Source organism: Lolium rigidum, chromosome 2 (genome assembly GCF_022539505.1).
Source record: "Lolium rigidum isolate FL_2022 chromosome 2, APGP_CSIRO_Lrig_0.1, whole genome shotgun sequence".
Taxonomy (NCBI): domain Eukaryota; kingdom Viridiplantae; phylum Streptophyta; class Magnoliopsida; order Poales; family Poaceae; genus Lolium; species Lolium rigidum.
Genome location: NC_061509.1, coordinates 2,760,464 through 2,832,552, shown reverse-complemented (window position 1 = coordinate 2,832,552; position 72,089 = coordinate 2,760,464). Strand labels below are relative to the sequence as shown.

Below are 72,089 nucleotides of genomic sequence, written 5' to 3'. Positions count from 1 at the left end.
ACTTTTGCAAAGAAAAAATAAATGACTTCAACTCTAGGATTGGTAAAGGTTCATTCCCAGCGCTCTCCCTCCATCGGGTGATGCACACCTCGAGAAATCTCTCTCTGGTCCTATTCTACATCCCTAGTGTAGTCTAGTGGCAAATCTCATAGATCCAACACTACCACCCTAGTGTCGTCCCGTGACAGATCCCATAGATCAAATCCAGCCATTCAGCTACAATATTGTGCGGTGATATATTTAATCATGTTATTGCTTTACTCATGCTTTGTCCGGTGGATTATCTTATAGATCCAATCTTGTCTCCTTAGTCTCAACCGCTGGAAGATCACATGCATATATCCAATCCAGTCACCTCAATGTCATCTAGCGACAAATAACTTAGACCCCTCAAGCCCCCTGAGTGTCTTTTGGTCACAAATCTATACCACTATAAAATACAAAAAAAAAATCTGATTAGCCACCGTCATGACATACGAGCAATTCTTAGCCGTTGATTTTCTTTACATGGTGAATATCAACAATTTACCAGCTCTCGACCTGATTTATCTATCAATAGATTTTTTGGGTTTCTCTCAGTACAGCCTGCACCAAAATGAGGCTGGCAAGGATCTCTCTAGAGTTCTCATGGTGGCACTCGACCTTACAATCCAGTAAAATGTGACCCTTGCATGCTATTTTAAATATTTTGTGGTTGTGCTAGCTATGAGATTAAGTACGTGCACGAGTACGTATGTAGATGTTGTGACAACCAGTCGAATGCAGTTTTTATAAATTAATCAAGGCAATACAACTACTCGTGACCATCACTTCTCAAAATCTAGCAGGTTCGACAACAGAGCTTGGTAATCCTCTATGAGAAACACCTAAAATCACATTAAAGAACATAAAAAGGAGTGTAAGACCATTACGGCTTACATAAAGTGGTTTTAACATTTTATTGTTAATTCTGATTCGTAAAATTAGATGCAGATCGTGATCTTATTTGCAATGGTCATCATTCATCAGCCAGCACGTGCATATCATGTACCTTCTACTAGTATCTTATATATATGTATGTAGGAAAGGGGTGGGAAAAATTTAACCTTGGTTTTGACAGTGCATCACTCCATTAGTTCACATGCCCATGTATCATTTCAAACATGATACACCTAAAAGTGCCATGGTAAAAGGGTGTAACATGCATGTGATGTACAATATATTAAACCACGTAATATATATCTTGTCATATGGCTCCTAGAACTTCCACGTATGACAATGCAAAGTTATAGGCAACTAAGTAATGTTTTTAGCACTTTGATTTCAGCCAAACCATGAACGACTATGGTATTTATAGTTCATTGGTAACTCATACCATTCATTCCTAAATGCCAAAGATAGGTGCATGCATATGTATGGGTGTATGGCCATCGAAAAATATACGCGAAACATTGAAAATTTTCATTTTTGTCATCTTTCGTATTCGTCGGTTACAAAATGAGTAAAGGGATCTAGATGAAAGTGATGGCACAAGTTAGCATGGTTGTATCCATGTCGCTCGAGAAGCTAAGGAATCAGAAAGCCAGATGAAGGAAAATCCACAGGAATCAAGCTACTGTGGCAAAACAACCTTGAGTGATAGTGAGAGCACACTTACCACTAGTTTTGGAGAGATACAAAAAGTTTGACCACGACGGTGAATGGGAAGAGCTTCCGTAGCAGTGTTTTTTGGAGGAAAATATTAGAGATTAGTCAACGGTATTGCAAGAGCGCTTGTTATAGTAGAATAAGACATGTCAAAAGGAGTGATTGTGGAGGTGAATCTGAATGTTGTGTTCCTCCTAAAGCTATTGCTATCACTAAATAAGAATTATGCTCAGACGACAAATACATTGATCTTAGAGCGACTACTCAAGCCAAGACCATGGATTGTAATGAAGAGAGATCGCTTATAGAATCATTGAAGGAAAGCGCTGAGACCATCCAAAGTGGATATAAAGTCACTAAATAGCTTTAGAAGATAAGCGTTCACACAAATCTGAGGTCAATATTGTATACATAAAATTTATGTGGTTGTATGAGAAGAAAGATGTACGAATTTATTTTCCTTATTCTAGACCTAATAGAATAAATAGTTTCAATATTATTATTATGTGGCCTCTCAAAAAAACACTCCCAAACAAAATACTAGAACACATAGTTCCAATGTTATTCTATTGATCAAGTTTAGCATTTGTCAAGATTGAGTAGTGAGTATTCGTGTGGTTATATTGTACATAAGCAACTTAACAAGTGATGGTGTATATATTTTCATTATCCCTTATGTATGCATGTGCGAGCATTCCTTTTTACCGTAACTTGCATATATTTGCAATGTGTAACGTATATACTATGTATATTAATATTTCTTACACCTTTATATTCTAATTTTTTCAATAATATATTTATATATTCTTATGCAGAAATCCATAAATATGAGTTGACAAAAAAATGGTACATTTGTTTTTTTTGTAAGTATTTGTATGTATTGTGTGTACTTTCATGTTTAATTTGTGCACTTCCTATTTAGTGTGTGTGTACTTATCATGTTTTCTTCTTGTATTAGTGTTGGACTACCAGCTAAGCTCCAACTCTGGTCGTAAGGTGCATATTCATAATGATATCCAAATATTCACATTCTACATTTACAATATACTAAAAAATGTAGATATTCTTGTGTTGTTCTTCATGAAATTGCATCACCTTTGATCAAAATACCATTTTTCCCGACATTGATGCAACAATCTAGGATTTTTGAAACAAGAATAGAAAATAATATGTCGAAACCTTGTGATGCAAGGTTCTGAAAATCATGGGAAAGACATATATGTGATTTTTTTTGATGAGGGGGATACAAACCTAGATTCGGGGGTGAGATAAACTTACGTGGGCCCACCTCACCGTCCACGTGCCCCATTATAACTTTTTATAAAAGTGTATGTATGGCATGTACCTAGATATCCTGCCCATTGTGGACCCAGTCAAAAATGAAGGAAACCAACTCGAGGCATTTTGAATAGAACAATTAAGCGAGCATATGAAAAAACCTAAAAACCATGCTACTTATTCCATGGCCTTCCTTCCTCCTATTCCTACCCCTCATGTCACTCCTCTAGACGCAGTTTCAAATCAAATGAATGAAATCTTAAACTTTTGCAAAGAAAAAAAGACTTCAACTCTAAGGTTGGCACGGGTTCATTCCTGGCACTCTCCCTCCATCGGGTCATCCACACCTCGAGAAATCTCTCTCTAGTCCCATTTTACAGCCATAGTGTATTCTAGTGGCAGATCCCATAGACCCAACACAACCACCCTAGTGTCATCGCGTGACTGATCCCATAGATCAAATCCCTCCATTCCGTTATAGTGTTGTTCGGTGATAGATCCAATCATGTTGCTGCTTTACTCATGTGTTGTCCGGTGGAATATCTTGTAGATCCAACCTTGTCTCCTTAGTGTCTTCTGGTGGCAGATCTCATATATGCAATCCTGCCACGACAATGTCATCTAGTGATAAATACCTTATACCCTCAAGCCCGTGAGTGTCATGTGGTGAAAAATCTATACCACTATATAATACGCCATTTTTAATTCTGATTAGCCATCACCATGACATACAAGCAATTCTTAGCCGTTTATTTTTTCACATGGTGAATATAAACCAATTATCATCCCTCGACCTAATTGATCTAACGACATAGGTTTTTGCAATTCCATCAGTACGACTTGTGCCCAAATGAGACTGGAAATGAGACTGGTAAGGATCTCTCTAGGGTTCTCATGGTGGCACTCTACCTTACGATCTAGTAAACGTGGCCCTTGCATTCTATTTTAAATAATTTTGGGTCGTGCAAGCTATGACCTGAAATGCTTGCATGATTACATATGTAGATGATGTGGCAACCAATCGAGTGCAGTTTTTATAAATTAATCAAGGAAAAACAACTACTCTTGGACCACCGTTTCTCAAAAATCTAGCTGGTTTGACAACAGAGCATTGTAATCTTCTATGATAAATATCGAAAAGCACATTAGTGAACATAAAAATGGAGTGTAAAACCTTTACAACTTACATGAAGTGATTTTAACATTTTATTGTTAATTCTGATTCGTAAAATATAGATGTATGTTGTGATCTTATTTGCAATGGTCATGATTCATCAACCACCACGTTCATATCATGTTACTTCGGCTAGTATCTTATATGCATGTAGGAAAGGGGTGGGACAAATTTCACCTTGGTTGTGATGGTGCATCACTCCATGAGTTCACATGTCCATGTATAATTCCTAAAGAACGACATAACTAATAATGACATGGTAAAAGGAAGTAACATGCATGGGATGTACCATAGCTTAAACCACATGATATCTTGTGATATGGCTCCTACAACTCCATTTGAGACAATGCAAAGTTATAGGCAACTAAGTAATGTCTTTTGCACTTCGATTTCAACCAAACCATGAACAATTATGGTTTTTATAGTGCATTGGTAACACATAGAATTCATTCCTAAATAGCAAAGATAGGTGCATGTATATGTATGGCCATCCAATAATAGACACAAAACATTAAATTTTCCATTTTACCACCATTCGTATTCGTTAGTTATAAAGAGTAAACATATCAAGATGAGAGTGACATGAGAAAGTCTGCATGGTTGTATCCATGTCGCTTGGGAAGCTAAGTAATTGGAAAGTCAGATGAAGGCAAATCCATAGGAATCAAGCGACTGCGCCTAAAACCACCTTGAGCGATAGTGATAGAACACTTACAACTAGTTTTTGAGAGACCAACAAATTGACCACTATGGTGAATTGGAAGGGATTATGTAGCGGTATTTTCTTGAGGACAATATTAGAGATTATTCGACGATATTGAAAGACCGCTTGCTGTAGTACTATAGGACACGTCAAAGGAGCGATTGTGGAGATGAATCTGAAGTTTATGTTCCTCCTAAATCTGTTGCTATTACTAGATAAGAATATTGCTCGAACGACAAATACACTGATCTTACAGTGAGTATTCAATCCAATATCATACATGCTAATTAAGAGAGATCACTTACATAATATTTGAAGGAAAGCACCGAAACCATCCAAAGTGGATAGAAAGTCACTAAAATAGCTCGAGAAGATAAGGGTTCACAGAAAACTCAGGTCAATATTTTTGTATACTTTAACTTTCATGTGGTTGTATTAGAAGAGAGATGTACCAATTTTATTTTCTTCACTCTAGACATAATAGAATAAATAGTCTAAGTATTATTATTATGTGGCCTCTCAAAAAACTACTCCTAAACAAAATACAAGAACACGTAGTTCCAATGTTATTCTACTGATCAAGTTTAGCATTGGTCAAGATTGAGTAGTGAGTATTCTATGTGTATTTTATATTTTCTATAATCAAGTTAACTAGTGATGGCGTATATATTTTCATTTTCCCTTATGTAAGCATGTGTGAGATCATTCCTTTTTATCGTAACTCACATATACTTGTAATGTGTAATGTATGTACTATGTATATCCATATTTCTTACACCTTGCTATTCTAAATTTTTCACTAATATATTTTTATATTCTTATGTAGAAATCCATAAGAATGAATTCACGGAAAAATGGTATGTATGAATCTAATGTATGTACTTGTATGCAATGTGTGTACTTTCCAGTTTACTTTGTACACTTCCCATGTTAGTGCGTGTGTACTTCTCATGTTTACTTCATGTATTAGTGTTGGACTACCAGCTAACCTCCAACTTTGATCGTAAGGTGCATGTTCCCATAATGGGATCCAATGTTCACATTCTACATTTACAATATACTCCAAAAATGTTGATATTCTTGTTGTTCTTGATGATGTTGCACCACCTTTGGTCAAAATGCTCTCTATTCTCGACGTTGATGCAACAGTCTAGCTAGGATTTTTGAAACAAGAATAGAAAATAACATGCCGAAACCTTGGGATGCAAGGTTTTGAAAATCACGGGAAAAATATATACATGAAATTTTTGATGAGGGAACACAGAACTAGATTTTGGGGTGAGATAGACTTGGTAGTACCATGTCACCCTCCACGTGCCCCATTATAAGATTTTTAGAAGTGCATGTATGGCCTTTACATAGATATCCCGCCCCTTATGGATCCAATCGAAAATGAAGGGAACCAACTCCTGGTATTTTGAATAGAACAATGAATCCACCATATGACAAAACCTTCCTACTTATTCAATGGTTTGCTTTCCTCCAATTCCTACACCTCGTGTCACTCCCTTAGATACAGTTTGCAATAAAATGAATAAACTCCTAAACTTTTGTAAATAAAAAACAAATGACTTCAATTCTAAGGTTGGCAAAGGTTCATTCCTGACACTCTCCCTCCATCGGGTCATGCAAACCTCGAGAAATCTCTCTCTATTCATGTTGTATAGCCCTAGTGTAGTCTAGTGACAGATCCCATACGTCCAACCCTACCACCCTAGTGTCGTCCCGTAAGAGATCCCATATAGATCAAATCCAACCATTCCACTATGAGATGTTGTCAGGTGATAGATCCAATCGTGTTGTTGCTTTACTCTGTGTTGTCCAGTGGAATATATTATAGATCCAATATTGTCTCCTTAGTTTCATTTGGTGGCAGATACCATATATCCAATACTGCCACCTCAATGTTATCTTATCACAAATACCTTATTCCCTCAAGCACCCTGAGTGTCATGTTGTGACAAATCTATACCACTATATAATACACCAGTTTTTGAACTATGATTAGCCATCGTCATGACGTATAAGAAATTTTTAGCCGTTTATTTTCTTCACATGGTGAATATCAACCATTTATCAGCTCTCGATGTGATTGATCGGACACCAATGTTTTATGGTATTCTCTCAGTACGGCCTGCACCAAAATAAGTTTGGAAAGGATCTCTCTAGAGTTCTCACGGTGGCACTCGACCTCACGATACAGTAAATGTGACCCTTTGCATGCTATTTTAAATAATTTGTGGTTGTGCAAGCTATGACCTGACGTACAAGCTTGCACGAGTACATATGTCATGTGACTACCAAGCGAATGCATTTTTTTATAAATTAATCAAGACAAAAAAGCTACTCTTGACCATAATTTCTTAAAGTCTAGCAGGTTCGACAACAGAGGCTGGTAATCATCTATGATAAATACCGAAAAGCACATTAGTGAACATAAAAAGGAGTGTAAGACTACTACGGCTTACATAAAGTGGTTTTAACATTTTATTGTTAATTTTGGTTTGTAAAATATAGATGTATGGTTGGATCTTATTTGCAATGGTCCTCGTTCATCAACCACCACATGCATATCATGTACATTCTGCTAGTATTATATATGAATGTAGGAAAGGGGTGGGACAAATTACACCTTGCCTTTACAGTGCATCACTCCATGAGTTCACACGTCCATGTATCATTCCTAAAGCACAGTACACCTAAGAATGCCATTGTAAAAGGGCAAAATATTCATGGGATGTACCATAGCTTAAACCTAATGATATCTTGTGATATGGTTCCTGCAATTTTCATTTATGACAATGGAAAGTTATAGGCAACTAAGTAAGTCTTTAGCACTTTCATTTTAGCCAAATCATGAATAATTATGGTTTTTATAGTGCATTGGTAACACATACCATTCATGCCTAAATAGCAAATATAGGTGCATGTATATGTATAGCCATCCAAGAATAAACACAAAACATTGAAATTTTCCATTTTATCACCTTTTTTATTCGTCAGTTATAAAGAGTACAAAAATCTAGATGATAGTGATGGGCAAACATCCGCATTGTTGTATCCATGTCACTCAGGAACCTAAGGAATCAGAAAGCTATAGATGAAGGAAAATCCACAGGAATCGAGTAATTGCGCCAAAACAACCTTGAGTGATAGTGAGAGCACACTTACCTCTAGTTTTGGAGAGCTCCAAAAAAATTGACCACGCTGGTAAATTGGAATTAGATTCTATAATGGTGTTTTCTTGAGTAAAATATTAGAGATTAGTCGATGGTAGTGCAAGAGCGCTTGATATAGTAGTATATGACATGTCAAAAGAAGCGATTGTGGAGATGAATCTTAAGCTTGCGTTCCTTATGAAGTTGATGCTATTATAAAATAAGAATCATGTTTGGACGACAAATACATTGATCTTAGAGAGACTACTCAAGCCAAGATCATACATATTAATGAAGATAGATCACGTACATAATCTTTGAAGGAAAACACCGACATCTTCCAAGGTGGATAAAAACTAACTAAAATAGCTCGAGAACATAAGGGTTCACATAAAACCCAGATCAATATCTTTGTATACTTTAACTTTTATGTGGTTGTATGAGAAGAGAGATGTACCAATTTTATTTTATTCACTCTGGGCATAATAGAATAAATAGTTGAAGTATTATTAATATCTGGCCTCTGAAAAAACACGCCTAAAAAAAATACTAGAACACATAGTTCCAATGTTATTTTAGCGATCAAGTTTAGAATTGGTCAAGATTTAGTGAGTATTCTAGGTGTGGTTATATTGTCTATAAGCAAATTAACTAGTGATTGTGTATATCTTTTCCGTTCTCCCTTATATATGCATGTGTGACATCATTCCTTTTTATCGTAACTCACATATATGTGTAATGTACATACTACATATATCCATATTGCTTACACCTTTATCTTTTAGTTTTGCATTAATATATTTTTATATTCTTATGCAGAAATCCATAAATATGAGTTCACAAAAAGTGAATTTTTGTATTTATTTGTATGCACTGTGTGTATTTTCATGTTTTGTTTGTACACTTCCCTTGTTAGTGCGTGTGTACTTCCCATGTTTACTTTTTGTATTAGTGTTGGACTACCAGCCATGCTCCAACTTTGATCGTAAGGTGCCTATATATCACAATGGGATCCAAATATTAACATTCTGCATTTACAGTATACTCCAAAAATGTGGATATTCTTGTTGTTCTTGATGAAGTTGTGCCACCTTTGGTCAAAATACTCTCTTTGCTCGATGATAATGAAACAATCTTGGATTTTGGAAACAAGAGTAGAAAACAACAGGCTGAAACCTTGCGAGGTTCTGAAAATCACGGGAAATATAGAGGTGAAATTTTTAATGAGGGAGATACAGACCTCTAGTCGGGGTGAGATAGACTTCGGTGAGGCCATGTCACCCTTCACGTGCCCATTATAATTTTTTAGAAGTATAAGTCCGGCATTTACCTACATATCCCGCCCCTTGTCGACCCAATCTAAAATGAAGGGAACCAACTCCTTGTGTTTTTAATAGAACAATTAAGCCACCATACGACAAAACCTCAAAGCCTTGCTACTTATTCCATGTCCTGCCTTCCTTCAATTCCTACACCTCGAGCCTTCTTAGATATAGTTTGGAATCAAATGTATAAAGTCCTAAGCTTTTGCAAAGGAAAAACAAATGGCTTCAACTCTAAGGTTGGCAAAGGTTCATTCCTGACACTCTCCCTCCATAGGATCATGCACACCTCAAGAAATCTATCTCTGGTCCTATTCTAAATCAGTAGTGTAGTCTAGTGGCAGGTCCCGTAGATCCAACCATACCACCGTAGTGTCGTCCCGTAACAGATCCCGTAGATCAAATCCAGCCATTCCGCTACAATGTTATGCGGTGATAGATCCAATCATGTTGTAGTTTTACTCATGCATTGTCCACTAGAATGTCTTATGGATCCAATATTGTCTCCTTAGTGTCTTCTGGTGGCATATCCCATATATCCAATCATGCCACCTCAATATTATCTAGCGACAAATACCTTACACCCCTCAAGCCCCTAGAGTGTCATCTAGTGAAAAATCTACACCACTATATAATACACCAACTTTGAATTCTTATTATCCATCGGCATGACGTACAAGAAATTATTAGCCGTTTATTTTATTCACATGACGAATATCAACCATTAATCATCTCTCAATATAATTGATTGAACGACAGAGGATTCTAAGATTCGCTTAGCACGGAGGCTAACAAGGATCTCTCTAGAGTTCTCACAGTGGTACTCGACCTCACAATCTAGTAAATGTGACTCTTGCATTCTACTTTAAATAATTTGTGCTTGTGCAAGCTATGACCTGAAAGTACTTGCACACATACATATATAGATGATGTGACAACCAAGCAAATGCAGTTTTTATAAATTAATCAAGACAAAACAGCTACTCTTGACCACTGTTTCTCAAAATCTTGCAGGTTCAACAACAGAGCCTCGTAATCTTCTATGATAATACCGAAAATCACATTAGCGAACACAAAAAAGGACTGTAAGACTATTACGGCTTACATAAAGTGGTTTTAACATTTTATTGTTAAATATGATTTGTAAAATATAGAAGTATGATGTGATCTTATTTTCAACGGTAATCATTCATAAACCACCACATGCATATCATGTGCCTTCTGCTAGTATCTTATATGTAGGAAAGGGGTGGGACATCACTGCATGAGTTCACATGTTCATGTATCATTCCTAAAACACGATACACCTAAGACTGCCATGGTAAAAGGGCGTAATATGCATGGGATGTAGAATAACTTAAACCACATATCTTGTGATATGACTCCGACAACTTCTATTTATGACAATGCAAAGTTATAGAAAACTAATAATGTTTTCGGATGAAACCTGGTGATCACATGTCTAACGCTGTGTTGTGCGTTTTGTGAGGTGGGAACGAGCACGTGGTCCTAAATAAAGTGGCAGGCTTCTTATCACCTTTCCTATCCACCAGATGAAGTAGCAGTCTAGCGCCAGAGCCCAGCCACGGCCGCCGCGCACGCAACCATCCATGCCGCCGCTGCCCAAGCATGTCGCGGACGGTGCTGTGTCGGTCGCCTACTGCTTCCGCACACTCGTGGTCGACCTGGCCACAATATATACTAGTCAAATATATATTGGTTCTAACTCTGATGATAGTTTCCCCCACACGTATTATTGCTTGGTATATCATTGATCGGTTTTGAAAACGCTTCTGATGACAAGGACAACACAACGAATGTGTGTAATCAAAGTGCGACCAATCATGGTATCTTACTGGATTTCAATCGGTGAGAACCTTTGGATAAATTTAACCGTTTGCAAATATGTCTTGTTTTCCAAAACACTACTGGAAGAGATCTAATTCAGGTTCAGCAAGCATCTCGAATTATATAATAAATATGATACTAAATTTTAGTATCGTTTTTCCGACATATTTTAAACTAGGTGCTTTTACGGTAGTGACCGGATAATATGGGCCGTTGAACCAGCAGATCCAATGGCTCAAATCAATCAATACTACTGACCAAGATGAGTAGTAGTAGTAAATTTTCACCGAAGGGCAAATTTGGTACTCCTTCCTTGCCACAATCTAATGTGCTCTTAGCGTTCCCTCAAGATTGATCCGACAGATTAGATGCAGGTCGATGGCGACCATGCATGCTCACCACACGGCACTGCGATCATGCTGCTGCCATTTGCGTGTCCGTCCGTGTGGCTGTGTTGCCGTCATCTCCATGGTCGTGGACGTCCGCGTTGCCTTGGGCGTCGTCGGCTTGGCCGTCCCCGCGCGCGCGTTGCCGGCCTCTGCATGGACGTCCGTATTGCCATGAGCATGGCTTTCCTCTTTGCCGTTGAAACCGCACCTCAACCCGCCAGGCCACCTTTCTATGGAACGGACGGTGCTAGACCGCGTCCGGCCAGACCCAAACGCGCACGCGGCTTGTTTTCATGTGCTGCCTTCGCCTACATCTTCTGCAAATCACACATGAAAACGAATTACTACTCAAACTTGAACCGCCGGAAAGGACGAGCTAGCGCGGCTTGCGAAGTCGTTGCGGCTGCCCGCATGCACCCCTGGCACTGCTTGCAAGTGCAGGGTCGTGCGCGAGGGCGGCGATGCTCTACATGTCTTGAATACTTCTCTTTTTGCAGGATCTGTTTGGTGTCTACAAGACGTAAGACAGCAACTATGGGACGCGGCTTGCCTGTGCGGCTGTGCCGCCTCCGTGCGACGATCGGTGTGACCTGACGTCTTGAAGCCATCGAATGGTTGTGCCTCCCGCACCTGCCGGTTAAAGCTTTTTTTTTTACCCGCAAAAAAAGGCTTTTTCTTTTTTCAAAAACACCTGCAAAAACATAGCTCCGCTTGTATCTATGTGGTGTACATATGCTCATCTTTCCACTTCCGTATTCTTTCCGGTTCGTGTATCTTCTTGGAGAGAGATCGAGTTGGAAGAAGAACTGAAGCAACGGAAGGTCTGCCTTTCAGCGAGACCTCTAGGCGTGCTCCCGACCTCCGTCCACCGCCCCATCCCGTCGACAAATCTCGCCACGACACACTCCAAGAAGATGTCGCCACGACACACTCCAAGAAGATACACGGCTGTGGAGCCTCGACCTGGACGAGCGCAACCGCGCCGCAGTTCCTCCCGGCGCTGGTTCCTTCCCGGCAACCGCGTCCTTGCGCATAACGGCTGGTGGTGGCTCGGTGGTCTCACCAGATGGCGGCGCGGGAAGCGGGACTAGGGGCCGACCGGAGTTAGAGTTGAATTTCTCATGCATGCCATGATAGTCCTTGAAGAATCAATCAGGGATGGGAGACGTTATTCAATTGGAGAAGGGGTAATCGGGTGTTTTGCCCTGGTTCAACTCTTTTTTTTTATTCAATTGGAGAAGGGGTAATCGGGTGTTTTGCCCTGGTTCAACTCTCGATTGATTCAACCTCCTTTTTCTCTATCTGCATTAGCGGCAGATTAGATATTGGCGTGCATATGTGTTTTTTGTTCTATGTGTTACTGGGCGAAGAGTATCTCCCTTCAATTTTGTTTATAGTTCTAATGTTGTAATAAGAATATATTACGTAAGGGAATTGGTATAGGAGCTGTATTTTTACTTTTTTGAGAGAGAAACGGGACGAGCAGATCGTACCGAAGGCACAACCGTTCGATGGCTTTCAGGCATCTTGGTCGCACAGATGGTTGCATACAGCGGGCACAGGCAAGCCGCATCCTGATCAAGTGTTGATTGCAAGCACGTGGCTAGGCAAACTAACAAGCAACAAGGCGCAAGGGAGAGTACTCGTGGGGATTGTTGATACTTGCGAAATAAATAGTGGTGCTATCTCTCATGATGGTCTCTTGGGCACATATTATTACGTATTAGTTGTCTTTTATACTAGTTGTCTTTCTTTTTTTGCTTATCTTATATTATTATAGAGGGTAGATGAGAAAATGAAAATACCAAAAGTTGGTTTGCACCTTTGGTCATAGTGCGCTTGTACTTGGCATCCTTTATCCTTTTATCACTTGTGGTTTGTTAAACCGGAGATGAATTCCGAAATCCACAAGAAAATCATCTGAGGTTTGTTCTGTAATAGGTCGCTATGATTAGGGGCTGCTCAACTAGTTGCGTGCGTCTGGGCTGTTCCATCTCAGCGAGTCTCAGGAAGAGTACATGCAACTTCAAGAGCCTCAAATCGACCGAAAGAGCCTCAGAATAACCCACCAGCTATCAACTACTGGTAATGTGAGACTGAGGAGGAACATGGTTCCGCCTAGCTCTGTGCATAAATAGTCATTTGTTTCCTAGTGTCTCCTATTTCTAGAGAAGATGTATGATTACCACCTTTCACTGGTTTTTTCTCCTACATTTTTCGTGGTTTTATTCCTAGTGGGATGTTATTGTCCCCCTTCTACACCTTAGTCTCTCCTCCCCTCGGTCAAGCACATATTGTGTGTCGCTTCAAAAGAGTTGGCAAACTAACCAGTATCAAGGGGCAAGAGAGATTGGTGGTGGATCTTCATACAAGTCAATATATATTGGTACTTGATCGGATGGTAGAATCTCGCACATGTACATGTAATTGCTTGGTTGGTAACACTGCACTGTGTGTATCATTGATCTGTGTTGAAAACACATTTGATGACAAGGACAACACTACCAATGTATGCAATTAAGTGCAACCAAATCGTGTGTTATTCAAGTCATCTTACTGGATCTTGATCAATCAGACACTTGGATTAATTTAGTTTTGCAAATATGTTTGTGTTATCGAACATTATTGGTCCACAACTTGGATAGAAACATGACCCTTGATTGATAATTATTATAACCACAAATTTTAATATGCTCCCAAATGATATTGGCCGTTCATTTATGTTGATCTAATGGCCAAGATAATCTATAGAGGGTAGTGTCACTTTAAAATTACTCCACATTAATTAGCAAGAGGCAAATGCAAATAATTGTATAGATGAAAGGAACATGCTATACACATGTATTACATGGAAACCATGCGGTAGAATGCATTGCCACATTTCATTGAGCTTGTTCAAAACTAATCACTTGTAATTGCTCGAGAGAGGAAATCTATTTAATGTTTAACAACATGTCAAACTACATTTTTAAAAAGATACAAAACTAATATGAATTTCTGACACATTTGAAGATTCGGTTATCAACTAATGGTTCTAATGAGGTGGTGCTCACAAGCCTTGTTCCAGCTGGAGCTTGTACATTGTACATTAGATCAATCTCACATCTTCCCTCATCTCCTCCCACACATTCGATGAACTTACGCTTATCGTCTAGGCCATCACGCTTCCCGCATCAGGAACCCATGGAGTGGGCAAGGCTAGCAATTCCCTCCCCTCCAATCGTAGATGGCACCCCACCGCATTGACCACCAATTCATCAACGACAAGGCAACAAGGTAGAGAACTGCGAGCCATTGCAGCCCGGAGCAAAGGACGAGCATTGAGGTTGACCGAGGTTATAGCCAAGCTCTGAAACCATCGGAAGTCTGAGCTTGCTCCCTATGTCTAAGCACTAAAATTTATTTCTTCCCCAACGTCTCCTATTCACAGCGCACATTTACTATACTTTGCTAGCTCTTTGTACTTCATTTTCTCGCGCATTATCTTTTTTGTCTCCTAAACTTTCCTTGTTCAAGCACATATTTACGTGTTGCTTTTTCGATAAAGGGAATATATTAATATCGAAGAATACCAATTACACATAGCCTCTACAATAACGCAATGCTCTAAAACATTACGGATGCACACAACAATAAAAAAGAAAGAGAAAACTAAGAAATAAAAATCCCGCTACAGCATCGCAGCTCTAGCAACAGTATACAACCACCACTAAAACAACACTGAAAATCGCTAGGCAAACTAACAAGTATCAAGGCACAAGGAAGACTCAGCGGTGACTCTTGATACCGTGAAATATATAATGACGTAGCCCTCCTGTTGGTAACTTGAGCCCATATTATTGCTTGGTAGGTAACACTATACTGCATGTGTATCTTGCTGATCCTTTCTGGTGACAAGAATAACTACAGGCCAAGCCGTAAGACTACTCATATTAGTAGTAACTAAGGTAGTAACATAGAGCTACATGCATTACTAACTAGGCAAATTGATGATATGACATGATATTAAATGAAAAAGAGATGGTTGTGGTAACTAGCTATGTTAGCATAATATCACACTTTTCATGATACTACATCTAAGTTATTATGCATTATGAAGGTAGTAACATAGAGTCACTAGTGGAGAAGAGGCCTTTGGACCCAAGCAAATGTCCCAGTGCTGAACCAAACCGGGTCCAATGGGGGCATTGGTCCCGGTTCGTTTCTGCCCAGGACGACCCCACCCGCTGGAGCTTGTCCGGTAGTGGCTTTTGGACCCGGTTTGTATTACAAACCGGGACTAAAGGGTCCACCGCAGGGCGCGGCAGGCCGTGTCAGTCGTGGGGAACCCTTTAGTCCCGGTTTGTAATACAAACCGGGTCCAAAGGCCCCGCCTCTGGCTACATAACCTTGCCCCTGCCCAAGTGTGAGCCACACTTAGCCATTTTTTCACTTTCTTCACAAGAGGGGTGTATTGCTCTCCTCTCTTCTTCACATGCACAAGAGGTGTTCGATGAAATGCTTAAGAGGATTTGCCACTTGAGTTTACACAAATCAAACCACACTTAACTTGCTTTTTTCTTCTTCATCGAGGTTAACAACTTTATCCTTTTCATCCGCAATTGATAAAATGCATGTGTATATATACATCGTGATGTTCCGTAATGGTTTTGATCAGCTTAATTATATCATGCAGATGAATCGGCAATGGATGTACATTGACCGACGGTTTGACGAGTTCACTCGCGGGCCCGGATAATTTTATGGCCGTGGCGAAGGCAAACAAACATGGTGGCTTCATGTATTGTCCATGTGTGGACTGCAAGAATATCGTAAATTACGCTCACTCGAGTCTCATTCACAGCCACCTTCTCGCGATCCGGTTTCATGCCCAAGCTTACTATTGTTGGACCAAGCACGGAGAAAGAGGGGTTATGATGGAAGACAATGAAGAAGAGGAAGAGGATGATGACGGTTATCCCAATTTCCCCGAATACGATGATACCGTATAAGGCAATGAAGACAATGAAGTAGAAGATCAAGAGGCACCGAGATGAGCCTCGCCGATGATGATCTTGGCCGGGCCATTGCCGATGCAAGGAGAGAATGTGAAACTGAAAAGGAAAGGTTGGCCTTCGACAAGATGATAGAAGATCACAACAAATTGTTATACCCAACTTGCGAAGATGGCCATAAAAAGCTAGGCGAGCACACTCGGAATTGTTGCAATGGAAGGCGGAGAACGGTGTCACCGACTCAGGATTTGGAAAGTTGTCGACAATAATTAAGAGGAAGCTTCCAAGGGGTAACGAATTGCCCGCCAGCACGTACGAAGCGAAGAAGATTGTCTGCCCTCTAGGATTAGATGTGCAAAAGATACATGCATGCATTAATGACTGCATCCTCTACCGCGGTGAGTACGAGAATTTGGATGCATGTCCGGTGTGCACCGCATTGCGGTATAAGATCGGACGAGATGACCTCTGGTGATGTTGAGGGCGAGCGCCCCAAGAAGAGGGTTCCTGCCAAGGTTATGTGGTATGCTCCTATAATACCACGGCTGAAACGCTTGTTCAGGAATAAAGAGCACGCTAGGTTGTTGCGATGGCACAAAGAAGACCGTAAGAAAGACGTGATGTTGAGGCACCCCGCCGATGGATCCCAATGGAGAAAAATCGATAGAGAGTTCCCAAACTTTGCACAGGATGCAAGGAACTTAAGGTTTGGTCTAAGTACAGATGGCATGAATCCTTTTGGAGAGCAGTAGCTGCAGACCATAGCACCTGGCCTCGTGACTCTTTGTATATATAACCTTCCTCCTTGGTTGTGCATGAAGCGGAAGTTCATTATGATGCCGAGTGCTCATACAAGGCCCGAAGCAACCCGGGAACGACATTGATGTGTACCTGAAGCCATTAGTCGAAGAACTTCTACAGCTGTGGTCCCTAGCAGGTGTACGTGTGTGGGACGAGCACAAGCAGGAGGAATTTGACCTAAGAGCGATGCTTTTCGTAACCATCAATGACTGGCCTGCTCTTGGTAACATTTCAGGACAATCAAACAAGGGATACAATGCATGCACACACTGTTTACATGAGCTCGAAGGTGATTATTTGGAAAAAGGTCAGAAGGTCGTGTACACGGGGCATCGTCGATTTCTTAGGATTACCCATCCCGTAAGAAAGAAAGGAAAGCATTACGACGGTGAGGCTGATCACCGGAGGAAGCCTCCCCATCGTGATGGTGTTGATATATTTGGTATGGTCAAGGATCTAGATGTAATATTTGGAAAGGGTCCCGGCGGACGGTCTGTTCCGAATGACGCCTGCTGGACACGCGCCCATGTGGAAGAAGAAATCTATTTTTGGGGGCTAGAATATTGGAAAGTCTTAGAAGTCCGCTCTTCAATCGATGTGATGCACGTGACGAAGAATCTTTGCGTGAACCTGCTAGGCTTTCCGGGCGTGTACGGGAAGACAAAAGATACACCGTAAGCACGGGAGGACCAGACAACGTTGGAAAGACCCCAAAAATCTGCATGAGAGAGTTAAAGGACGTCATTTATCCAGCTACGCTCTTACAAAAGCGAGAGAAGGAGATATTTTTTGAATGTCTTAGCAGTATCAAGGTCCCGTCCGGCTTCTCCTCCAATATAAAGGGAATAATAAATATGGAGAAGAAAACATTCCAGAACCCGAAGTCTCATGACCGTCACGTGATAATGACACAGATTGCTTCCGATTGCATTGAGGGGGCTTCTACCGGAAAATGTTCGACTGCCCATTGTGAAGCTATGTGCATTCCTCAATGCAATTTCTCAGAAGGTAATAAACCCAGAAATTCTACCGAGGTTGCAGAATGATGTGGTCCAATGTCTCGTTAGTTTTGAGCTGGTGTTCCCACCATCCTTCTTCAATATTATGACACATCTCCTCGTTCACCTGGTCGATGAGATTTCCATTCTCGGTCCTGTGTTTCTACACAATATGTTCCCCTTCGAGAGGTTCATGGGAGTCTTGAAGAAATATGTTCATAACCGTGCTAGGCCGAAGGAAGCATCTCCAAGGGCTATGGAACGGAGGAGGTCATTGAATTCTCGTGTTGACTTTATTCCCGACCTTAAGCCGATTGGTGTTCCTGAATCGCGGCATGAAGGGAGACTAAGTGGAAAAGGCACGCTAGGAAGGAAATCAATGATATGTAGGGACGGGATTTCTTTGACTCAAGCACACTACACAGTTCTACAAAGTTCCACCATGGTGGCTCCGTATATCGGTGACCACAAGAACTTTCTACGCTCCCGGAACCCGGGCGATCGAACGATTGGATTAGACGTGAACACATGTCGACTTTCGGTGGTTGGTTGCAAAAACATCTCCTAAATAACGAAGATATTGAAGATCAGCTGTACTTGCTGGCCCAGACACCATCTTCGACTGTAGTGACTTTCCAAGGGTACGAGATAAATGGGAATACATTTTACACGATCGCCCAAGATAAAAAGAGCACCAACCAAAACAAGTGGTGTCTCGCTTTGATGCAATAATGAATGAAGGCCCAAATGACACATATTATGGTTACATAGAGGATATCTCGGGAACTTGAGTATGGACCTTCTTTTAAGGTCCCTTTGTTTAGGTGCAAATGGGTCAACAAAACAGGAGGCGGGGTTCGTGTAGACAAGTTGTATGGAATGACAACAGTGGATCTCAACAATCTTGGGTATAGAGACGAACCATTCGTCCTAGCCAAGGATGTGGCCCGTGTTTTCTATGTGAAGGATATGTCTAGCAAACCAAGAAAAAGGAAACATAAGGAAACAAATACATCAAACGATGAGCCAAAGCGCCACATAGTTCTTTCCGGAAAAAGAAACATCGTGGGAGTGGAGGACAAGACAGACATGTCGAAGATTATAATAAGTTTGATGAAATTCCACCCTTCAGAGTGAACATTGATCCAAGCATCAAGTTAAATGATGAAGATGCTCCATGGTTAAGGCCGAAGAAGATTAAATGATGAAGATGCTCCATGGCACAAATGAGTATCTCAACATGGCAATCAATTTCCCATTTATTTTTGTGTAATCATTTAACTCGTATGTAAGATATGAAAAGTGGAGATGTGGTTGGCTTTTTGTACCATATATATAGAGAAGATGTAGTCGTTCACGGGTTTGCAGGGGAAAATTCCGAGGCGCAGCTTCCGAAGATGCCGTAGGGCATGTGCACCAACAACATCTTCGAGAAACTGCGCCACGGGAGATTTCTCAACCCTTTCCCCAACACTATTAGAGGAGATGTAGTCGTTCGGGGGCTTGCAGGAAAAATTCCGAGGAGCAACTTCCGAAGATGCCGTAAGGCTTGTGCACCAACGACATCTTCGAGAAGTTGCGCCACGGGAGATTTCCCAACCCTTTCCCCAACACCGTTAGAGGAGATGTAGTGGTTCACGGGCTTGCAGGGAAAAATTCGAGGCGCAGCTTCCGAAGATGCCGTAGGGCGTGTGCACCAACAACATCTTCGAGAAGCTGCGCCACGGGAGATTTTCCAATCCATGGGAATGAATCTCTGCTTGGCTTGTTGATCCGCTTGGCAAGCCGTATCGATGCTCCTTTTATAGGCACAAGCACCGCTTCTACTCGACAGGGCGTCGTGCGCTACATGCTTTATCTCATCGAGCAGTGCGTCCACCCATGCGTTCTTATCCTGCCGACATCTTTAGTCCCGGTTGTACCCACCAGCCGGGACTAAAGGTTACCCACACGTCCTTATCCCACCGACAGCTTTGTTAGATGACAAAAAAAGGATCTTTAGTCCCGGTTGTACCCACCAGCCGGGACTAAAGGTTACCCACACGTCTTTATCCCACCGACAGTTTTGTTAGATGACAAAAAAATGATCTTTAGTCCCGGTTGTACCCACCAGCCGGGACTAAAGGTTACCCACACGTCCTTATCCCACCGACAGTTTTTGGCGCCACTGCGTTCCCGCCTATTTTTCTTCCCGCGCTTTCCACTGCTTCCCGCCTCCGTCCTCCCGCCATTTTTTCACTATATATATGTTGGCTTGGCCTCCATTTACATATCACATCTAGACTCATATCTCGCAAACCTCATCACCAGGTCACATGGCTTCCATCGTATCTCTAACCCTCCGGGAGGCGGAGGCGCTTTGCGCGTCGAACTACCCCTGCCCGCCGGGCTACCGCGTCCCTACCGGCTGGTTGCCGAGCGCCGGAGGGGTACCGGTCCCTCCTCGTCCCTCTAGGTGTGGCGCGCGAGATGGCCATCACGAACCACTACTACTTCGAGCTCACGCCGGAGCAGCGGAGGAATCCCGGTGGCATCCCGACTACAGCCCGACTTGGGAGAGCTTCTTCATCAATCGGCGTGAGAGGGCGCTCGCCGAGCACGAGGACGGCGGCCCGCCTCCTTCGAACTTCAACGAGGCCGGCCGTCGGCTGTGGTGGCGCGACCGAACTCTCCAGGGCGTCATGGCCCACCGTGGCCCCCGCCCGCGCTACCCTCGGTCCCGGCCCACGCGTGCTCTCCCGCCGAGGTTTGACTACCGCGACCCCGATGCCAGCCGACGATGATGACGGCGACTACGACGACTACAGCTGGCGAGTACTATAGGGCCAGGCACGAGTATGACCGAATGACTCGAACAAGTCGAATCCGGCCATGTATCTTAATTAATTTTCAGCTTGAGCTAGGCACGAGTACTATAGGGCTAGGCACGAGTACTATCCGGCCATGAATCTTAATTAATTTTCAGTTGAGTTATGTACTTTAATTCCACATGTAATCTGGCGGGAAACTTTTCTCATCATCAGTCGTCGCCACAACGACTTTATTGAAAATACAATAAAATAGATAAACAACTAGTCTAGTCGATCTACTCGCCGTCGGAGGTTGTCTCGGTCCAAATGTCGTCCCCACCGAGGGTCGTTGTCGGCCCAAGTTGTATTCGGGTTATCGAGCTCGAACACGGCGACGGCCCGACGATGGCGCTCGTTGGACCTGCGTTGTGCCCGGAGGTCAGCGAAGAACGCGGCGGTGTTGTCGACGTCGCTGGGAACCGCGCCTCCACCGGCGCATCAACTCCTCGTCGTGCTCGGCGATTGCGATCCGGCGCTGCACTCGGCGGTGGCGGCGACGGTCCTCGTCGTGCCGACGAGGCACGGCGTCGGCGCGAGGAACTCCGCCTCCTCTAGCGATTCGACGTCCGGGAAGTTCATGTCGCACCGTGGCCGCCGAAATCGCCATGCGGCCGCGTCGTAGCGCGCGCCGCCAGCTCCGGGGTGTTGTACGTGCCGAGGGTGAGCCGGAAGCCACCGGCACGCATCTCGGCGTAGAACCTACCGCTCGGCCGCGCCGGACGCCACGGAAACCGGACGAGCCGCGACTGCGCGGCGGCATCCCGGCGACGAATGAACGGAGGCGACGGCGACGTGGGTTCCGCGCGCACGCGGCGCTTTATAGCACAGCGACGCGGCAAGTTTGGCGACAGGTGGCGCGGGAAGCGGCGGGCGTGGCACGTGGAAGCGGCGGCGACAGTGGCGCGGGAAGCGGCGGGCGTGGCACGTGGAAGCGGGATCTGCACGCCGCACGGCGGTGGCGGCGGGCGAGGCACGTGGAAGCGGCGGCGACACGTGGCACGGGGAAGGGACACGTGTGGCGGTGGCGGTGGTGGGCAGTACACGGCGGTGGCGGTGGCGGCGGCGGGCGGTGGCCGTACACGGCGGTGGCCGGACATGGCGGCGGCAGCGGTGGCGGTGGCTGGCACATGGCGGCGGTGGCGGTGGCGGCGGTGGCCGCACACGGCGGTGGCGGTGGCGGCGGTGGCCAGTACATGGCGGAGGCGGCGGTGGACACGTGTGGCATGGCGGAGGCGGCGGTGGACACGTGTGGCATGGCGGCGGTGGCCAGTACATGGCGGCAGCGGTGGTGGCCAGTACACGGCGGTGGCGGTGGCGGCGCGTGTTTTTTTTGATTTGAAATAAGGCGGGAATGAAATTTTTTAAAAAAATTGGCCTTTGGACCCGGTTTGTAATACAAACCGGGACTAAAGGCCTTTTTGCGCGCGTAGCAAAAACGCAGCAAAAATGGCTTTAGTCCCGGTTTGTATTACAAACCGGGTCCAGAGGGCTTTGGACCCGGTTTGTAACACGCACCGGGTCCAAAGGGAGGGTATATAATCGACACTTCGTCTCCGCGCGGAGATCAATCGCGCGGAGACGACGGAACGACGCCGCCGAGCTGCCTCGCCCACGATCGCCGCTCACCGCGCCGCCGCCCACCGCTCGCCGTCGCCGCTGCCGTCACGCGCGCCGTCCGCCGTCCGCCCACCGCGCCGCCGCCCACCGCCACGCCCGCGCGCTCGCGGCTGCTCGTCCGCGCGCCGTCCGCCCGCCGCGCGCTGTCCGCTCGCCGCGCTGTCGTCCGCCCGCTGCTGTCCGCCCGCCGCCGTCCGCCGCCGTCCGCCCGACCGCCGCCGGCCCGCTCGCCGTCACGCTGCCGCCCGCTGCGCCTCCACTCCGCCGCGGCGCTAAGGTGAGCCGGCCACCATTTTTTTTTTAAGTTTTAAGATTTTAAGATTTTTGTTTTTATATATGTTAGATTAATTAGTTTAGTACAAAAATAGTTAGTTTGATTAGTTAGATTAAGATATGTTAGATTAATATATGTTAGATTAGTTAGATAAAAAATTAGTGTTAGTGTTAGATAAAAAATTAGTTAGTTTGTTAGTGTTAGTGTTAGTGAAAAGTTAGTGTTAGATAGAAAATTAGTTAGTTTGTTAGTGTTAGTTTGTTAATTAGTGTTAGTGTTAGTGTTAGAAAATTAGTTAGTTTGTTAGTGTTAGTGTTAGTGAAAAAGTTAGTGTTAGTGTTAGTGAAAAAGTTAGTGTTAGAGTTAGTGTTAGTGAAAAAGTTAGTGTTAGAGTTAGTGTTAGTGAAAAATTAGTTAGTTAGTGTTAGTGTTAGTTAGTAAGTATGTAGTGCCACCGCGCCCCCGGCCCAAAATAAAGTATGTAGTGCCGGCGCCCCCCAAACGGTAGTGCCGGCGCCGACTAAGTAGTGAAGTTATTTTTTAATGTATGTTAACGTTGGTACATATATATATGATTTGTTTTCGTAGCTACGATGCCGCGACAGCGACAGCCGGCGGGCCGTGGTCTGACTCTTCTAGACGAGATGCAGCAGATGGGGGAGGTCCGGGATTGGGCTCCGCCGAGGTGGCACTGGGAGGTCTTAGCTTCCGGGTCGCGCACCTTGGTGCGGAATCCGGGTCCCGTTGTCGACCCGGATATTCTTTGGTGGAGGTCTTATGGGCCACGGTCGTTTCAGAGGGCGCCGGCCCCGCCGGAGGAGGTAGCTCAGCGCATTGCGGCGGAGGACGAGCACGTTCGCCGTTACATGTACGCGTTAGACAACATGTATAGGACCGGATGGAGCGTTATGCGGGGATCTCATGTTAGCTATGCTCCCGTTGTTGTTCCGTGGCTTTGGGGGCACACCCAGCCGCGGCTCAGGACCTGGCCGGCGCCCTCTAGGACCCGGTCTGCGCGGTTGAGTGGTTGTAGTAGTGATTGATATGTATTAGGGTTAAATAAACATGAACCCGATATCTATGTATGCATGTAACCGCAGTATTCTGCTTTCAGCACTATATTATCGATCCTTAGTTAAGAACTACACATATGTAACTCCATTTTCAGTTTTCTGCATTATCCTTAATTTGATCATATGATGGTTCCTATGTATAGCTTGCAGGTCGTTGTAGAAAGCATGGAGAGAGATGAAATTCAAGAAAATTTCATGGAGGAACTCATAGCAAACGGTACTCTGGATGATCGCGACGACGACGTTATTCCAGATGATGGCGGTGACGATGTCACCGCAACTTATTTGAATGACTCCGGTGAGGGAGCGGAGAATATTGAGGAAGAAGATCCTAGTGGCGCCGGTGAGGAACAAGATCATCATAATGGCTCCCGAACTGTAGTTATCACCGAGGTATATAAACTAATTAAGCCGCCGTTGATCGACTAGATGCATTAACTAATTAAATTGTACTGACTATGAACTATTTCTTTTTAGCCCTCCGGATCGAGCACTTCTTCCGTAAAGTCGAGGAAGCGAGGCCCGGCCAAAAAGTTGGATGACGGTGTTAGGCACGACATCACCCACATCGAAAAGGATGGTAAACCGATTGCTCCGCAGAAAGGTGCAAAGGCATTTATAGCTCAATGCGGAGTGCTTGTTCGGGACCACGTCCCGATCACCGTTCGAGAATGGCACAAGCCGAAGGGACTAGTGTCTGTCTGCAGAGGAAGAAGGTCAAGGTCTTTATATCGATGATGTAGCCAAAAACAGCATTATGGACAAGCTCATGTCACATTTCAACATAGTACCCGAAGAGGGGGTGACGCCGAAAAGGCCAAGATGGAGCAGGCCCTCCGCGAGTCTGGCAAGAAGAAGATGGCCGAACTATTCAAGAGCCACAAGAAAAGATTGCGCCGCCTTATCAAGATAAAGAAGACTCCGGACAATGAGCAGGTAAAAACTCACTCGGGAAGAATTCGTGAAGTACAGCGACGGAGTCGAAGAATTTAAGAGAAGGTCGGAAATAAATAAGGCAAATGCTGCGTTGAAGCTATATCACCAAATTCCGGGTCCAGTGGATACAGGGCTAACCGTCCTAAGTGGCAGTAGCTGAGGCGGAACCGACTCAAGAAAGGGATCAGATTAGGGACACACGGTTGGATCGAACGGTGCAAGGAGTGGTTCTACGGGATTGGGGGAACGTTGGATCCGAAACAGGGAAGTGCATCTATAAGAAAGCTCATCTGAAGGTTCCCATTGATGCCCTGGAAAAAGCACATAGGGACGTGGAGGCGGGGTTGTTCCAGCCCGAAAGAGAGAACGATGAGCGGACACGCGCCCTTGGGAACAAAGAACACGGCGGACGAACACGAGGCACAGCAGGCTCCGCTCCGTGGAAGTATGGCTTTCTCGCGGAAAGGAAGAGATTTCCCGATAAAAGCCATGAGAGGAGGAAGGCAAGGGAAACAGACCGCCCGGCTAACTTAGAGGAGGGTATGAGCACCATGCAAGCCCAATTAACCATGGTAACCCAAGTACTTACATCTCGGATGGCTCGGGGCAGGCTGTAGATCCCGCACCGCTCAATGCCATCGCCCGCCGCAATCTCAACCACACCGGAAAAGCAGCGTGGCTTCCTCTCAAGCAGTGGATAATGATGATGATGATGATGACCAGGTGGTCGAGCCTCCTCGCTACCCCCCGTGGATGATCTCACCGAGAGCCGTCCTTGTGAGCTGCATGTTAAAGTTTTCAACCTATCCTTCAAGGCGGCGGTCGGCATCCTCTTACCTACAAGGTCTTACCATTGCCGTTCGGTCCAAGACGACTTTGCTCGTTGTGATGGTGGATGAAGTGATGACAGCTTATGAGGGGTTGGTGCTTGAGCACCCCGCAGGTGAAGATGGGGAAATCAAAGAACCGGGAGAAGCCCGTAGAACCACCGTGCAATGGCGGAAGGAGAACATTGTGTTTCCAGGTGAGAAGCCAACAAGCATGCCACCTCCGCCTCCTCCGCCACCCGAGTCTCCTCCGCGTGATGATTCTCCCGTGCGCGATGATGATTCCCCTATCCATGACCCAGCCTGCTCCGCGTGAAAATACTCCGCCGCCTCCTCCTCCTCCTCGTCGGAGACTCCGCCGCCTCCACTTAAGCAAAAGAGGAAGCTGTCCGCGACACCTCCTACAGCTCCGAAGAGATCATCAACTCCAATGAGGGCACAGACTCCGGAGTTGTTACCACATGAGCAGCATCGAAGAGCAAAAGGCGTTTCTTGTGCCGAAGAAGGTGTTTATTCGACCGCGTACAGCTGAAGCACTTTGCCGAGACGAGAATGAAGAGACCTGAGCCGAGAGCTGATTATGACCGCTCTCTTGGACAGTCCTCTAGAGCGAGCAAAGAAGCAAAAAAGTCGCCCAGCCTTGGACAAGCAGGACATTCAGTGCCGCACCCCACTTCATCGTGGAGCCATATCATGATCCAGAGACGGCATCGATGATCGAACGGGCGGCTAGAGCTCAGTGGAGCATCAGCTGAGTACGAAGATTACTATCCAACGGCTCAAGTGGTAAACACGTATAGATACGGAAAAGATCTCGTCAAACCTGGCGAGCTCGCGCGTCTAGGGACTCGGATGCGAAGGTTGCATGACTGGTACCGAAAGCCTCGTCGAAGAAGTGAAACCTACATCACGGTGTATCTTAGAGATGAGCATTACTTCCGGGGAAGACGAGATAAACATTGAGTTATGCGAACTGCTTCAGTTATTCAATCAAGACGCCCTCGACAAAGCTGTCATCAGTTGCTACTGCTTGTAAGTGATTTATTTGTGTAATTAAGTTTGTAGCTCATTCATTTGCACTAACAATTATCCTCATTATATTCTTTGTGTACGCTATACATTTAATTATGCAGAATGAAGAAGCTGGAATACAAAAGAGGCAAGCTCCTACCGCTGGGGTTCATAGACCCAAACACAGCTCATGAAGTTACGGTTCGAGACTTCGCCAAGGACACGAGAGGACAACATCGTAATGTTTTTAGAGAAGCAAGCGTGACAAAGAGGATATATTCTTTCCCTACAACTTCAAGTGAGTGTTATATATAACATACATTATGCTTGTGCACCTTCCACTTTATTCTCGTAATCATTGAGCTATGCTTGTGCAGTTTCCATTTTATTCTCCTAATCATTGATCTTCACCTTGGAGTCGTAAACGTCATGGACTCGAAACGTATGCAATATGCGGAATGGGCGGACATGGCTGCCATCCTCCAGAGGTAGTTTCAATCAATTTCGTATTGGCATCTTCATCTGCTCTAATTCGAAGATATCATCAACTAATCAATTACTCATTTACTCATTTTTTTTGGCCGGGCAGGGCTTGGAAACGGTTCATCAATACTGTTCCGGGTGAATGGTGGAAACCGGAGCTTACATTTAGAGATTACCCTGTAAGTAGTACTATATATATAGCTATGTCCGTGAAACTTTATATATGATATTTACTTTCAATACGATGCTTGATTATTAGTTTGATCGAACTATTTTTTCGTAAAGTGTATGAGGCAGGAACAAGGGAATAACTTATGTGGATACTACGTCTGCACCTTCATGCGTGACATGGCCTGTCCCAAGGGTGGGGATCCCCAAATACACCACACTCGTGTACGATAACAAATTTTCACAATTAATCTTAATTAGTACCATCTATTGTATTGAGTTCCATTCATATATTGATCTCCTTTTTTAAATATAGATGACACGCCTAAGGGACACTCTCATAACAGCGGATCAAATAAAAGCAATTCAAGAGGAAATCGCGGGATTCTTTATTACCGAGGTCCTTACCCCAGGTGGAGAGCACTATCGGAAGATCGTGACGGCGGAGGATATTCGTTCAGGAAAAGTTGTATTGTAAATATGCATGCATTACGTGTACTGTGTTGACTATGTCGTCTACGGTTGACGATGTCTATATATATTCATGACGATTTTTTGTGGTTTCTTGAATGATATATATATGCATTGCTGAAACTCTGCCGCGGCAAGGGAAACAGATCTGTTTCTCTCGCCGCGGCAGAGAAACGCTGGTACAGCCCAAATCTGTGCCGCGGCAGAGAAATAGCAATTCTCTCGCCGCGGCAGAGAAACATAGGCCCGGTTCAGTACCACGAACCGGGACCAAAGCCCTTCCAGCGCGAGCTCCTCGGTCGCACCACGTGTTGAGGCCTTTAGGCCCGGTTTATCTTTGAACCGGGACTAAAGGGTACCCCCTTTAGTCCCGCCTAGTTGGTCCCGGTTCGGGAACCGGGTCTAAAGGCCCAAATGGACCGGGCCTATTGCCCCGTTTTCCACTAGTGAGTAGTGTCATATGAATGATACTACTATATGTTACTCCCCACTATGACTAATCTAACTGCAATTAAAGTGCGATGGTGAAGCCGAGAAACTCTATCGTAGATCCCGTCACTAATCCATACAATTACATCATGACTTCAGCAACGTAACCAAAGCTGAAAAGAGAGAGAGAGAAGGATTTAGAGAGATTTGAATCTTGGAAGCTCGTTGCTGATTACAAATTAGGTTTTGGACACTCAGTACACCTTTGCTTACGAACGAATGCATTATTTTGACGCTCAAAATTATTATTTATCAGTTCTTTTACAGTACATCAAAGGATTTCAGTTCGTTTATTTTCTTGATCCAACGGCCCATATTTGCAATACTACATCCAAATTCATATAATTGGCCATTAAAGGCATTTTAGGCGGTTCACTAGTATTAATCCCGTGCTCGGTTTTCATCCAGCTGACGGGTACAATTGCAATTTCACATGTCGTTTTATTTTGTGATGGTTTTGGGCGCGGTTGGTTGCCTGGGTGTCCCTTAGCTCGCATCGGTCCAATATTTTTTGGGCCGTTTAGTTTCATAGGCGCACTCGCGTTCTTGCATAGCATGGGTTTAAAGCACCCTGGGACAGGCCCCGGAGGAACGCACGGTTTGACAGTTTCTTCAGGGCCAGGCCTGGCGAGACGAAAATTGACAACGCCGTTCGTGCGGGAGCTCTGCCTCAGCATGGCGGGAGAAGCCAAAATCCCAGCGGCGTTGCGCGGCAAATGTAGGGGTAACCTCCCTCTTCGGTTACCCTCTACATTAGCCCCCTCCCAAATTTTGCATTCCCCCAATTTTCGCACCGGCGGTGGCGACCCTGGCAGCGCGCATCTACCTTCGGTCTCCGGCGCCGGACCAGGGTCCTCTTCTCCAGCCGCGGCGGAGCCTGCGCACATCTGCGGTGGCTTTCGGCCGTGTCCTTCGTCCGCCATGACGGAGGTAAGGGGAAACTCCTCTGCTCTACTGTAGTGTTAGATTCATGTTCGTAGAACTAGTTGGATTCGATAAGACCGTTCGTAATGCATAGGTCTTGATTGAGTAGACCGATCAACTCTAGCTTGTGTATCACGCCGCAGCACTCATCGTTTGCATACAAGCCTGGATCCTAATGGTGCACAAGAGAGCAGATATGCATGCTTCTTTTCCTCGTGTGACTTACGGACCTATGTTACAATGCGATCAAGAGAGGATTGTCAACCAAAACAACATCTACAACTGCAACAACGTAGAGGCTATCCAGATGCTACGGATAAGAAGAGCTCCTTTCTATGCACTTGTGAAAACGTTCAGGGGTACTGCTGACTGATAGCATCCACACAACCGTCGAAGAACAAGTCGCAATGTTTCTTCATGTCGTCGGTCATAACCAGAGGTTCGTAGTCATCATAACACATTCAGATAATCCACGGATACTATCTCTCGGTACTTCCAGCAGGTCTTGTACGCAATTGGGGAGCTCAGAGGTGAAATGATCAAGCTAGCATCAATGAACACACCAACCAAGATCAAGAACAGCTACAGGTGGTTCCTCTATTTCAAGGGTGAGTACAAAATCATGTTTCTTCTACCTATCAGATGTGTGCTACCGTCAGAAACATGAGGATTGCATTGAGGCTATTGATGGTACTCATGTCACTGCAAAGGTACCGAGATCAATGTCTACAGCATTTCGCAGGAGGAAGCACTACACCAACCAGAACGTGCTAGCAGTTGTGGATTTCGATATAAGGTTCACCTACGTGCTTGCTGGGTGGGAGGGTTCATCTCATGATGCGAGCATCCTGGCCGATAGCTTGTCAAGGTCTGATGGGTTACACATCCCTGAGGGTAAGTTCTACCTTGGAGATGCTAGATATGCATGCCGACCTGGAATTCTACCTCCCTTCAGGAAAATAAGGTACCACCTCAACGAGTTCTCTACGAAGTACCGACCTCTGAATGCGAGAGAGTTGTTCAATCTGAGACACTCGAGCGTTAGAGTCGCCATTGAGATGGCCTTTACTGCATTGAAGAATAGGTTCAAGGTCCTTGACCGTAAAACCGTTCCACACGTTTGAGACTAAGTAAAGCTGGTTCTTGCTTGTTGCATTCTTCACAACTGGATCCTAGGTTGGGATGAGGATGAGTTCTTCGAAGAGGTGTCAATTTTGATGAAGTAGATGTTAGAGTTGTATAGTCCCTTTTCCGTTATTCCCCAGTGTATGAGGGGCTTACCTGCACATTGTCACACATGTACATGTACTGGCCTATGGCCCTCTGTGAATACCAGTTGCTCATTCTCAACATGGTATCAGAGCTCATGGTTTAGCTCCTTGCACGCTGCAACTCCGTGCTCGATCTGCGCCGCCGCCGATGATCTTTCCGGCCGACGCTGCTCCACTCTTTTCTTCCTCCTTTATTCCACAAAATTTAGTCCTTTTCGGCCGTTCTAGAGCTCCAAATCGAGCTCTCCCGTCGGCTCCGTCGGGCTCTCCGTCCTGGTCGCCGCCGGCCAGCCTTCGTCTCGGCTAAGGCCGTTCTTGGCCGGATCTCCTCGCCTGTGGCCGGATCTGCTGGCCAGACTCCGCCCCGGCTGCCTCTGGTCGGCCGGCTGTCTCGTCCCGGCCGCGTCTGGCCCGATCCCGCCCCCAATCCGGCCCGCCCCGGCCTGGTCCGGCCTTCTCCGGCAGTCCTGCACAAGGTCCGTCCCGATGCTGTCTCCTGCGTGCTGCTTTGGAGCTCGTACGTGAATACCCTTGTTCCGTACGCGAGGCTGCTGTGTGCTGCCGTGAGTTGTTCCCCAGATTCAGATCTGGGTTAACCAAAAAAAAAACACTGAGAAGTATCAGTATGGCATCCTCTTCTGCGGGTTATGTTAGCATTCCTCGGTGCCCGTTGATTTTTGATGGCACCAACTATGGGGAGTTTGCTGCCTTTATGCGCATCCATATGCGGGGTCTTCGACTGTGGGGTGTCCTTACCGGCGAGGTCTCCTGTCCGCCGCGCCCCACCGCTCTCCCGTGCCTCCTACTCCACCGTCCGTGCCACCGGCCCCGGCTGAGGATGCTACTCAGGATGATCGGGATGCAGCCAAGTCCGCTCGAGGCTGCCGCCGATGAGGCATATGAGGAGCAGGTACTTGCTTATTCGGAGGCTCTTAGCTCTTATCGTGACGAGCTTGGCTACCTTTACTCAGTGGTGCGATGAGGATGCCGTGGCTGCCGTCGTTCTTTCTCGCAGTGTTCAGCCACAGTTTGCTTCTGAGTTTATGGGTCTCGCCACCGTTGCCGAGATGTGGTCTCACCTTCGTCAGCGCTATCAGCCTTCTGGGGATTCTCTGTACTTGTCTGTTTTGCGTCAGGAGCATGACCTTCAGCAGGGTGACTCTACTGTTGATGAGTTCTACACCCAGAGTGCGGCGATCTGGCGCCAGCTTGACTCCCTTCGCAGTGCTATCTATGGTACTTGCCAGTGTTGCCGGACAGTACGTTCCGATATGGACTTTCAGAGGATCCATGAGTTCCTATCTCGACTTCGCCCTGAGTTTGAGCCTCGTCGCGCTCAGTTGTTTGCTCGAGGCCGTGTTCCTATCTCGCAGGTGCCGACCGAGCTTCGTGCCGAGGAGACTCGTCCGCGTGGTGCCGGCCTCGCTTGGGACACCCTCTCGTTCTTGCTGCTCGAGTTCCCACCTGCTCCCGCACCGCCACTTCTTCCTCCACCGGTGCCCGCTGCCTCGGAGGAGCCCGTTCTTCTCGCGGAGGGGGTCGCTCTCGCCCTCCTCGGTTCTGCACTCACCGGTCGGAGGTCCGGTCACCTTGAGTCCGACCGCTACCGAGCGCCGGGGTGTGCCTCCTCGTGCTCCACCCTCGCGCCCGTCACCACCGGCTTCACCGAGCGAGGATATAGTGAGACTTCAGCCGTCTCCTTGCCTCCTCCGGCTCGCTTCGACGGCATCGCTGCCTCCGCGGCCGTTTCCTCTCCACCGACAGGTACATCTTCGTGGGTTCTGGATTCCGGAGCTTCTTTTCACATGTCTCCCGATTCTTCCTCTCTTTCCTCTCTTCGACCTCTTCCTGTTCCCGTTAGTGTTCTTACCGCCGATGGTACTTCTCTCCTCGTTGCTAGTCGTGGCACCCTTTCTACTTCCTCCTTTTCTCGTTCTCGATGTTTCTCATGTTCCCCGTCTTACCATGAATTTGTTTTCCGCTGCTCAACTCACTCGATTCTCGGTTGTCGGGTCATTCTTGATGTTGATTCTTGTTCTGTTCGAGGACACTCACACTCGGGCCCCGGTTGGGGCTGGCCCTCGGTGCCGTGACTCCCGTGGACTTTGGGAGCTTGATCGGCTTCATATTCCTTCTTCCACCACTTCATCGACCGCTCCATGTGTGCTTGCTGCTTCCACCACTGCCTCTTTTCAGCAGTGGCACCATCGTCTTGGTCATCTTTGTGGTTCTCGCTTGTCATCTTTACTTCGTCGAGGTCTTCTAGGGCCTGTCTCAGGAGATGTCTCGCTTCAGAGTTGTCAGGGTTGTAGGCTTGGTAAACAGAATCAGTTACCTTATCCTACTAGTGCGTCTGTATCTCAGCGTCCGTTTGATTTGGTCCATTCTGATGTATGGGGTCCTACTCCTTTTTCTTCCAAGGGGGCCACCGCTACTATGTTCTTTTTATCGATGACTTCTCTGACCACACTTGGATTTATTTTATGACTTCTCGCGGCGAGGTTCTCTCGATATACAAGCGTTTTGCTGCCATGGTCCACACTCGGCTTTCCACGCCTATACGTGTCTTTCGGGCTGATTCCGCCGGTGAGTATATCTCCCGACTGTTGCGTGGTTTTCTTGCTGAGCGGGGCACTCTTGCCCAGCTTCTCCGCCTCGGCGCCCATGCCCAAAATGGCGTGGCTGAGCGCAAGCATCGCCACCGCTTGAGACGGCTCGTGCGATGATGATTGCTGCCTCTCTTCCTCCTCACTTTTGGGCTGAGGCTGTGTCTATTTCCACCTATCTAATCAACCTCCAGCCCTCCACAGACCTTGCGAGGTGGTATTCCTCTTGAGCGTCTCACTCGGTCACACTCCCGATTACTCGACCCTTCGTCTTTTTGGTTGCGTGTGCTATGTTCTTCTTGCTCCACGCGAACGCACCAAACTCGAGTGCTCAATCTGTTGAGTGTGTCTTCCTTGGCTACGGCCACGAGCACAAAGGATATAAGTGTTGGGATCCTATTGGTCGTCGGATGCGCATATCTCGGGATGTCACTTTTGATGAATCCCGTCCTTTCTACCCGCGTCCCTCCTCCTCTTCCTTCTCGGTGGATGATATCTCTTTTCTCATGTTCCCTGACTCACCTCCTCCTGTGCCTCCGGTCCCTGCTCCGTCGAGTATCTCACCACCTTCTCCTCCTCCACCCGCCAGACCTCCCTCTCCTCCCTCAGCACCGTCCCCACCCTCCACACCTTCCTCTCCCATGTCACCTTCCTCGACTACGGTCGTCCCTCCCTACCCTTTTCACTACTCCCGTCGTCCCCGTGAGGATGATGCTCGCTTCTCCCGACATGCCCTCTACCTCTGATGCGATGCCCTCTCCGTCCGAGCCGACTCATCATCTTCGTGCTCGTCCTCGTCCTCCTCCTGATCGCTATTCTCCCACTCACTACGGTCTTTCTGCTGCTCTTGAGCCGACTTCTTATCGGGATGCCCTTGCTCATCCCGAATGGCAGCTAGCGATGGCTCAGGAGATTGCTGCTCTTGAGCGTACTGGCACTTGGGATGTTGTCACTCCTCCTTCTTCTGTTCGTCCCATCACCTGCAAGTGGGTCTACAAAATCAAGACTCGCTCCGATGGTTCTCTTGAGCGCTACAAGGCTCGACTTGTCGCTCGCGGCTTTCAGCAGGAGCATGGCCGTGACTATGACGAGACCTTTGCTCCAGTGGCTCACATGACCACTGTTCGTACTCTTCTTGCCGTTGCTTCTGTTCGTCACTGGTCTGTCTGTCAGCTTGATGTGCAGAATGCTTTTCTTAACGGTGAGTTGACTGAGGAGGTATACATGCAGCCACCTCCTGGCTATTTTGTTCCCGATGGCATGGTCTGTCGTCTCCGGCGCTCTCTCTATGGCCTTAAGCAAGCCCCTCGCGCCTGGTTTCAGCGTTTTGCCTCTGTGGTCACTCCTGCTGGTTTCGTCCCTAGCGCTCATGACCCTGCGCTCTTTGTCCACACATCCTCTCGTGGTCGGACTCTGCTTCTTCTTTATGTTGATGACATGATCATCACAGGCGACGACCCTGAGTACATTGCCTTTGTCAAGGCCCGTCTTCGCGATCAGTTTCTCATGACTGATCTTGGTCCTCTCCGCTACTTTCTTGGGCTTGAGGTTTCCTCTACCTCCGATGGCTTCTATATCTCCCGAGAGAAGTATATTCAGGACCTTCTCACTCGTGCTGCTCTTGGTGATGAGCGCATTGTCGAGACTCCTATGGAGCTCAATGTCCGCCTCCATTCCACTGATGGTGATCCTCTTCCGGACCCGACTCGCTATCGTCACTTGGTTGGGAGTCTTGTCTACCTTGCTGTCACACGTCCAGACATCTCCTACCCAGTCCACATTCACGAGTCGGTTCATGGCTGCTCCCACTAGTGTCCACTATAGTCATCTTCTTCGTGTCCTTCGCTATCTTCGTGGCACTATCTCTCGTCGGCTTTTCTTTCCTCGCTCCAGCCTCCTTACAGCTCCGGACCTACTCGGATGCTACCCGGGCTAGTGATCCGGAGGATCGCAAGTCTCTTTCGCCTACTCGTGTCTTTCTTGGTGGCTCTCTCATTGCTTGGAAGACCAAGAAGCAGGTTGCGATCTCTCGTTCGAGTGTTGAGGCTGAGTTGCGAGCGATGGCTCTCTTGACGGCTGAGGTGACTTGGTTACGCCGGTTACTTGCGGACTTTGGTGTTTTCGCCGACGCTCCGACTCCGCTCTTATCGGACAAGTATCGGTGCCATCAGCATTGCGCGTGATCCGGTGAAGCACGAGCTCACCAAACACATAGGTGTTGATGCCTTCTATGTGCGTCATGCTCGTGCAGCATCGAGTTATGGCTCTTCATTATGTGCCTTCAGAGCTTCAGCTTGCTGACTTCTTCACGAAGGCCCAGACTAGAGCACAGCATGGTTTCTTTCTCTCCAAACTCAGTGTTGTTGACCCACCATGAGTTTGAGGGGGGGTGTTAGAGTTGTATAGTCCCTTTTCCGTTATTCCCCAGTGTATGAGGGGCTTACCTGCACATTGTCACACATGTACATGTACTGGCCTATGGCCCTCTGTGAATACCAGTTGCTCATTCTCAACAGTAGAGACCGGCCATGATGTGGAAGCATGCGACAATGATGCATGGAAGGTGAAGAGCCAAGAGTGGGCAGACGCAATGTGAGAAGCCAGAGGCAACACCAACATCTGAGAAGAAGTGAAGAAGAACCCATCTATGATCCCCTGCTTCTCGAACCCCAATTTGATCCCCATATGTTGAACTACCCCGTGATGATAAACTGTCATTCGTAGTAGCTAGGGAGCATCGTGTTATGAACTACCATTCGTAATAGCTAGGGCTGATTTCGTGAACTGCTATGCTTCGTAAGTTTCCAACTATCATGAACTGTGATTTATGTGTGATGGGAGGTGAGAGCATGGTAAGGCTGCCCGTTGTAGAGAAGAGGTAATCTTAGGCATGCCTGGATGGTACCAAACAGGTCTAATCTCATCTCCATCGAGATTTGAGCTTGGCTGCAGGCAAACAAACCGGCAAACAAACAGAAAGTCTTTTTTGGCCCAACCGATGCAGCCCGACCTACTAAACAACAAGCCAATTTCGATCCATAGCTCGTTCTGGACGCGCAAGTGTGCTTGCAGCGCTGCGGCAGTGAACCACGAATCAGAAATAGGCTACCAAACCGCCCTTTGTGATGGAAGCACCGAACATGGTCACCCTCTCCGCCTGCCCCCATCGCGGATTGTGTCAGCCCTCTACCGCCGCCGCCGTCTCCACACCACTACCCTGCCATGCGCCCATGCCCCATCAGTCCTCCACAGCCGTCGCCGCCCCATCGACGTTGTCACGCCATCTCTCATGTCACCTTTTTTCTAATCATCTCATTACTGTCGCCGGACAGTATGCGCTTGAAGAGCAGCCAGAGGAAGGATTAAATTTTGATTCTCCGGCACCTCCTAGAGCCTTGGCGGACACACGTGATCGGCATCTCAATTCTGCTATAAACAGAAAGTACATACCTTTTCATTTACTTCAAGAACACAGCCTTCAGAGTGTTTCCTGAATTCCTTTAGCTAAAACAGAGAGATGTTATTACAGCATAATCGGATATCATGAAAAATAGATAATGATAGATGTAAACAATTTTCTAGCAGTTGTCATCAGTTTTATTTAAATTTTTTTGCCTCTTTCTGACTTCTGAGAGCAACAGGCGGGTTGCTTTTCTGTGTATAATCTTTTGCACATTGTAGTCTATTCAATGCACTTCAGAAAAATTATTGTCCATTGTAAGCAAGGGAAATCGTTTTTCCTAGTTGATACAGCACTAGGCCCATGAAAACAAAAATCATAATATGAATAAATTCCAGTTTCCCTTCAGTTACTAGATTTGTTATCAGCTTTGTCAGCCAGCCAACAAAGTCTGACTGGCCTTTTTCAGATGCAACTTACGTGATTTGCATAACGAAAGATATATTGCATAATGTACTCACCTCCAATGTTGGACACCAAACATATAGGTTTCTTGGACTGAATGAAGAAACTAATCTAGTAAGACCAACCAAAATAGACAAGATACTGACATCAAGCCATTATCTAATTGGTATTTCCCTCTAGTGATCAGAGCTCAATCCCACATGTACACTGGCATGTGCAACATAACTGAAGGTACATTTAGACACTAGAACCTCGGAAGAAACAAATCCTGGGGAGATTGCAATGCAATACTCTACTTTGGATTGCAAATATGATATTTCAGACTACTACATGGCAGAAAAATGCCACTTTTAGACCACAAGATATAGTCCACAATCTTGTGACAGCACATAAGGATAGAAATGCCATGATAATATAGTCACCACAACAACAACAAAAAGGTCCTGCAAGGTTGCAACAAAATACACATGACGAATCTTGGCGCAGCACTGCTCATAGGTTGCCACTGAGGCAACCCTCTGTCTCATCCACCATCCATGACAGAGTTTGGCTTGTGGCTGCTTGTTTCAGTTCTTCAAGCTGAATCAAGACAATTCAGAGCTGTCATTGCTGTATATAAGCAAGAAAATTCGTTTTTCTTTGTCAATGCAGCAGGAGGATGAACAGATAAAATTAGTAGTGTGTTCACCTTCTTCGCCTTGAGTCGCCAATGGAGTGTAGAAGCCTTCAATCGGAACCAAAGAGCATGAGTCGTCGTCGTCATCATCATCATCATCATCATCATCATCGTCCTCTTCACACACGTTCCTCACTCGCTCTGAGTGTAGCTCGATTGTGAAGATTCTGGTAGGTGTCTTGATGAAAAGCACATTTGCACTCTCGGCAAAGCTCAAAAGCCTTACCTCCTCCTCCTCGAGAGCATCAGCTGGGAGCAGATTGTCCAGGCAGATGACCTCGCTCTTTACCCATAGTGCTGCGTCATTGTCGTCACTAACCAACCTCGACCATATGTTGAGACCACAGTCTGGAGAAAATTGAGCAACTCCTAATCCACCATCCTCGGTGAGAATGAGGGCCACTGAACCGTACCCCTCGAACTCCGGGGGCGAGATGGTGGTAGCATCCTCCCCGGCCAAGTCGTACTCGATGATTGTTCCACGATCGGACAGGAAGTAGAGCAGAGAGTCCCCCACGAGCACGCTGGTGGTGTGGAGTCTGAAGTCCACAGCCAAATCGTGGATGCAAGTCAGGTCGCCCCACTCGCCGGTCTCCGACGAGTAGGAGCACACACATGTGTCCCACTCCAGATCCTCCTCGTCTTGGTAGCCATTCTGGTAGCCGATGGTGTCACAATAGACCATCACCAAGTGAAAGGGCCTCCTCCCGTGACAGCCGCGGTGGTCGCACCCGGCCGCCGCACAGACAATGGCCGCGGTTGGGTTGTCCCACATCGCCTCTGGCACCGGCACGCGCTCCTGGTCGCCAGTGATTGGATCCCACAACACGAGCTCACCCCAACCCGGAACCATGTCGAGGAGAAGCGCGCGGCCATGGCGGTAGTCCAGGGCCAGGTAGTCACCTGGGACGGCGAGGGAGAAGGCTGAGGCTGTGGTGGCGACGAAGTCTTTTACGGCCTTGGGGTTGTTTCGGAGGAAGCCCAGTACGGGGGGTCTCCCGTGGAGCTCGTGGAGGCGGCGGCGGAACCTGCGGTGCGAGATGATGCGTCGCCAGGCCTTGCAGACGAGCGAGGCGCGGAGGAGGCACGACGGCTCGTCGGGAGGGAGGCGGAGGAGGATCTCCTCGATGAGCTCGTCCGGCGGCGACTCGGTGAGGCGCAGCGCCGGCGGCGGCGCCATGGAGCTTGCTAGGTCTGGGCTTGGACTGCGGAGAGCGTGCAGTGAAATGTTGGGCCTGAACAGATTCATGGAGATAACCTGAGTTCTTTGTTTTTCTTTAGTTTTTTTTACGGGCGGGGCTCTGCTCCTTAATTGAAAAAAAAAATAGCTCATGTATGTATACATCAATCAAATTCTCGATCATCCTTACATTTTTCTAGCACAAGAATATTACTACTCAGTTGTTTTGATTGCATTGTGGAAATACAATGTGGTGATAAACGACAAAAAAAACTAGCACTGAAATTTGAATTTTGACATGTGAATTGTTCTTCTACATGCTTTAAATGCTGTTGGACATCTAAATCTTTTTTAATACCATTTTAATTGATAGATTGAAACAGGCGGCTAGTTTTTTTATATACTAGACCATGAAGGCACGTGTTGTCGCTCCCGCCCATCTTAAAAAGAAATATAAGCTCCAAGGCTACCAACTTGTTTTCTTCTACAAAATTCGTCTCTAATCAGGATGTTTCTTTTTTGAGGATTCAACTATTGCTAGCACTAACGCAAACTAATTTTTTTTATAATCATGAATGTCAGTATGAAGTGCATCACTCTACAGATGTCAAGAGCCGAGTACAAACCATCATCTCTGGAATGATTAAGAATCGGAATCAAAATGTGAGAAATAACAATAGAAATATATGGTTGCTATACACATAACCGATATCCTCTACCCATCGACTTTTCATGAGCAATAGCCATGCGGTTGACTTCACACAATAGGAATCCAATTTGAACGTAATAAGAAAAAAACTATGAACAACAGATGTGGAATAAGCTAAAGTGATACAAAAACGAATCAGTCCAGCAGTGGATGGTTTCATATCAACGTCACAAGATTGTTTGGAAGTCATCCACCATGTGAGCAATTCCTATTCAGAGATCCTGATCGATGAGCATGGAAAACCCTAAAAAGAGCAACAGTAGAATCAGCTTGGTATATACAAAGGCGGCATCGACATTACATGAATGAAGAAGTATGGCGAGGAACAAGAAACCGGGCAAGAAAAATAGCAGTCAACATTCAGAGGTGATGGAAGGGTGGTAGAAAAATGATTATGCGCAGCCTAATACATGAACATACCGAACAGTTGAACAATTGCAGACACATTGCATGTCCGACCATTAACCGACATCATTATAGGAGGAGATAGTCAATATTGTCTCATCATGATTACGTCACCATCGACGGTTTCAGTGTCACGAGTTAGAGCAAGTACAATAAGATCCAACCAGCATGCTATAAGACATAAAATATTATGTTCTTGCTTAGTTGGATGAAAGAGATTAGGCGAGAGAAGGGAACTGGGCTTTCATGCAAGAGTCAGGCTAGCACATGCTTCTAGGCACTTTGTGAACCTAAAAGGTGGATCATATATATTGTGAAAGTACTATATTTTTATAGTCCATAATTATACATGCTAGCTATAAGTTAACTACAAATAACGTGTCAAACTACTATAGTCGGCTTTCAGCTACACTATTATTCTTGCTCTTACGAGGAGAACGGGCCTGGCTCATCACTTATTGGCTCAAGATGGCGCATTAAGCCCAATTTTTTTTTGAAAGCCACCTTGGTCGGTTTAAGGAGTCCGTAGCAACCCAACCCTTTTCATGTGGGCCTAGCATCTCACGCGGAGCGACGCGTCAAATAACACCACGATGAGCATTGCAGGACAGCTGTTCTATCTGGACCTAGAGCTCTAGAGAGCCTCAGAGTAACCCATCTGCACTCCACTACTTCAATGTGAAACTGAGCAACGTCGTTGCTGCCTAGTCCCGTGCACGAAATGTTATTTCTTCCCTAATGTCTCCTATTACTAGAGAAGACGTATGATTACCATACTTCACTAGTTTATATGTCCTTCATTTTTCTAATGTTGTATTGGTGCTCGGGCATTATTTTTTACCCCTTCTACACCTTACTCCTCCTTCAAAAATATGTTTGTGTGTTGCTTTGAGGATTTGGAAAACCAACTAGTAACACAAGGTGCAATGGAGACTGGTTGTGGCTCTTGATATACTAGTCAAATATATATGACCTCTGATGATAGTATCCCGCACACGTATTATTGCTTGGTAGGTATATAATTGATCGGTTTTGAAAACGCTTCTGATGACAAGGACAACACAACCAATGTGTGCAATCAAAGTGTGACCAATTGGGTTATCTTCCTCGATTTCGACGAGAACCCTTGGGTTAATTTAACGTTTGCGAATATGTCTTTTTTTTCCAAAACACTACTGGAAGAGAAGTAATTCAGATTCAGCAACATCTCAAATCATATCATTATAATGATGATACTACTAAACTAGTATGGATTTTCTGACATATTTTAAAATATGATTTTGATATTATGGTTCTAATCAAGTCTTGGTAGTTGTGAGTTATTTTATCTCCTTGTACACCCTACTCACTCATTCTCCTCGTTCAAGCACATGTTTGCGGGTGGCTACGCAAAGTAAGGAGCAACAAGGCGCAAGCTCGTGGGGATTGTTGATACTTTCGAAATAAACAGTGGTGCTATCTCTCATGATGGTATCTTGGGCACATATTATTACTAGGTAGGTAACACTATATTGCGGGGGCGTACATCATCGATCGATTTTGAAAATGCTTCGATAATAAGGAAAATTACGACCAATTTATGCAATCAGAGTGCGATGTCAGATATCAGTCAAAACCAGCTGTTCGGGTAACTCGAGAAACTACCACGGAAAGCCGATCACTAATTCTTACAATTAACTACTACTTAAACAACAAAGTCGAAGGTGAAAACAAAGAGAAAGGTCTAGATAGAATCGAATCTTGGGAGTTCTGTACATGAATATAAATAGGTTTTTGACACCTTTGTTATAGACAAATGCATTATTTTGACACTCTAAGTTACTATTTATCTATTTGCTTGTAACCATTCAACTAAGAGTTTTATCGTAACTGGTTCGACAAGAATTGGAATGCTAGTGCCATGTATTTAAACCTTCAACCGACCCATCCAAGCATTAACTGATTATGGAAAAAATGGCACTCCAGTGCAGAACACTTGTATTGGTTTCCTTAATAAACAAAGATTGAAGGACGTTGCAACGTGTACCTGGCTGTTTTGCAATTAAAAATCAGAGCACCGTTCTTTTCCATGACATTTTTTCAATGCATGACTTTTTTTCATAAGAGAGGTATCGATACAAAGCATCTCATTATCCATGTGCTTGATTGAAGACAACTGTTAGTTCCGAAATTAAAGGTGAGTACTTACAATGCTCCATGACTTGTCGAGTTATAATCCCCGTACCATAGAACTGACTTTTACAATTTTATACCAGATCATCGAGCAGAGAGAACAAACATTTATCCATATTAGCAAAGTAAGAAATATAACAGCCAAGGTATTGTATGAAGCAGCGGCGGCACACAACATCTCCTTGTCTATCCTTGGATACTCGTTCTGACTCTCGTACCTAGGTATCCTACAAGATGAAGCGGAGAAAGATGAACTGAGAGCCGCCGGAGTTAGAGATCAAGGAAGAGCAGCAGCGACAGCGCAACGTCGACACGATATGGAGACTGAAGACAAATGACATCTCAAGGATTTTGTTGTAATTTTCATTTTTTAAGGTGCTTTATAATGTTCGATGAGTCGACCTTTTCGCAAAAAAGGAGGTCCTTTTTAGGCAAGAGATAAAGGACTATGAAGAGCTATATGCTTAGAGTTAACCTGATCGATTTCGACAATCAATCGTGCGCCATCGAGGAAGCTAGCCTAACAGTCGAACCCGCCTCGTTCTCTTGCCAGCGAACCGCAACTACCTCATCCCCCTTATCCCGTCTATGTCTTTGAGCCGTTGATGCCACTATATCATCCTCCTGATCACCCGCCATCGCAATTGCTCTATAGGGCGTTGTTACGCCCGCCATGGTCACTGGAATAATCACACCAAAATAGCAGAAATCATAAATAAACTTCACACAATAGGAATCCAATTTGAACGTAATAAGAAAAAAAAAACTATGAACAACAGATGTGGAATAAGCTAAAGTGATACAAAAACGAATCAGTCCATCAGTCGATGGTTGCATATCAACGTCACAAGATTGTTTGGAAGTCATCCACCATGTGAGCAATTCGATCCTATTCAGAGATCCTGATCGATGAGCATGGCAAACCCTAAAAAGAGCAACTGTAACTCAGCTTGGTATATACAAAGGCGTCATCGACATTACATGAATGAAGAAGTATGGCGAGGAACAAGAAACTGAGCAAGAAAAATAGCAGGCAACATCGAGAGGTGATGGAAGGGTGGTAGAAAAATGATTATGCACAGCCTAATACATGAACAGATTGAACAGTTGAACAATTGCGGACACATTGCAGCCGAGCATTAATCGACATCATTATAGGAGGAGACGGTCAATATTGTCTTACCATGATTATGTCGTCGTCGATGGTTTCGGGTCATGAGTTAGAGCAAGTACAATAAGATCCAATCAAAGATGGCTCTCTCCACGTCCACGTCCACCTCCCTCCTCCCTCCTCCACCTAGCCATGGCGATCTACACCTCTAAGCAACACCCTACAGATTGCAAACCATTTAACTAAGAGTTTTATCGTAATCCGGTTCGCTGAGAATTGGAATGGTAGTGCCATGTATTTAAACCTTGTACCGACCCATCCAAGCATTAACTGATCATGGAAAAAATGGCACTCCAGTGCAGAACACTTGTATTGGTTTCCTTAATAAACAAAGATTGAAGGACGTTGCAACGTGTACCTGGCTGTTTTGCAATTAAAAATCAGAGCACCGTTCTTTTCCATGACATTTTTTCAATGCATGATATTTTTTTTCATAAGAGAGGTATCGATACAAAGCATCTCATTATCCATGTGCTTGATTGAAGACACCTGTTAGTTCCGAAATTAAAGGTGAGTACTTACAATGCTCCATTACTTGTCAGGTTATAATCCACGTACCATAGAACTGACTTTTACAATTTTATACCAGATCATCGAGCAGAGAGAACAAACATTTATACATTAGCAAAGTAAGAAATAGAACCTGAGGTATTGTATGAAGCAGCGGCTGCACACAACATCTCCTTGTTTATCCTTGGATACTCGCCCTGACTCTTGTACCTAGGTACCCTACAAGATGAAGCGGAGAAAGATGAACTGAGAGCCGCCGGAGTTAGAGATCAAGGAAGAGCAGCAGCGACAGCGCAACGTCAACACTATATGGAGACTGAAAACAAATGACATCTCAAGGATTTTATTGTAATTTTCATTTTGTTGGTGCCGGAATGACAGAGTACCACAGCCCAAAGTCTTAAGTCGCGAATATTCACGCGAGCGCACGCGCTATGTGTACCACGGCCCTATGTGTGTTTCTAGCACTTTACATGTCTACAAGAGCCTCCCTTATAAGTGGCTCTAAACTTTCATCCCTTGGCGATGTGGGACTAAAAGTCCTCCTCTTTGTTTGTTCCTGACCAATTGTGCAACGTCTACTGGGCAGAACGAAGGCCTTTGTTGCATATGTGTTGTATGGGCCTTATCTAGGCCTTGATGTTTCCTTGGTAAATCTGTCTCCAATTGAACATGCATGCCATAGCGGGAAAAATGACTACAATCATGCATGGTGCATGCATTCATTGCACATGGCCCTCTCTCCTCCATAATTCTCTCACTTTTCTCTCACTCTGGCGCCACATGCGTAATTTCTTACCTATACTTAGAAGAGGTATGCCTCTTTCACTCTCTCCCTCTATGATTCTCCCAGACCGTGCTTTTAAACTTATACGCGGCTGGTTGGCTCGCCCATATAGTCCCGGTAAGATGTCGTCCGGGACATCCATAAAATAAAATATTTTTATGTCATGGGACGTCTTGTGCTTTTTCTCCCATGGTACCACTTTTTGTATGCAATATTTGTTGTGCAGTCAACACTATGCATGTTAGCCTCGCCTCAGATTGACTGTATTGCATGGTTGACTTCAGATTAAATTTGACTGTGACATCACCCATTGACCTCACATGACTGATTTTTCCCTAATTGGTATGAAGATGGTGCTGCTAGGATGGGTCGTTGCACCAGGTAAGGTAATTTGCAGAAGTTGGGCTAATATTGAAATGGGAAAGTGGGAACAATCACTCATTTTACAAAAGTTGGCCCTGTCACTTCCCCACGCGGTGACGGCTTGGCTTCCCACCCGATGTTAATGGGGCGACGATGAGGCGAGGGCTCGAAGCTGCATCTAGCGGTAGAGAGGCAGGCCCTCGTCAACACCATCGAGTGCATGTACCGCCTAGAAAAAAGAAATGGCACGGGCGGTGGAGTTTTGGCGAGGGGGTGGGATTTCGAGGAGGTACAAATGTACATCTGCACCGGCCTACCTCCGTTCGAACAAGCGCCGACGGCCACACTGCCAATGCGGTCGGTGCACAAAACACCGAAACATCACGCGCCCGACCGACCATTTCCCGCCCGGCCAACCATTTCCCGCCCAGGCCGAGGCTATAAAGGACGCCCACCTGCGCGGTGAGGAGCCCCACCCCAATCGACACCGAACACCAAACCATCTATGGCTCGCCGGAAGGTCACCAGCTGAGCGCACATCAGGCAGATGTGCCTAGACCGCTTCCCGCGAAGGTCCGGCAAGGAAGTCGACATCATGGCCATGGAGATGGCCTGTTAGTTCGCCGAGGAACATGTCGCCGCCTTCGAGCGCGAAGGCAAGGTGGCTCAGCAGGCGCTAGCACAGGTGGTCGAGGTGGTGGTGCAACATGCTAAGCGGGCGTTGGCGGAGGCAGAGGAGGAGGTAGCCAAGGAGGCTGCCGCTGCGGCCATGGCGAGGTTGGAGACGGTGGAGTGTGAGGCTGCCACCATTGCCGTGCGCGAGCGTTGACGCAACTTTGGGGACTCCATGGCGCACATGCAGGTGTCGGCGCGTGAGAAGGCCTACGCGCGCCGCCGACGATGCATATGAGGAGTACCGTGTGGCGGAGGCGGGGGTCGTTGCTATGTCTTGGGGCCTTCCGGGCAAGGAGGAAGGTCCACATGACGCACCGCAGGTCCGCTGCAAGAGACCGTGACCGTCTGGAGCGCGACGCGAAGATGGTCGCGGCGGCGGAGGTGGATCCCCTCGCCATGTCAGCATGGATGCGCAAGTATGCCACCCCAACTGACCGCCGCTACTCCAACGACCCTGAGGAGTCGGCGGGTTCGCCTCCGCCATCCTCAAGTCCTAAATTACCATCCTGTCGACCTCCCTTTAGACCACCGACCAGTGGTTGGCGTCGGATTGGTGGATTATAACCATCCATGGCGATGACAAAGATGGTGGCAACGGAGGCTGAGGGCGCCGGCACCAGTGCCGAGGCTGTACCGGACATGGGAAACACGAGAGCTGGGTGTTGCTGGAGGTTATGGGGGAGCGACGGAAGCGGAAGGACCCACGGGCGGTCAGGGATGAGTGACCCGCAGCGTGGCATCAGCGACAGCAAGGTAGCGGCGGCCAGCGGCCGGCGACAACGAGTAGGGCAGAGACCGGCCAGCAGCAGCGTGGCCACGAGCAGCGCTGATGTGGCTCCGGCGACGAGCCACATGACAGGTGTGGTTCGCCGGCGCAGGAACTGTCCTGACCATCAGTTCAGTGGGTGTGTTGTCCATGCAGAGGGCTCGCTCGACCGCTGCTGGCTTTGGGTGTCCTCGCGCGTGGCTGCAGGGCCAACACGGCGGTCACGATAGTCAAGAACCAGCGGCTGCGTTGCAGCAACTCGGCCCTGATGCACGAACTGGCCCACATGTGCAAGCTCAACAACCACAACACCATCTACTTCGTGCGGAACCAGCGATGTTTATGCACAAAATAGCGGCTGAAACTGGCCTCAAACCGCTCACACCGGCTAATCCAGCCCAGACCACACCGTCACTTCTTCTCGTTTGTGAATAGTCAGACCAACCCAAGAAGAACCGTGCGCAATGGTGTTGACCGATGAAACTGCACAAACCGTGCTAAACCGGGAATGCCCAGGGTGAACGGAAGCTACTACAGTTGACCGATGAAAGCTACTACCTTTCTCCAAAAATAAGTGCTCCCTCTAGTTTAAATTCATTGTCAAAATTAGATGTGTCTAGACGTATTTTAGCATGTAGATATATCTATTTTGGGCAATAATTTTGAATCGGAGGGAGTATCTTAGTTTTGGCTAGATACATGAATTGTCTCAAGCAAAATGTGGCCGGTGCATAAACATGACGAAATGCTGCTAGCTCAAATATATCCGCACCGATGTATGTAGGATATGCTCGTGTAGGAGCTTCTAAGCGGCCATGGTGAGGTTGGAGACGGCGGCGCGCGACGCCGCCACGCACCGCCGCCGCGTGCAGGGAGGCGACAGAGGTAGAGACAGAGTCGGCGGCGATCGACGTTGCCGCCAACGCGGTGCGCGAGCTTCGTGACTCCATGGCGCACAGGGAGGTGGTGGCGCATGAGAAGGCCGACTACACCGCCGGCGATGCAGATGAGGAGTACCGTGTGGCGCTCCGTGTTCGTTTGCGCATGCATAGTTACATTAATAACAGATTAACATGTTGGCATGTTGTGTGTGCGTTGCCATCTCGAGTGGCCTCGTTCACACCATTAGTTGCCCTCATCTCGCTCACGACGACCTCGGCGGCTCGGTGTTTCAAAGGAATTATACGTATAACAGCAGCCAACCTACGGCGCGAACCATAACTCAACAAGGTTTGCCAATTGGGATTCCATCCATCCAACATGATGAGCGAATGTTCAAAAAAAAAATACATGGCGGGATATATGCCGAGGTGAGTTATTTGAACCTGACGAGAAAATTCTACGCGCAAAAATAAAAGGTTTCATAAATTCGATGTTGAAAGTAAAAAAAAAAATTGGTTTTTACCATGTTTGTTATGTAATACATAACATGAGTGTAGGGCGTGGATTTTCGGCATATGTGCTATGCACCCCATAAACTCCAACATTTGTGGTAATTTCATATATTGAAAAAAAATCTGAATCTTCCTGCAAACAAAAGATGATCAAGCATTGTACTCGTATAAAAATGTTTAGGCTCGAAATAATTTCCATGGTATCCTGGACAAAAAAGACAAATTTATGACAAACATAATGTGAATAGTACAAGGACATGGGGCTTGTTCGATTTTGTCTTTTTTGCCTAGGATACCAGGGAATTCATTTTGAGCCCAAACATTTTTGTACAAGTACAATACTTGGTTATCTTCGGTTTACAAAAGGATTCGGATATTTTTGCTCTTTTATTGAATTACTAATTTTCTTTTAGAATGTCAGTGGTGCTTGGCACCTGTGAGCATGGATGCATTACTCTTAAAAAAATGCAATGAAACTCGTTTCGGCGTCCAATGTGTTGTATAGGCCATTGAAATCCATTAATTTGGGATAGCCAAAGGGAAAAAATGTACTCGTCCGATTCCATAAAACTTGCCTGAGAATTGTCAAAATTTAGATGTATCTAGATACTATTTAGCGTCTAGATACATCTGAATTTAGATGATAATTTTCATGGGACTGAGCGGATGGTTTAAATCTGGTTAAGTAATACTAAATAGATTTTTTTTAGAGGGAGGGTAATACTAAATAGATACTACCCCTCTGGTCATCTACTGGACACGGCCTTCATCCAAAACCAATCCCATACTTGGCAGGGTATTGTGCATGGCCTTGATCTTTTGAAGGAAGGTATCATATGGCGTATTGGTACTGGCTCCAGTGTTAAAATTTTCCGAGACAATTGGCTTCCTAGACCGGGAGCTCTAAAACTGGATGGGAGAAGAGGGTCTTCGCGCCGCAAATGGGTCTCAGAACTTATTAACCAAGATTCCAGATCGTGGGACGAGGCTGCCGTCCGCGAGTGCTGCCTGCCACATGATGCTGATGTGATTCTCGGCATCAAATTATCTGCTCGTGCGACTGACGATTTCATAGCCTGGAGTGGAGAGCACAATGGCTTATTCAGTGTTCGGTCTGCGTATCGTCTTGGTTTGCAGGCTAGGCTCCATTCTCTCTCTGGTGGACAATCAAGCGCCGGCCCTTCTGGTGAACGGAGAATTTGGGACCTCGTTTGGAAAGCCGCTGTCCGAAGCTCAGGGTTTTTGCCTGGAAGGTTGCTACGGACTCCCTGGGAACTAAACAGAACTTGAACCGTCGTATTCCTACGGTGGATCTGACCTGCTCGTTATGTGGTTGCAAGACTGAAGACTCCCACCACGCGCTCATTGCTTGTACACTGGCTCGAGCTCTCCGAGAAGAGTTACGTGTGCACTGGTCACTCCCAGATGAGTCCGCCTTCAAAGAGGATCATGACGAGTGGATCTTCTCGCTTCTGGGTAATGCCACTAAGGACCAGCGACCCATGATCATATTCCTGCTGTGGCGGGCCTGGCATCACCGTAATAATATCGTGCACGGGGATGGAAAGGCCTCGGTCTCTGCCTCTGTACCATACCTCGTGAATTACCACCGCTCTTTTACTGGGGTTGGGGATGAGGCGTTGATTAAGGAGGTTTCCTGGTCACCCCCTCCATTTGGCTCTATCAAGGTTAATGTTGATGCAGGTTGGGACTCTATGTCAAAAATGGCGGGCATTGGTGTCATAATCCGTGACCATCTGGGACAGCCTACACTCGCAGTTTGGAAGCCAATTACTGGCTGCGCAAGTGCACAAGAGGCGGAAGTCATCGCATGCCTAGAAGGCCTTCGACATCTGATCGCCATTCGCCGTTGGCCTGCTGTGTTGGAGTCCGATTGTGCTTGGGCGGTGCATGTGATAACGGACGATACGATGGTGCATGCTCCGGAATGGACAACGATTCTTGAGGCCCGGGAACTTTTGAAGATTTTCAGCCACATCTCCTTATCTAAGGTGGATCGGAGTCATAATGGTGTTGCTCATGTTCTAGCACATTTAGGAAAATCTGGCTTTTCGGGTTGTATGAGTGACTCAGTCCCTGACTGCGTCCGGGGTCTGATCACTGCGGAATGTATGAACACTGTGTAATCTCTTGGCGGCAGGTTTCTTACGCACTCTTTTCCTTACCAGGGTACCTAAGGGGACTGGAAGGTTTTTAATGAGGCGGCCTGCTGCTTATTATAATATAAGTGTTCTTACGTCAAAAAAAAAATAGTAATAAAGAAGTAGAAAAAAGAAGAAGAGTATAAATACTAGAAGGGAAATGTTTTGGGTGGCCCACAGACTAGTGGTTGGCTGGTTGCCAATCGCAGCCCAGCTAGCCGAAGCGAGAGGCCCTCTCACAGACGTCCGGGGCCAAGGAATGGTGGCGTTGTGGTTCAGAAACGTCAAAGTGCAGGCGCTGGTTTGGTCAGCCGAGCAAATCACGTGATGATTAATTAAGGTTTTAAGCCACATGGAGGCAGCCAGCACGTCAACGTGAACTAACAATCACACTAACAAAAAAATGACTTTTGTTTCGAGCTAATCACGAGGGAAAAACAGAGAGAGAAAAGACGACGTGATTTTATTTGCTCCATATCGGACAAAGTTTGACCGTTACCAAAGTGCGAACAAATCGGGTGACTCTATTCTAGCTAGTCGATGTACGCGTCCGTGAAAACACGAAAATAAATGATGCGGACATTCCTATGTTCGCTAAATGAATTTCCTTGTCTCCCCTATCCTCCTTAATTTCCTTGTCCGACGACATTGCTTCTCTTTGATTACGCCCTGCTTATGTCCACGTTTCGATGAAGTCCTCCAACCCAATATTGACATTGTGGACATGCAATGATAGGTCACGGGTGACTCCGGGCTCCGGAAGCTAGGGTCAATTCATCGATTAGTGTTGCACTAGCACCCGATTAAACCATGCATTTTCCGTGTGAGTCTAGCTAGCTAGTGGAGAAGATGAAGCCTACACGCGCTGCGAGACCTAATTAACTTTGCAACGTCGCCGTGCAAATCACATCGCAATTTGCGGGCTCCAACTAAAATCGCTTGGCCGTTTAAAACAAAACACCACCAATTTAGGTATATCCCAATTCGTGGAAGCGCCATTCATGATGTTAATTGCATAAGATACGAACGTAGCAGCGTAAATATAAACATGAGAATTTTCTCGGATTTTTGGTTTCGATTTGGCGTTTATTTTTACTTGAAGATAAATCTGTAATTTGATCTTGAGACTCTTCGCGTAAATAAAGAGAGAAGAAAGGGCAAAGAAGAAATATATGGATGTGCTAGTATCGTACCACGTGCCAGGTTCGTGGAGGTTTCACCGGTAGACTTGGTGGGCGGGAGTTGGATCAGGTTCGTGGAGGATTTAATTAACGGCCAGAGTAGTAGACGTGGTGACCATGTATGATTCGATGGGGCCAAACCAACATGTACACGCCCGTGACACGTACGGAGGAGTCCTCATCCCCTCAAGACGACCACTACAATGCGACGTAGGTCGAGGGTTCAGACGAGAATGAGTAATTCATGGATGCAGAAATTACCTAGTACTCTCCTAGCTAGTGTAGGTGTCTATCCTGCAACCTGACAAAATGGATACGTATTTTTTAAAGATGGAAACACCAAGATCACAGCTTTTGTACAGTGCGACTCATCTCGAATGGCAAGAAAAAGGCGATGGATTCTTTCACGCGTGCTTGCTAATTTCAATCTAGATAGGCATGCGTTCGTGGTTCGACGAGATGGCATGGTGACAAAACCGATTCAGTTCTTTTTCACACTAGTTGTTAGGATGACGTGGCATTATTATGGACAATATTAAAAAATAGTCCCAAAAGTAGTGATTCTAAGCTACAATTTTTTTTTTGGAAGAGTGGGGTGCTGGTTTCTCGACAAAGCGGTTGCCCACCGTTTCTGTCCCTCAACCACCAAAGTACTTTGTTTAACTGGTAATATGGCACACGACGAAACCTTTGCCAAGTTTTGGGAGGTTATTTGATGACTGGATGGTTGGTGTAATTTGCGGCAGTGACGTGGCAAGTTTTGATACGCGTTGACCCTTTAATCACTACTACTACCTCCGTTTCATAGAATAAGGCATGTATTTTTTTTAAAAAGTTCAAACTAAGTTAAGTTTGAATTGTACGCATTAACATTTTTTCCTGAAATCCTGATCAAATTTATGTAGTTTAACTTTTCGGAAAAAATACAAGCTTTATTCTTTAAAATGGAGGTAATAGTGAAGATGTGGACATGTCAATGGGCCGCCAGCATAGTCTCCCCATTACAAAGCAATGAAAAATATCTATAAAAACAGTCCAATTATTTCACACGGGGTTAAATAATATCTATGAAAGTCACATGATTAATAGGATTAACAAGTAAAACTAAATATGTAATCTCATTTAAATAATATCTAGATTAGCACCCTTTGTCTTGGACATGGGTACTCAGCTGCCGGCGAATCCACGGTGCCGTATGTACGTTGTTGAGCTCTGCAGACTTTTTCTCCCTAGTACACACGTCTACCAGATGGGTCGGAACTCCTAGAGAAAGCTCCGGGCCAAAAAAAACAAAGACTGTTTGGTATTTATTTCAGTTTCCGCAACATCGAATCAAAAAAGTGGTCGCAAGTTTTTTCCAGCATTTTCCGGGATTTTTAGGGCCCAGCGATTAGATTAATGCTAGTTGTTCCATGTGTTGCCTCCCCCTGTCATGTGTGCGTCATTATTTCGTGGAATCCCTTACTTCATGCAAGAAGATGGCTACTCACCGAGATAACATGCACGGGACTCCGTGCGTTGTCTCGGTGTCGTGGCGGCATGCTTGGTTTAATTACTAGATGTAGGAAGACTCCAGGGTCTTTGGTCTTCCCATGCTCTTCATGTGGGATTACGAAACGGAGTACAAGTTTTGGGACATTTTCCCGCCCAAATTGTTTTGCTTTTCACCTAAATTTTTGGCACACGCTGATTTACATGATTGCAGCACATGGCATCAGTCTGTTGTCATGACTAGGGGCATCTTGGTTGCTATGAAGGGTGCTTGCACTATTAGGATGTCAAGTGAGATCCCACCTAATTAAATACTACTTATATTTCATTTTTATTTTTTAGTGTTAAGTTCAAAATAAAAAATTCACTTCAAAAAACAAAATGCCCTACCGAGTATTGTGGCTGGCTTCAGTGAGCGCGACAAAGAGCCCGAGGCGCGGCCGGGCGTTCCAGCTTCCTTGGTCACATGACAGAGTTGTACGGTTCTGAACATACGTAGTGCAGGAGTACAGACTAATGAGCTTTTTTTTTTGCACAAAGAAGATGGTATTCCATTACAGTAACAGGTGACGGGTACAAATTGCAAACAGGTCCTTTACAACACTCGTCCTAAAGAATCTAGTATTTGAAGATAAGGCCTGTAAAGTTATAGAACACACCCCTGTAAAGTCCTGGAGCTTCACCGTCGCCGTTCGCCGGCTTCCTCAAAGCGTCGCCGCCAAGTAAAGGAGAGAAGGTGCTCGCACTCTTCCTGTCGGCGAGAACCAACCCCCGCTGGCTACCTCCGCACCGTCGGGAACGAATCACTTGGCCGCACAGAAGCGTCGAGCTCCAACGGGAATAGGGAAATACCTCCGCCGTGGAGGTAGAGAAGCAGCCGTCTTGCCGGCTGAAGATCGCATCGGCCATGATGTTGATAGCGTGATTGCGCTCACAGAAGAACCACCAGGGATAAAGATGGATCCGCCTATCCAGGAGCAGCACATCGCCCTTCCTTCTCCCCTTGCCTCCATGGCCGGACAGAGAAGGATAGAGAACGGCGCAGCTGCTGAGCAGAAAAAACCCAGCAAGCTAACCTCCACATCGTCGAAGCCGAAGACGAAGCCCAGCGGAGCTTCTCCCCCTCGCCTCCACGACCGTCCAGGAAAAGCTTCACCCAGCTGCAGTCCTCAACTCGCCGCCCCTTTTCCTCGCCGCCACGGCCGGCCAAGAGGAGTTCCGCGCCAAGGATCTCAAGCCTCTGGATGCGGAAGATGACCACTACTTTATTGAAGGAGACCTTGCTCCCCTCCGCCGCCTCCAGTTCCGACCACCGGAGAACTAGCCGCAAGGAAAGAAACCCTAAGAAGCCCTGGATCTGGTCATCTAAACCCCCGAGCTGAGCTCCTACTACCGGGCAAACAGCCCAGAACTAACCTAATCCTAAACCTAACTACTCCGGCGCCCCTCCTAGCCCATCTCCGGCCGGCTATTCCGGCGGAGAGGGCGTCGGGGAGGCCCGGTCGGCGGAGAGAACCACGCAGAGAACTGTTCACGCGTGAGATGAGAAAGAGGGGGGGGGGGCAGACTAATGAGCTAGCTAGTTCTTTCTTAATTTCCTTGATGAGCTAGCTACTGGTGCGGTACGGCAGGTTGATCGATAGATGAATCCATCGATTGAGTGGAGGCCACGCTGGCAAACTAAGCTACGTGACAAAGTTTTCAGCTCCGTTCGTAACAAAAGAGTGTCTAGATGCATTAAATTTTATACAAAACTATGACTTTTTAATAGACAAAGAAAGTATTAGCTGTCTACCCTATCCTACTATACTAGTGGGTGCATGCTAAATACTCATCTACAATTGATGCATAAAAGAGCACGTGCCTAGTTTAGACATTGACCGGAATGGATTACTACTACTAAGAGCATCTCCACCGACGGCTTCGATAGTATTTTGGGGGGCGGCATCGAAAATTGGCTCGCACCAGCGCGCCCCAAAAAATGTCGGTGCTTTTTTGAGCCCAATAGAACCGCCGGCAAACCCGTGCCGGCCCCTTCACGAAGGGCACGAATCGCGGCGGCGCCTTGCGGCACGACGGTTTTCGCGGGTGGAGGCGCCTTGTCACCCAGAGAATGTGACGGTTCACATCGGAAACGATGCGGGAAGGTTGGTCATCAGCGCTAATGGCCTCTTGCGCGGAAAACCGAAGCGGCGACGAGGGCGGCGACTGGCCAAGCGTCGTCCACCCACCGTGTCCGCCGCCTCCCTTAAAACCCCACCGGCGTGCACTTCTCTTCTTCCCCGTCTTTCAACCCTAGCCGTCATTGTCGCAGACTCCGCGCAAACAACCAACTCTCCCACACACCCCACCGACGCCATGGCGCACAACGACGAGGTCGGCGGCAGCGGCATGCTCTGCTCGCTGAAACTTACCTGTGGCGAGGCGGATATATTGTACTAGCAGCGCATCCCCGTGCTAGTACATTACAAGCTTCCGCACGGGTGGCACGTCTCCAATGCAGACTTCGCCGTGCCACCGCCGCCACCGGTAGGACCAAAGATGTGCGCCCTCATCAAGGAGCGGTGGATTCGTATGACACCAGCGGAGAGGAACATGCCGCCGCTCCGTCGCTCAATAGCATGGCGTGGCCGTGGCGATTTGAAGATAATCGCGCCATCGAGATCGCGCGGGCGGCCGGCCGCACAAACGGCCTCTTCAACAACGTCGGACGCCGTGCCTGGTGGCGCGGCCGCGACGTCGACGCCACGTTGCAGCAGTATGGCTTTTGCCAGCGCGCCGGCGGCGACCCGCTGCGCGTCCCATTGTACTTCCTGCATGCGAAGTGCATGGTGCCGGAGGAGCCGCCTCTGCAGAGCGCGTCGGCAAGGACTACGGCGTCCGGGAGCTCGCGCACCGGATCGTCATCCGCTGGCTACCGCACGCGCTCGGATGCGCACGTGCCTCCGTCGGGAGGCATCGTCATTCGCGACGGGGCGAGGCGCGCGTCTTCGGCTCCGGCCCGTCAGACTACGGGCCCGGGCCAACACCGCCGCCTCAAGGACAACGACGCCACGGCCTCGCCACCACTTCCGCTGGCGAAAAAGCAATGGTGGGAGAAGGAGGCGGAGGCGTCCCTCCGTGGAGGCGACGACCTAGAGGAGTTCCCCGGCCAGAACTTCATCATCGGCCGCTCCGTCGAGGAGGATTACCGGCAGATGACGATGGACCGCGGCAGGCGGCGGTGTCGTCCGCCAAGGATCACGGCGCCAACTTTGTCGACCTCGCCGGACCTTCCGAGCCGCTGGTGCCAAAGGAGGAGGAGGAGGACGACGACGACGACGACGACTGGTCCTTCAGGACATCCAGCGACGACAGCGACGACGGCGACAACGGCAACAACCTCGACTTCAGTGCCTTCGATGCACGCCGCCGCTAGATTTTTAAATTTGTAGTTTAAATTCGAGTAACTTTTGTGTAAATTTCGTTTAACTTTCGTATGAATATCGTTTTCAAAATGTAGTTTTATGTTTAAATTTCTATTGGGGCTGCCGTATGGGACGCCGGTGTGGGAACAACATCCCCAAATAGAGGATGATGTGCTAGCGCCCCATACGGCATTGTCAGCGTCCATGCCGGCGCTTATTTAGGGGCCGCCGGTGGAGATGCTCTAAATCCCAACGGATTGTTAGGTACCGTATCTAGTACCGATGGAGTTAATATTTCATGTGTACGTACATATTGCCGCGCGCACGGGTCTACTATCTGCTATTAATTTGAACTACACAAGAATACATACATTAACTCATATTTATACTGGTGTTTGCAGGTGTCAGGCATTTCTTTCTTCCCGTGAGATCAAATCAATGTAAACTCTCGATAAAAGTAGTTCGATTATTTTAGAAAACCTTAAATAATATCTGCAAGTTCCACATGATTAACAAGATTAACAAATAGCATGAAATATGTATGCTCATTTAATTAGTTAATGAACACGAGTACATGTAGCTATTTAGACTTCTTTGTCCCGATTTCGTCTGATCCCTCAGTGCCATCAAACACGTACATATGTGATTTTTCCGAATTTTAAAGTATCTAACTACTATTTTAGTGTCTAGATGCATCTAAATTTAGATAAATCTTCGACATGTTTTGCGGGATGGCGGGAGTAACATGATTGACGCACACCGTCGCCACCACCCGAAGGTTTTCCTTGCTATCACCCATTTGCCGGTGCCGGAGAAGCTAAGGCCATACAACAGTGGAGATGGGGTGACTCCACCCGTCCCTCATATGGCCCCCATGGATCCATCTTCTACCCCCATTCGCATCCAAATATCACATGTTTCCCATGGATGGTGAGTACTCTAGAGGGACACAGGTACTCGGACGACAATGAATCCAGGCCGCACGGATGCCATTTAGCTCGGTTGAGGTGATTGTAGCCGTAGTGAGCGCATAGGTGTTGGTGGACATTTAGAGGACTTTATTTCCTAGTACAAGAGTACTAGATGGGTCGTGGCTCCCATAGAAAGCTCTAGGCCAAAAAAAAGGTTGCCTTGTATTTGTTTCGGAGTCCACAAATTTGAATGCTCTATGATTCCATGTGCCTTACTTGTGTTGCGTGTTATTATTTTATGCTGGCATGGCCCACATCCTCCCATGTGCGACCTCATCGCCACGCCTTCTTGGGTCCCTATTTCGTGCACGGGGGAACCATCGACATAGCTTCTACGTTTTCCCGGCCACTTCCACTTTTGGTCTCCCGCCAATTAGGGTTTCCTGAAAAAACTATGCCGACGGTTATAACGTCGGCATAGCCTCAATTCTTGCTTATTCCCTCCCACCATGTTTTCCTGTCCATTCTCTCCCGCCATGTTTCCCCACCCATTCTCCCGCCGTGTTCTCCTGTCGTTTCTCTCCCACCATGTTTTCCCGTTGTTTCACCCCTCACCTCCCTACATATATCTAGCCATGTCTCGAGCAGTTTTCCTCTAACACCACCGCCAACAGTTCCTCCAACACCATCAGCAACAGTTCTCCTCCAACTCCACCACTAAATCCTCTCAGCTCCACTGTTGTTGAGATGGATCCTCGTCGTCGTAGCAACACGGGCTTCATTGGCGTTTGCTTGCGCACTGGGGGCCATTTCGCAACTGAAATCACTGCCACTGGAGTGCATGTGTGGCTCGGCACCTTCAACACTAAGTAGGAGGCTGCCCGTGCATACGATGTTGCGGCGAGGAGGTTGCTTGGTCGTGCCACCAAATGAACTTCCCGGAGGTCGGGTCTGTGATGGAAGCCGAGAATCTCGCTCCTGAGCCGCCACTTTGCTCAGAGGGGGATGCATGGCGCTACCGCCAAGGGCAGCGGCGAATTGCCATCACCAAGGGTGACGAGCGGTTCATGGCGCATTGGTGCAAAGACCATCCCAAAGACGTGGCAACCGTGTGTGCATTCTGGAAGGAGAAACAGGTGGAATGGAGAGCGAAGAGGGGAGAAAGCGGCGGAGGAGGGGCGAAACTGAAGCAGAGTACGCCAAAGGAGATGTGTCGACACTTGACCCCAATGATGATCGGTGGGTGGACATTGTGTCAACTACCTCTTCAGAGGACACCCCAGCGATGCCAAAGATTTCAACTATTGGTTAGTATGTGTGTGTGTCTAGTAATTTCAGTGTCAAGTTCGGGTGTCTATCTAATATGTGTCTAGATCATCGTGTGTCGATCGAGTGTTCAGTTCGTGTGTGTGCCTGGTTACTATTATTAATTCAGAGTCTAGTTTTTGCATGGGTTTAGTTCTTTAAGTGTATTGTGTGGGCCTAGCTACGTTATTTGGCCCTATGCCGACGACAATAACCGTGGGCACATAACCGTTTTCATTTAGTGTTCCTTTGTGGGTTTAGGTCTTAAGTGTATCGCTCTTGTATGTCTAGTTCTTTAATATGTTTATGATCCTTATTTTATATATTATGTGTGCTTATCTATCGGTATCGTATGTTGGTTAATTGTGTGCTTTAAGATGGGCTAATAGTTGTTATTATATGTTCCTATGACCTAACACAACACAAAGTAAAAGAAAAGTCCACGGGTCAACTGTCATTGGAGGCAGATCAAAGGGGTAGACCTGTGGGGCTCCCGGATTAGAGTTCCGTCTAGCGGAGGGAATCTTGAGGTAATATGGGCTAATAGTTGTTCTTACATGTTCCTATGACCTAGCAGAACACAAAGGAAGAAAAAAGTCCATGGTTCAACAATCATTGGAGGCCGGTCAAAAGGGTAGATCTACGGGGCTCCCAAATTAGGGTTTCATCTTGCGGAGGGAATCTTGAGGTAAGATGGGATAATAGTTGTTATTACATGTTCCTATGACCTAACACAACACAAAGGAAGAGAACAATCCATGGGTAAACTATCATTGGAGGCCTGTCAAAGGGGTATATCTACGGGGCTCCTGGATTAGGGTTAGTTACCGATTGTCCCGAGGGCCCCGTTTTGGCCAAAATAGTATCTGAACAAAGTCAGAAAAATGTGTGGTGTCGCGTGGCATCATTTTATGTGGCCTAGGTTCTAGAACAATTATCAAATTTGGGATGCAACTGTTATTTCGAAAAACCTTTCAGGAAAAGAGCTATCACGTTTGGAGTCTATGGCTTTTAGGGAAAACGGCCTAAGAATCGGACTTGGGTATGGCATAGTTTACCGGAATGAGGACATATTGGGAACGTGTGCGCGCCCTATGATGAGAAGCAAGGCCCGAGCTCGGATTTCACATCCAACCCAAGGGCAACCCATATTTCATTTTCGGGGTGCCGAAACGAGATTTTTTTTGTGAAGCAGCTATAGGGGGCGCATTAAAGGTTTGGGCGAGACCCGTACGTAGTGGGAGGTGACCCCTACACACCACCTATCACATGCCATATGCGCTTGCTACCTTTCTCGAAATGCATGTGGCTTCCTGCGGTGTCCCGCCGGAACCATTGGAAACTGGCCGGATTTGAACTAGGAGACAACTTTTCGTCGCTCTAGAATTTGCTGAAGAAATGTTTTTAGGCCCAGGACGTGTCATTTTATATGTTTTTTTCCTGGATTTGCGTGTTGGCGAACTGGTGCAACCCCGCTCCCGTAACGGCCATACTGCATGTCCCGAGGGGGTGCCGTTTTGGCTAGATGGGTATCTGAAGGAAGTGAGAAAAATGTGTGGCGTTGCGTGGCGTCATTTTATGTGTCCTAATAGCTAGAATAGTTGTCAAACTTGGGATACGGCTATTATTTTGGAAAAGCCTTCAAGAAAAAAGCTATCACGTCCGGAGTTCGATGGCTTTTAGGGCAATTGGCGTAGGAAACGGCCTCGGGCATGGCATATTTTTTCGGAACGAGGCCATATTGGGCAGATGCGTGGCCCTGTGATGTGAAGAAAGGCTCCGGGCTAGGATTTCCAATACGACTCACGTGCAACCGTTTTTCATTTTTTGGGTGCCGAAACAGGTTTTTTGTGAGCTACAAGGGGCACATTATAGGTTTGGGCGAGACCCCTGCGCACTGGTAGGAGATCGTCTACGCACCATCTATCACATGCCATATGCACGCGTTATCTTTCTTAGAATGGATGTAGCTTCTTGCGGTGTCCCGCCGAATCCGTTGGAAACTGACCGGATTTGAACTAGGAGTCGACTTTCCGTCGCTCCAGAATTTCTTGGAAAAATGTGTTTAGGCCCAGGACACGTCATTTTATGTGTTTTTTCCCAGACTCGCGCGTTGGCGTTGGCGCACCCCCGCTCCTGTAACGGCCATACCGCATGTCCTAGGGGACCCGTTTTGGCGAGATGAGTGAACAACCATAGCAGAGCTATTTCATTTGTTTGTCATGGTCACTGAATGATATTTGTATTTTCCTCCAGAGGTACAGTCCGAGATATACATTTAGCGCGCTAGCTCACAGAGCTAATGTGGCAAGTCATCAGTAAGCTTTCTACCCCCACTTAATCTGCGCTTACATTAAGAGTTGATTTTTATGTGATGAAAACAATATCTGTTTGTGGTTCTGTTATTTCCTACAGGGTTCCTTCATAGAGCTGCTGATCTGACTTTGGTACCATCTGCCACTATCAGCAAGGATTTTGAGAGTGTTCATGTCATTTCAGGTTGGTTAATATCTAATACATGTATATTACTACAATTCCTGATGTGATATGTTAAAGGTGTGCTTTTACATCCTTATTTCATGTGTATCCGCCGTCTATATCCTTTTCCGAAAAAATACTATCTTTGACCCGTCTATCTCCAATAGAACCTTCCACCATCTCTCATATGTCTTCCGAAAGTCTCATATCATCGATGTGGCCTCCCATCACCACAACAATCTTCCTCATCCCGGTAGACCACCAATTCACCACCGACCTCGAAACATACCCTCCACCACCGAGCCTTCGGTGTTGTGTGGTCCTAAGTGGAGCTCTTAGAGTCTAGCATTTCACCTCGAGGGTTTCTAAAGGCACCGTCTCGGTTCGTGGTTCCTCGGTTTACGCAAGACTTGGCATTACCTTTAGGCGAGCGATGTGGACATCACGCCATCACGTTGCGCATTCTCGAGTGCATAGGTCCTCTACCACTGAGATGCCACGATTTCTCTCATCGAGGTTTCCGCGCCAACTTGTGTTATACCGTACTTGTTGTGCTTCGACAAACTTTACTCATCCGACCCTCTCCCGAAAACAATGTCTCGGAAGTTATACCCAACGTGTCAAGTTCGATGACGTGTGCATATATGTGACATAGGTGAAAGTCGTTTGTGACACCGGAAAACACGTGTGTGGAGCTAGCTACTACATGCGGTCACATCTATGGGTTGATTGGTAGGTTATATGCACGTACACACATGGAGCTATACAATTACAAATACATAGTAGGAAAAATTGGAGCAAAACGTGCGCGCGCCGTGCTCATTTGATTTTGGCGCCGGCCGAAGTGTTCAAGTTTTGGGTGAGCGGAAAAGTGTATCTAGTTGAGCTAGGCAGAGAGAGAGATATGAGAGAATTGAACGGCTGAGATGTCACTTCTGAAGCAGTGCCGCGGATGGATGAGTTGGCACCAAAATTTGAGTTCAGTGGGCGCGACGCGACACGAAATTTGGGTGAAGCGAGCCCAAACAAACCCACCGACCGGGCCAAGGACGAATTCCCCAGACCGAAACCTCGCGACCTCACCCAACCTCCTTCGATCTCCCCGCCGTCCCAGCGCCGCCCCCCTCACCCAACCTTGGCCGCAGAGCTCCGCCTCACCTCCGGCGAGGTCCAGAACAGGAAGGCGAAGAACCAGCGCGTCCAAGCGCGGGCCTTTTCCCCCCGCGCGGACCGCGGCTGCATCAGTCCAAGCTCGCTGCAAGGCCGGCCGGCGAGGCCGCCCCCTGCTACCGCGGCCATCTCTGTCCGTCGGCTGGGCCTCTAGATCCGGTGACAGCGGCTGCTATCAGCCGCCTGCTCGCGCGCATCGGAGCTGGTGCCGAAGGCGACGGCGGCTGTCGCGGTTCCGCCGGGTCGTCTCTTGCATCATCAGCGCCAAGCCGCGGAAGGGGGGCCACCAGGAGGACGCCGTCGAGCTCGGCAAGTTTGCCTGCTGCTTCCCCACGACCAAGGTCAGACGCTCCTCCTATCACCTTCACTAGCTTCTCTGCTGGAAGGATACATCGCTGCACTGCTCATGCCGTTCCTGTTCTTTGCTGTGTCGACAGTTGAGACGAGGCTGTGCTGCTGCCACCTACCGGAGCTGCTGCCAGAGGCCACCTTTCCATGCTCCTGTCGCAAACGACGACCTCCCCTATAAGCTGCTGCTGGTGAGTCCCTCTTGTCCGTGTAATCTTGCTAAACGAAAATTCTTTCTTGATGTTCAATTGGTAGGCAGTATAGGAATCTTGCGTGTATGGATGCCAACATGTTTGAGTAAACGAAAAACGGTTGTGTGCATAGGCACTAGTATATGTGCCAAGTTGATTTGATGTTTGTGATGCATACGGCAGTACTGAGAACCTTGCATATTCTTCAGGTTCAAATCATACTGGAAGAGGAGATGTGGGGTGTGAAGGTGCTGTACCGGGAGGTGGTGTCGGTGGCGAACACCATCGGCAACATCCTCAAGTGCAACGTGCAGGCACTCAGGTGGCTGAGAATCGACTAGTATATACTGATTATGATTGTTCTATTTTAACTGCAGTATGGAGCTTCCATTTGCTCACACTAGAATCAATGCATGAATCTGTTGTAGATTAAATCCATGACTTGGTTCAGGTTGGTTGGAAAGGAATTTGCCATGTTCTGTAGCATTGCTTCCTGTTCATGGACAGCAAGTTGTTCTTATGATATCATCGCCTTATTATTTTACAGTCTTTGCGAAATATCTGTATTTGTTTTGCTGATCATGCTCTCTTTTTTGTCCGAGGATAACGAGGAGGAGTGAACGACCGTGGTTGCCCCTTCTTCTTCTTCTTCTTCTTCTTCTTCTTCTTCGACTCCATGTGTTTTATGGGGAAGTTTCTAGCTCCTCTTTGTGATTTCTAAGTCTTTTTGTAGTATTTGGACCTCAAATATGTGTGAAGCTTGAATTGCTTTCTTGGATATAGTGGTGGATGTACTTGTTTCTGTCAAATGAAGCTTGTATTTATTGCATATTTTCTTGATCTGTGTGTATATTTGGATGTCAAATGGGTTGGTCTTGTGTGACTTGCTCATCACTCAACGCAGTGATTCTACATGTATGTGGGCGTCCCGGGCCTATCCTACAACCAGAAGTGTCTCAAGATTTGTGCTTGTCAATCTTGCAATTTCAACCTGGACAGGGTACACAATCGCGCCCCTATAGACAGGAAGGTGGACATGTCCACTTTGACCATCTCCTGTCCCCAACACCATTACGTTCTCTCCCCGTTATCTTCTCCTCCCTTCAGGCCTTCACCAAGATTTCGTTGATTGGAAGAGGAGCGGCATACGTCGCGGTGGGATACCGCGGCGGTCGGCGACACGAAGAAAAGCAGTGGCTGGCGGGATCTGAAGCATCCCCTTCGCTGGTTGGGGAAGGAGGGTCGTGGCTATCGTCGTTCCCGATCTGAATTTAATTGATTCCATTTGCCTTTCGCTGGTTGGGAAGGAGGGTCCTGGCTATTGTCGTTCCCGATCTGGATTTAATTGATTCCATTCTTTTCTTTGGATTTCTTTCCTGCTCGTGGAGTTTGTTCCTATTTTCCCTATCTAAATTTAGTTGCTGCCAATCGGTCATGTATTTGTGGCAAAAGATCCATGGTCGGGAATCTAAACATAATTCCAAAAAAGTTAGGTGTTTGTAATTGGTTCCTTCTTCATTCGATCTAAACTGGGGAAAATTTGCATACACAGAACAATTTATTCTATCTCGGCTAAATGGAAGTAGAGAAATAATCCATGAAATTAGGAGGTTCTAAACCCAACTAATTTAGATGTGTATCCGTAAATTCCTAACATAATCAAACTAAATGATTAATGGCTTTGGCATGCGGGGCGCAGGACAAGATGTACATGTACTGTTCTGTGTAGAAAAGGAAGGGCTTGCCTATTAAAAGAAAGAACTTTGCAGGGTGTTTCTTGCTATTTACAAAACTGCTTGCACGTATCTTAAAGCTAAGTTGAACGTCCAGAGATAAGCTAGGGACACCCACATATACGTATGTAGAGTTGTATTTGCTGTTGTGTTATGAATGTGGATGTTTGAGAATGTAGACGGGTCCATGCCGAATTTTTTCTTGACCTGTGTAGTTGAATCATTAGCTGAAGGATGTGTTGGCAACTGTGTCTTTGTTGCCTGCTGTTTTACCGACGGTGGTTTGCTTGAGTAAATAATTAGTAGTGTCTTGTATTCAAGTTTGCTGGACAAGAGGTAGAGCTCCAGGAAGCTGTCAGTTTAGAATGATTTAAGGCTCTGTACATGCAATGGCTATCTCCGTTTTGCTGTTACAAAAGGAGGCCTTGAGCTCCTTTTACTAATTAATTAAGGGAGCTCTCTTTGCCTTGAGCTACGGCTGGGCGGAGAGTGTACATTTAACAGCCTGGCAGGTGCGGAAGAAGGGCGTGCCGTGGACCGAGGAGGAGCACAAGTGAGTCCGTACTGCTAACCATCACAGCTGCTGCAGACTTGATTACACGCGCTCGCTCGCCTGCCAGCCTGGCTCCAGAAGCGAACCGACTCCCGAACGTGCACGCTTGGAGCTGCCGTCTCCTCTCCTCGGGATGGAGCCGAATCTTGGATGCAGCTCACGTCGCCCCAGGAGCACGCCCATGTGACCCACTCCAGATCCTACTCGTCTTGGCAGCCGACGGTGTCAGAATAGACCATCACCAAGCCAAAGGGCCTCCTCCCGTGACAGCCGCGGTGGTCGCACCCGGCCGCCGCACAGACAATGGCTGCGGTTGGGTTGTCTCCCTGGAACGTGTTATCCCACATCGTCTCTGGCACCGGCACGCGCTCCTGGTCGCCAGTGATCGGATCCCACAGCACGAGCTCACCCCAACCCGGAACCATGTCGAGGAGAAGCGCGCGGCCATGGCGGTAGTCGAGGGCCAGGTAGTCACCTGGGACGGCGAGGGAGAAGGCTGAGGCTGTGGTGGCGACGAAGTCTTTTACGGCCTTGCGGTTGTTTCGGAGGAAGCCCAGTACGGGGGGTCTCCCGTGGAGCTCGTGGAGGCGGCGGCGGAACCTGCGGTGCGAGATGATGCGTCGCCAGGCCTTGCAGACGACCGAGGCGCGGAGGAGGCACGACGGCTCGTCGGGAGGGAGGCGGAGGAGGATCTCCTCGATGAGCTCGTCCGGCGGCGACTCGGTGAGGCGCAGAGCCGGCGGCGGCGCCATGGAGCTTGCTAGGTCTGGGCTTGGACTGAGGAGAGAGCGTGCAGTGAAATGTTGGGCCTGACCAGATTCATGAAGATAACCTTGAGTTTTTTCTTTTTCTTTAGTTTTTTTTTATGGGCGGGGCTCTGCTCCTTAATTGGAAAAAAATAGCTCATGTATACATCAATCAAATTCTCCATCATCCTCACATTTTTCCAGCACAAGAATATTACTACTCAGTTGTTTTGATTGCATTGTGTAAATACAATGTGGTGATAAACGACAAAAAAGACTAGCACTGAATTTGAATTTTGACATGTGAATTGTTCTTCTACTTGCTTTGAATGTTGTTGGAGCTCTAATCTTTTTTTAATAGCATTTTAATTTATCGATTGAAATAGGCGGCTAGTTTTGCTATATACTAGACCATGAAGGTACGTGTTGTTGCTCCCGCCCATCTTAAAAAGAAATATAAGCTCCAAGGCTACCAACTTGTATCTCTTCTTCAATAGGCGGAAGTAGCATCTGCCCGCTCTCCTCAATCAGTAGGCATGTTTCTAATCGATGTTTTTTTGAGGATTCAACTATTGCTAGCACTAACGCAAACTAATTTTTTATTGCTAATCATGAATGTCAGTATGAAGTGCATCACTCTACAGATGTCAAGAGCCGAGTACAAACCATCATCTCTGGAATGATTAAGAATCGGAATCAAAATGTGAGAAATAACAATAGAAATATATGGTTGCTATACACATAACCGATATCCTCTACCCATCGACTTTTCATGAGCAATAGCCATGCGGTTGACTTCACACAATAGGAATCCAATTTGAACGTAATAAGAAAAAAAAACTATGAACAACAGATGTGGAATAAGCTAAAGTGATACAAAAACGAATCAGTCCAGCAGTGGATGGTTTCATATCAACGTCACAAGATTGTTTGGAAGTCATCCACCATGTGAGCAATTCCTATTCAGAGATCCTGATCGATGAGCATGGAAAACCCTAAAAAGAGCAACAGTAACTCAGCTTGGTATATACAAAGGCGGCATCGACATTACATGAATGAAGAAGTATGGCGAGGAACAAGAAACTGGGCAAGAAAAATAGCAGGCAACATTCAGAGGTGATGGAAGGGTGGTAGAAAAATGATTATGCGCAGCCTAATACATGAACATACTGAACAGTTGAACAATTGCGGACACATTGCAGCCGACCATTAACCGACATCATTATAGGAGGAGATAGTCAATATTGTCTCATCATGATTACGTCGCCATCGACGGTTTCAGGTCACGAGTTAGAGCAAGTACAATAAGATCCAACCAGCATGCTATAAGACATAAAATATTATGTTCTTGCTTAGTTGGATGAAAGAGATTAGGCGAGAGAAGGGAACTGGGCTTTCATGCAAGAGTCAGGCTAGCACATGCTTCTAGGCACTTTGTGAACCTAAAAGGTGGATCATATATATTGTGAAAGTACTATATTTTTATAGTCCATAATTATACATGCTAGCTATAAGTTAACTACAAATAACGTGTCAAACTACTATAGTCGGCTTTCAGCTACACTATTATTCTTGCTCTTACGAGGAGAACGGGCCTGGCTCATCACTTATTGGCTCAAGATGGCGCATTAAGCCCAATTTTTTTTGAAAGCCACCTTGGTCGGTTTAAGGAGTCCGTAGCAACCCAACCCTTTTCATGTGGGCCTAGCATCTCACGCGGAGCGACGCGTCAAATAACACCACGATGAGCATTGCAGGACAGTTGTTCTATCTGGACCTAGAGCTCTAGAGAGCCTCAGAGTAACCCATCTGCACTCCACTACTTCAATGTGAAACTGAGCAACGTCGTTGCTGCCTAGTCCCGTGCACGAAATGTTATTTCTTCCCTAATGTCTCCTATTACTAGAGAAGACGTATGATTACCATACTTCACTAGTTTATATGTCCTTCATTTTTCTAATGTTGTATTGGTGCCTGGGCATTATTTTTTACCCCTTCTACACCTTACTCCTCCTTCAAAAATATGTTTGTGTGTTGCTTTGAGGATTTGGAAAACCAACTAGTAACACAAGGTGCAATGGAGACTGGTTGTGGCTCTTGATATACTAGTCAAATATATATGACCTCTGATGATAGTATCCCGCACACGTATTATTGCTTGGTAGGTATATAATTGATCGGTTTTGAAAACGCTTCGATGACAAGGACAACACAACCAATGTGTGCAATCAAAGTGTGACCAATTGGGTTATCTTCCTCGATTTCGACGAGAACCCTTGGGTTAATTTAACGTTTGCGAATATGTCTTTTTTTCCAAAACACTACTTGGAAGAGAAGTAATTCAGATTCAGCAACATCTCAAATCATATCATTATAATGATGATACTACTAAACTAGTATGGATTTTCTGACATATTTTAAAATATGATTTTGATATTATGGTTCTAATCAAGTCTTGGTAGTTGTGAGTTATTTTATCTCCTTGTACACCCTACTCACTCATTCTCCTCGTTCAAGCACATGTTTGCGGGTGGCTACGCAAAGTAAGGAGCAACAAGGCGCAAGCTCGTGGGGATTGTTGATACTTTCGAAATAAACAGTGGTGCTATCTCTCATGATGGTATCTTGGGCACATATTATTACTAGGTAGGTAACACTATATTGCGGGGGCGTACATCATCGATCGATTTTGAAAATGCTTCTGATAATAAGGAAAATTACGACCAATTTATGCAATCAGAGTGCGATGTCAGATATCAGTCAAAACCAGCTGTTCGGGTAACTCGAGAAACTACCACGGAAAGCCGATCACTAATTCTTACAATTAACTACTACTTAAACAACAAAGTCGAAGGTGAAAACAAAGAGAAAGGTCTAGATAGAATCGAATCTTGGGAGTTCTCGTACATGAATATAAATAGGTTTTTGACACCTTTGTTATAGACAAATGCATTATTTTGACACTCTAAGTTACTATTTATCTATTTGCTTGTAACCATTCAACTAAGAGTTTTATCGTAACTCGGTTCGACAAGAATTGGAATGCTAGTGCCATGTATTTAAACCTTCAACCGACCCATCCAAGCATTAACTGATTATGGAAAAAATGGCACTCCAGTGCAGTAACACTTGTATTGGTTTCCTTAATAAACAAAGATTGAAGGACGTTGCAACGTGTACCTGGCTGTTTTGCAATTAAAAATCAGAGCACCGTTCTTTTCCATGACATTTTTTCAATGCATGACTTTTTTTCATAAGAGAGGTATCGATACAAAGCATCTCATTATCCATGTGCTTGATTGAAGACAACTGTTAGTTCCGAAATTAAAGGTGAGTACTTACAATGCTCCATGACTTGTCAGGTTATAATCCCCGTACCATAGAACTGACTTTTACAATTTTATACCAGATCATCGAGCAGAGAGAACAAACATTTATCCATATTAGCAAAGTAAGAAATATAACAGCCAAGGTATTGTATGAAGCAGCGGCGGCACACAACATCTCCTTGTCTATCCTTGGATACTCGTTCTGACTCTCGTACCTAGGTATCCTACAAGATGAAGCGGAGAAAGATGAACTGAGAGCCGCCGGAGTTAGAGATCAAGGAAGAGCAGCAGCGACAGCGCAACGTCGACACGATATGGAGACTGAAGACAAATGACATCTCAAGGATTTTGTTGTAATTTTCATTTTTTAAGGTGCTTTATAATGTTCGATGAGTCGACCTTTTCGCAAAAAAGGAGGTCCTTTTTAGGCAAGAGATAAAGGACTATGAAGAGCTATATGCTTAGAGTTAACCTGATCGATTTCGACAATCAATCGTGCGCCATCGAGGAAGCTAGCCTAACAGTCGAACCCGCCTCGTTCTCTTGCCAGCGAACCGCAACTACCTCATCCCCCTTATCCCGTCTATGTCTTTGAGCCGTTGATGCCACTATATCATCCTCCTGATCACCCGCCATCGCAATTGCTCTATAGGGCGTTGTTACGCCCGCCATGGTCACTGGAATAATCACACCAAAATAGCAGAAATCATAAATAAACTTCACACAATAGGAATCCAATTTGAACGTAATAAGAAAAAAAAAACTATGAACAACAGATGTGGAATAAGCTAAAGTGATACAAAAACGAATCAGTCCATCGGTCGATGGTTGCATATCAACGTCACAAGATTGTTTGGAAGTCATCCACCATGTGAGCAATTCGATCCTATTCGGAGATCCCGATCGATGAGCATGGCAAACCCTAAAAAGAGCAACCGTAACTCAGCTTGGTATATACAAAGGCGTCATCGACATTACATGAATGAAGAAGTATGGCGAGGAACAAGAAGCCGAGCAAGAAAAATAGCAGGCAACATCGAGAGGTGATGGAAGGGTGGTAGAAAAATGATTATGCACAGCCTAATACATGAACAGATTGAACAGTTGAACAATTGCGGACACATTGCAGCCGAGCATTAATCGACATCATTATAGGAGGAGACGGTCAATATTGTCTTACCATGATTATGTCGTCGTCGATGGTTTCGGGTCATGAGTTAGAGCAAGTACAATAAGATCCAATCAAAGATGGCTCTCTCCACGTCCACGTCCACCTCCCTCCTCCCTCCTCCACCTAGCCATGGCGATCTACACCTCTAAGCAACACCCTACAGATTGCAAACCATTTAACTAAGAGTTTTATCGTAACTGGTTCGCTGAGAATTGGAATGGTAGTGCCATGTATTTAAACCTTGTACCGACCCATCCAAGCATTAACTGATCATGGAAAAAATGGCACTCCAGTGCAGAACACTTGTATTGGTTTCCTTAATAAACAAAGATTGAAGGACGTTGCAACGTGTACCTGGCTGTTTTGCAATTAAAAATCAGAGCACCGTTCTTTTCCATGACATTTTTTCAATGCATGATATTTTTTTCATAAGAGAGGTATCGATACAAAGCATCTCATTATCCATGTGCTTGATTGAAGACACCTGTTAGTTCCGAAATTAAAGGTGAGTACTTACAATGCTCCATTACTTGTCAGGTTATAATCCACGTACCATAGAACTGACTTTTACAATTTTATACCAGATCATCGAGCAGAGAGAACAAACATTTATACATTAGCAAAGTAAGAAATAGAACCTGAGGTATTGTATGAAGCAGCGGCTGCACACAACATCTCCTTGTTTATCCTTGGATACTCGCCACGACTCTTGTACCTAGGTACCCTACAAGATGAAGCGGAGAAAGATGAACTGAGAGCCGCCGGAGTTAGAGATCAAGGAAGAGCAGCAGCGACAGCGCAACGTCAACACTATATGGAGACTGAAAACAAATGACATCTCAAGGATTTTATTGTAATTTTCATTTTGTTGGTGCCGGAATGACAGAGTACCACAGCCCAAAGTCTTAAGTCGCGAATATTCACGCGAGCGCACGCGCTATGTGTACCACGGCCCTATGTGTGTTTCTAGCACTTTACATGTCTACAAGAGCCTCCCTTATAAGTGGCTCTAAACTTTCATCCCTTGGCGATGTGGGACTAAAAGTCCTCCTCTTTGTTTGTTCTGCGACCAATTGTGCAACGTCTACTGGGCAGAACGAAGGCCTTTGTTGCATATGTGTTGTATGGGCCTTATCTAGGCCTTGATGTTTCCTTGGTAAATCTGTCTCCAATTGAACATGCATGCCATAGCGGGAAAAATGACTACAATCATGCATGGTGCATGCATTCATTGCACATGGCCCTCTCTCCTCCATAATTCTCTCACTTTTCTCTCACTCTGGCGCCACATGCGTAATTTCTTACCTATACTTAGAAGAGGTATGCCTCTTTCACTCTCTCCCTCTATGATTCTCCCAGACCGTGCTTTTAAACTTATACGCGGCTGGTTGGCTCGCCCATATAGTCCCGGTAAGATGTCGTCCGGGACATCCATAAAATAAAATATTTTTATGTCATGGGACGTCTTGTGCTTTTTCTCCCATGGTACCACTTTTTGTATGCAATATTTGTTGTGCAGTCAACACTATGCATGTTAGCCTCGCCTCAGATTGACTGTATTGCATGGTTGACTTCAGATTAAATTTGACTGTGACATCACCCATTGACCTCACATGACTGATTTTTCCCTAATTGGTATGAAGATGGTGCTGCTAGGATGGGTCGTTGCACCAGGTAAGGTAATTTGCAGAAGTTGGGCTAATATTGAAATGGGAAAGTGGGAACAATCACTCATTTTACAAAAGTTGGCCCTGTCACTTCCCCACGCGGTGACGGCTTGGCTTCCCACCCGATGTTAATGGGGCGACGATGAGGCGAGGGCTCGAAGCTGCATCTAGCGGTAGAGAGGCAGGCCCTCGTCAACACCATCGAGTGCATGTACCGCCTAGAAAAAAGAAATGGCACGGGCGGTGGAGTTTTGGCGAGGGGTGGGATTTCGAGGAGGTACAA

The 72,089-nt window shown here is 46.4% G+C and overlaps 1 protein-coding gene across 1 annotated transcript; it reads right to left on the bottom strand.

Moving 5' to 3' along the window:
• Positions 1–37,647: 37,647 nt before the first annotated feature.
• LOC124685825 lies at positions 37,648–39,011 on the bottom strand. The gene is made up of 2 exons (XM_047219859.1): positions 38,058–39,011; positions 37,648–37,734 (listed from the first exon to the last, which is right to left on the bottom strand). Exons 1-2 carry the CDS (start codon positions 39,009–39,011, stop codon positions 37,648–37,650), a joined length of 1,041 nt encoding a protein of 346 aa, XP_047075815.1.
• Positions 39,012–72,089: the final 33,078 nt, after the last annotated feature.

What these genes read in the sequence shown, in the direction of transcription:
- LOC124685825 (XM_047219859.1), bottom strand. Translation starts at nt 39,011, where the DNA reads ATGGCGCCGCCGCCGGCGCTGCGCCTCACCGAGTCGCCGCCGGACGAG. An exon ending in ATGCTCTCGAGGAGGAGGAG is followed by an intron (nt 37,735 to 38,057) that starts GTAAGGCTTTTG and finishes GTCTTGATTCAG; the next exon opens with CTTGAAGAACTGAAACAAGC.